The following is a 72089-nucleotide window of genomic DNA, read 5'->3' on the forward strand; positions in this document are numbered from 1 at the left end:
CATTACTCTGTATGGAGCATTATATGGGGCTCATTTTTCTGTATGGAGCAATATATGGTTCCATCACTCTGTATGGAGCAATATATGGGTCCATTTTTCTGTATGGAGAATTATATTGGGCCAATTATTCTGTATGGAACATTATATGGGGCCCATTATTCTGTATGGAGCATTATATGGGGCTCAATATTCTGTATGGAGCAATATATGGGATCCATTATTATATGTGGAGCATTACATGGGGCTCATTATTCTGTATGGAGCAATATATGGGTCCATTATTCTGTATGGAGCATTATATTGGGTCTATTATTCTGTATGGAGCATTATAAGGAGCCCATTATTCGGTATGTAGCATTATATGGGGTCCATTAATCCGTATGGAGCATTATATGGGGATCATGATTCTGTATGGAGCAATATATGGTTCCATTATTCTGTATGGAGCATTATATGGGGTCCATTATTCTGTATAGAGAATTATATGGGGTCCATTATTCTGTATGGAGCAATATATGGGGTCCATTATTCTGTATAGAGAATTATATGGGGTTCATTATTCTGTATGGAGGATTATATGGAGTCCGTTATTCTATAAGGAGCAATATATGGGATCCATTATTCTGTATAGAGCAATATATCTGGTCCATTATTCTGTATAGAGCAATATATGGGGTCCATTATTCTATTTGGAGCATTATATGTGGTCCAATATTCTGTATGGAGCAATATATGGGGTCCATTATTCTGTATAGAGAATTATATGGGGTCCATTATTTTGTATGGAGGATTATATGTCGTCCATTTTTCTGTAAGGAGCAATATATGGGATCCATTATTCCTTATAGAGCATTATATGGGGTTCATTATTCTGTACAGAGCAATAAATGGGGTCCATTATTCTGCATGGAGCAATAAATGGGTCCATTATTTTATATGGAGCATTATATGGGGCCCATTATTCTGTATAGAGCATTATATGGGGTTCATTATTCTGTATGGAGCAATATCCATATATTGGGGTCCATTATTCTGTATAGAGCATTATATGTTGTCCATTATTCTGTATGGAGCAATATATGGGGCCCAATATTCTGTATGGAGCATTATATGGGGCCCATTATTCTGTATGGAGCAATATATGGGATACATTATTCTGTATAGAGCACTATATGGGGTCCATTATTCTGTATGGAGCAATATATGGGATCCATAATTCTCTACGGCGCAAAATATAGGTCCACTATCTTGTATGGAGCATTATAAGGGGCCCAATTTTCTGTATGGAGCATTATATGGGGTCCATTTTTCTGTATGGAGCAATATATGGGGTCCATTATTCTGTATGGAGCAATATATGGGTCCATTATTCTGTATGGAGCAATATATGCGGTCCATTTTTTGGTATGGAGCAATATATGGGTCCATTATTCTGTATGGAGCAATATATGGGTCCATTTTTCTATTTGTACCATTATGAGGCCCATTATTCTGCATGGAGCAACATATAGTGCCATTTATTCTGTGTGAAGCAATATATGGGGTCCATTATTCTGTTTGGAGCAATAAATGGGGTCCATTATTCTGTATGGAGCAATATATGGGTCCATTATGCTTTATAGAGTAATATACAGGGTCTGTTATTCTGTATGGAGCATTATATGGTGTCCATTATTCTGTATGGAGCAACATATGGCGTCAATTATTCTCTAGGGAGCAATATATATGCCCATTACTTAGTATGGAGCAATATAAGGGGTCCATTATTCTGTATGGAGCAATATATGGGGTCCAATATTCTGTATAGAGCATTATATGGGGTACATTTTTCTGTATGGAGCAATATATAGGTCCATTATTCTGTATGGAGCATTATATGGGATCCATTATTCTGTATAGAGAATTATATGGGGTCCATTATTCTGTATGGAGCATTATATGGGGTCCATTATTCTGTATGTAACAATATATGCAGTCCATTATTCTGTATGAAGCAATATATGGGTCCATTATTCTGTATGGAGCAATATATGGGGCCCATTATTCTGTATGGAGCAATATATGGGTCCATTATTCTGTATGGAGCAATATATGGGGCCCATTATTCTGTATGGATCATTATATGGGGTCCATAATTCTCTACGGCGCAAAATATTGGTCCATTATATTGTATGGAGCATTATAAGGGGCCCAATTTTCTGTATGGAGCATTATATGGGGCCCATTTTTCTGTATGGAGCAATATATGGGGTCCATTATTCTGTATGGAGCAATATATGGGTCCATTATTCTGTTTGGAGCAATATATGCGGTCCATTTTTTGGTATGGAGCAATATATGGGTCCATTATTCTGTATGCAGCAATATATGGGTCCATTATTCTATTTGGACCATTATGAGGCCCATTATTCTGCATGGAGCAACATATAGTGCCATTTATTCTGTGTGGAGCAATATATGGGGTCCATTATTCTGTTTGGAGCAATAAATGGGGTCCATTATTCTGTATGGAGCAATATATGGGTCCATTATGCTGTATAGAGTAATATACAGGGTCTATTATTCTGTATGGAGCATTATATGGTGTCCATTATTCTGTTTGCAGCAATATATGGGATCCATTATTCTGTATGGAGCATTATATGGGGTCCATTATTCTGTATTGAGCATTATATGGGGTTCATTATTCTGTATGGAGCATTATATGGGGCCCATTATTCTGTATGGAGCATTATATCGGGCTCATTATTCTGTATGGAGCAATATATGGGTCCATTATTCTGTATGGAGCATTATATTGGGTCCATTATTCAGTATGGAGCATTATATGGAGCCACTTATTCTGTATGTGGTATTATAAGGGGTCCATTACTCTGTATGGAGCATTATATGGGGCTCATTTTTCTGTATGGAGCAATATATGGTTCCATCACTCTGTATGGAGCAATATATGGGTCCATTTTTCTGTATGGAGAATTATATTGGGCCAATTATTCTGTATGGAACATTATATGGGGCCCATTATTCTGTATGGAGCATTATATGGGGCTCAATATTCTGTATGGAGCAATATATGGGATCCATTATTATATCTGGAGCATTACATGGGGCTCATTATTCTGTATGGAGCAATATATGGGTCCATTATTCTGTATGGAGCATTATATTGGGTCTATTATTCTGTATGGAGCATTATAAGGAGCCCATTATTCGGTATGTAGCATTATATGGGGTCCATTAATCCGTATGGAGCATTATATGGGGATCATGATTCTGTATGGAGCAATATATGGTTCCATTATTCTGTATGGAGCATTATATGGGGTCCATTATTCTGTATAGAGAATTATATGGGGTTCATTATTCTGTATGGAGGATTATATGGAGTCCGTTATTCTATAAGGAGCAATATATGGGATCCATTATTCTGTATAGAGCAATATATCTGGTCCATTATTCTGTATAGAGCAATATATGGGGTCCATTATTCTATTTGGAGCATTATATGTGGTCCAATATTCTGTATGGAGCAATATATGGGGTCCATTATTCTGTATAGAGAATTATATGGGGTCCATTATTTTGTATGGAGGATTATATGTCGTCCATTTTTCTGTAAGGAGCAATATATGGGATCCATTATTCCTTATAGAGCATTATATGGGGTTCATTATTCTGTACAGAGCAATAAATGGGGTCCATTATTCTGCATGGAGCAATAAATGGGTCCATTATTTTATATGGAGCATTATATGGGGCCCATTATTCTGTATAGAGCATTATATGGGGTTCATTATTCTGTATGGAGCAATATCCATATATTGGGGTCCATTATTCTGTATAGAGCATTATATGTTGTCCATTATTCTGTATGGAGCAATATATGGGGCCCAATATTCTGTATGGAGCATTATATGGGGCCCATTATTCTGTATGGAGCAATATATGGGATACATTATTCTGTATAGAGCACTATATGGGGTCCATTATTCTGTATGGAGCAATATATGGGGTCCATAATTCTCTACGGCGCAAAATATAGGTCCACTATCTTGTATGGAGCATTATAAGGGGCCCAATTTTCTGTATGGAGCATTATATGGGGTCCATTTTTCTGTATGGAGCAATATATGGGGTCCATTATTCTGTATGGAGCAATATATGGGTCCATTATTCTGTATGGAGCAATATATGCGGTCCATTTTTTGGTATGAAGCAATATATGGTTCCATTATTCTGTATGGAGCAATATATGGGTCCATTATTCTATTTGTACCATTATGAGGCCCATTATTCTGCATGGAGCAACATATAGTGCCATTTATTCTGTGTGAAGCAATATATGGGGTCCATTATTCTGTTTGGAGCAATAAATGGGGTCCATTATTCTGTATGGAGCAATATATGGGTCCATTATGCTTTATAGAGTAATATACAGGGTCTGTTATTCTGTATGGAGCAACATATGGCGTCAATTATTCTCTAGGGAGCGATATATATGCCCATTACTTAGTATGGAGCAATATAAGGGGTCCATTATTCTGTATGGAGCAATATATGGGGTCCAATATTCTGTATAGAGCATTATATGGGGTACATTTTTCTGTATGGAGCAATATATAGGTCCATTATTCTGTATGGAGCATTATATGGGATCCATTATTCTGTATAGAGAATTATATGGGGTCCATTATTCTGTATGGAGCATTATATGGGGTCCATTATTTTGTATGTAACAATATATGCAGTCCATTATTCTGTATGGAGCAATATATGGGTCCATTATTCTGTATGGAGCAATATATGGGGCCCATTATTCTGTATGGAGCAATATATGGGTCCATTATTCTGTATGGAGCAATATATGGGGCCCATTATTCTGTATGGATAATTATATGGGGTCCATAATTCTCTACGGCGCAAAATATTGGTCCATTATATTGTATGGAGCATTATAAGGGGCCCAATTTTCTGTATGGAGCATTATATGGGGCCCATTTTTCTGTATGGAGCAATATATATTCAGCTCTGGCTGGGAATAGCACGCGTGCTGGGTCACGCGTGCAATAGATTTTAAGTGTAATAATTACAAGTGCAGTTAGACCATGGCCGGAAGCTGTTAATCCCCTCTCCTCTCTTCTTCACACAGGTATTTAATCCATCCATCCGTTTGTGTGCTGTCTGATAAGTGTGAACAGAGTCATAGTCTCTAGCAACATTTTTCCATGGTATTTAATCCATCCATCCGTTTGTGTGCTGTCTGATAAGTGTGAACAGAGTCATAGTCTCTAGCAACATTTTTCCATGGTATTTAATCCATCCATCCGTTTGTGTGCTGTCTGATAAGTGTGAACAGAGTCATAGTCTCTAGCAACATTTTTCCATGGTATTTAATCCATCCATCCGTTTGTGTGCTGTCTGATAAGTGTGAACAGAGTCATAGTCTCTAGCAACATTTTTCCATGGTATTTAATCCATCCATCCGTTTGTGTGCTGTCTGATAAGTGTGAACAGAGTCATAGTCTCTAGCAACATTTTTCCATGGTATTTAATTGTTTGGTCCTGCATCTTTTTGTCTTTTTGTTTTGTTTCTATTTTAAAATGTTCAAAGCCTTCTCTTTCACTGGTTTATGGCCTCTGTGTTTATCTTACATAGCATTGCCTGCTCTAGCCCAGTGCTAATTGGCTAATTACTCAGTTTGTCCAACTGGTGCTGGCCTCTAGCAGACATTTCATTTTATATATATTTAGCTCTGGCTGGGAATAGCACGCGTGCTGGGTCACGCGTGCAATAGATTTTAAGTGCAATAATTACAAGTGCAGTTAGACCATGGCCGGAAGCTGCTAATCCCCTCTCCTCTCTTCTTCACACAGGTATTTAATCCATCCATCCGTTTGTGTGCTGTCTAAGTGTGAACAGAGTCATAGTCTCTAGCAACATTTTTCCATGGTATTTAATCCATCCATCCGTTTGTGTGCTGTCTGATAAGTGTGAACAGAGTCATAGTCTCTAGCAACATTTTTCCATGGTATTTAATCCATCCATCCGTTTGTGTGCTGTCTGATAAGTGTGAACAGAGTCATAGTCTCTAGCAACATTTTTCCATGGTATTTAATTGTTTGGTCCTGCATCTTTTTGTCTTTTTGTTTTGTTTCTATTTTAAAATGTTCAAAGCCTTCTCTTTCACTGGTTTATGGCCTCTGTGTTTATCTTACATAGCATTGCCTGCTCTAGCCCAGTGCTAATTGGCTAATTACTCAGTTTGTCCAACTGGTGCTGGCCTCTAGCAGACATTTCATTTCATATATATTCAGCTCTGGCTGGGAATAGCACGCGTGCTGGGTCACGCGTGCAATAGATTTTAAGTGCAATAATTACAAGTGCAGTTAGACCATGGCCGGAAGCTGTTAATCCCCTCTCCTCTCTTCTTCACACAGGTATTTAATCCATCCATCCGTTTGTGTGCTGTCTGATAAGTGTGAACAGAGTCATAGTCTCTAGCAACATTTTTCCATGGTATTTAATCCATCCATCCGTTTGTGTGCTGTCTGATAAGTGTGAACAGAGTCATAGTCTCTAGCAACATTTTTCCATGGTATTTAATCCATCCATCCGTTTGTGTGCTGTCTGATAAGTGTGAACAGAGTCATAGTCTCTAGCAACATTTTTCCATGGTATTTAATCCATCCATCCGTTTGTGTGCTGTCTGATAAGTGTGAACAGAGTCATAGTCTCTAGCAACATTTTTCCATGGTATTTAATTGTTTGGTCCTGCATCTTTTTGTCTTTTTGTTTTGTTTCTATTTTAAAATGTTCAAAGCCTTCTCTTTCACTGGTTTATGGCCTCTGTGTTTATCTTACATAGCATTGCCTGCTCTAGCCCAGTGCTAATTGGCTAATTACTCAGTTTGTCCAACTGGTGCTGGCCTCTAGCAGACATTTCATTTCATATATATTCAGCTCTGGCTGGGAATAGCACGCGTGCTGGGTCACGCATGCAATAGATTTTAAGTGCAATAATTACAAGTGCAGTTAGACCATGGCCGGAAGCTGTTAATCCCCTCTCCTCTCTTCTTCACACAGGTATTTAATCCATCCATCTGTTTGTGTGCTGTCTGATAAGTGTGAACAGAGTCATAGTCTCTAGCAACATTTTTCCATGGTATTTAATCCATCCATCCGTTTGTGTGCTGTCTGATAAGTGTGAACAGAGTCATAGTCTCTAGCAACATTTTTCCATGGTATTTAATCCATCCATCCGTTTGTGTGCTGTCTGATAAGTGTGAACAGAGTCATAGTCTCTAGCAACATTTTTCCATGGTATTTAATCCATCCATCCGTTTGTGTGCTGTCTGATAAGTGTGAACAGAGTCATAGTCTCTAGCAACATTTTTCCATGGTATTTAATCCATCCATCCGTTTGTGTGCTGTCTGATAAGTGTGAACAGAGTCATAGTCTCTAGCAACATTTTTCCATGGTATTTAATCCATCCATCCGTTTGTGTGCTGTCTGATAAGTGTGAACAGAGTCATAGTCTCTAGCAACATTTTTCCATGGTATTTAATTGTTTGGTCCTGCATCTTTTTGTCTTTTTGTTTTGTTTCTATTTTAAAATGTTCAAAGCCTTCTCTTTCACTGGTTTATGGCCTCTGTGTTTATCTTACATAGCATTGCCTGCTCTAGCCCAGTGCTAATTGGCTAATTACTCAGTTTGTCCAACTGGTGCTGGCCTCTAGCAGACATTTCATTTCATATATATTCAGCTCTGGCTGGGAATAGCACGCGTGCTGGGTCACGCGTGCAATAGATTTTAAGTGCAATAATTACAAGTGCAGTTAGACCATGGCCGGAAGCTGTTAATCCCCTCTCCTCTCTTCTTCACACAGGTATTTAATCCATCCATCCGTTTGTGTGCTGTCTGATAAGTGTGAACAGAGTCATAGTCTCTAGCAACATTTTTCCATGGTATTTAATCCATCCATCCGTTTGTGTGCTGTCTGATAAGTGTGAACAGAGTCATAGTCTCTAGCAACATTTTTCCATGGTATTTAATCCATCCATCCGTTTGTGTGCTGTCTGATAAGTGTGAACAGAGTCATAGTCTCTAGCAACATTTTTCCATGGTATTTAATCCATCCATCCGTTTGTGTGCTGTCTGATAAGTGTGAACAGAGTCATAGTCTCTAGCAACATTTTTCCATGGTATTTAATTGTTTGGTCCTGCATCTTTTTGTCTTTTTGTTTTGTTTCTATTTTAAAATGTTCAAAGCCTTCTCTTTCACTGGTTTATGGCCTCTGTGTTTATCTTACATAGCATTGCCTGCTCTAGCCCAGTGCTAATTGGCTAATTACTCAGTTTGTCCAACTGGTGCTGGCCTCTAGCAGACATTTCATTTCATATATATTCAGCTCTGGCTGGGAATAGCACGCGTGCTGGGTCACGCGTGCAATAATTACAAGTGCAGTTAGACCATGGCAGTTGGACAGGGCAGGAGACAGGTAAGGTGCATAAAATTTTCATACAAACATGCTTCTTGGTCAGTCATAGTGCATTATGCATTAGTCTTATCAATCTGCTTTTTATTTGTTTTCACTTCTGCTTTCTCACAACTCACCCGCCCTTCAAAACATTCTGTGCACTCTCTCTATATCAGCCCCTCCCTTCTCCCCTCTCCCATGTATAACTCTGAGGCTCTACTGACATTCCTCACCCACTGCAAACCATCCTCTACCTCCATACAGCATTCAAAACGTTCATACAAATCATTAGACCACCTGATCTTTCTCTTCTTTCTCCTTTTACTAGTCGCAGGCGACATCTCCCCCAACCCTGGGCCCCCCTCCACTAGCGTACACCACTCTCCTCCAGCTGCATATAGAAACCCTGCTAATCTTACTAACGTTCAGTGCATGCCCTCTCCTATTGATTTCCATTGCGCTCTCTGGAACGCACGGTCTGTGTGTAACAAACTAACTTACATCCATGATTTTTTCCTCTCTAATTCTCTTAACCTTCTGGCTATCACAGAAACCTGGATTCAGCAGCTAGACACCACCGCTGCTGCTGCTCTCTCGTTTGGTGGGCTGAAATTTTCACATACCGCCAGACATGGCAACAGACAGGGTGGAGGTGTTGGTCTGCTCCTTTCCTCACAATGTGCTTTCCAGGTCATCCCCCCGGTTCCCTCACTTATGTTTCCTTCCTTTGAAGTCCACACCATCAGACTCTTTAAACCCTTCTCCCTGCGAGTGGCAGTCGTGTATCGCCCTCCAGGCTCCGCCCGCCAGTTCTTGGATCACTTTGCCACCTGGCTTCCTCACTTTCTATCCTGTGACATCCCCACCCTCATCATGGGCGACTTTAACATCCCCATCGATGACCCCCTCTCCCAATCTGCCTCTCATCTACTTTCTCTAACTTCTTCATTCCGTCTCTCACAGTTTACGAATTCTCCTACCCATGAAGACGGGAACACTCTGGACCTGGTTTTTTCCAGTCTCTGCTTGCTGGATGACTTTACCAACTTCCCTCTCCCGCTCTCTGACCACAACCTTCTCTCCTTCTCTGTTAAGAATTGTCTCCTCACCCGGGACACCCCCACTTACCACACTTATAGGAATACACGTACCATTAATACCCAGCAGCTTATGGACAATCTCCACACATCTTTAGCCCCCATCTCCTCCTTCTCCTGTCCAGACTTGGCATTGTCACACTACAGCAATACACTGAAGAGCGTCCTAGATGAAGCAGCTCCTTCTACTCGCAGAAAGATCCGACACAGACAACGGCAGCCCTGGCACACGATGCAAACACGCTTTCTTCAACGTTGCTCGAGGTGTGCTGAGCGTCAGTGGAGAAAATCTCTTTTAGCAGAGGACTTCATCCACTATAAATTCATGCTCAAAACCTATAACTCTGCCCTTCATCTGGCCAAACAATCCTACTTCACCACCCTCATCACTTCAATGTCCAACAACCCAAAACGACTTTTCGAAACCTTAAACTCCCTCCTGAAACCTAAAGCACAGCCCCCCACCACCAACCTCAGCAGTGAGGATCTGGCCACTTATTTCTTGGAAAAAATCAACCACATCCATCAGGACATCTCAGCCCAATCTCCTCAGTGCCTGGATCCCCTTCCCTACCGCACTTCAAGCTCACTAGCCATCTTTGAGCCTGTCACAGAAGAAGAGGTTACCCAGCTCCTCGCTTCTTCTCGGCCTACAACCTGCAACAGTGACCCCATTCCTTCACATCTCCTGCAGTCCCTCTCACCGGTGGTCACCACTCACCTGACTAAAATATTTAACCTCTCTCTTTCGTCAGGTATCTTTCCCTCATCATTTAAACATGCCATCATAACCCCTTTACTTAAAAAGCCATCCCTGGACCAGAACTGCACTGCTAACTATAGACCTGTCTCTAATCTTCCCTTCATCTCTAAACTCCTGGAACGCTTGGTCCACTCCCGTCTAATCCGCTATCTCTCAGATAACTCTCTCCTCGACCCTCTACAATCTGGTTTCCGCTCCTTACACTCCACTGAAACTGCCCTCACTAAAGTCTCTAACGATCTACTAACAGCCAAATCCAAAGGTCACTGCTCCCTGCTGATTCTCCTGGATCTCTCTGCAGCATTTGACACTGTGGATCACCAGCTCCTCCTCACTATGCTCCGCTCTATAGGCCTCAAGGAAACCGTTCTCTCCTGGTTCTCCTCCTACCTCTCTGACCGCTCCTTCACTGTATCTTTTGCCGGCTCCTCTTTCCCTCCTCATCCCCTTACTATCGGGGTTCCTCAGGGCTCAGTCCTAGGCCCCCTCCTCTTCTCTCTATACACTGCCCCTATTGGACAAACAATCAGCAGATTTGGGTTCCAGTATCATCTCTATGCTGACGACACCCAACTATACACTTCTTCCCCTGACATCACCCCTACCCTAATACAAAACACCAAGGATTGTTTATCTGCTGTGTCTAGCATCATGTCCTCCCTCTATCTCAAATTGAATCTCTCCAAAACTGAACTTCTTGTGTTTCCCCCCTCTAGTAACCTAACTCTACCTAATATCGAAATTACCTTGGAGGGGTCAACCATAACTCCCAAGCAGCACGCCCGCTGCCTTGGGGTCATATTCGACACCAACCTTTCCTTTACTCCCTATATCCGATCACTCACTCGCTCTTGTCACCTGCATCTTAAAAACATCTCCAGAATCCGACCTTTTCTCACTTTGGAAACTGCTAAAACTCTTACTGTCGCTCTTATTCACTCTCGTCTGGACTACTGCAACTCCCTTCTGATCGGTCTCCCTCTTACCAAAATTTCCCCTCTCCAATCTGTCCTGAATGCGGCAGCCAGGGTCGTATTTATGTCCAGCCGCTTCACCGATGCCTCCACCTTGTGCCAGTCATTACACTGGTTACCCATTCACTACAGGGTCCAATATAAACTCATTGCTCTCACCCACAAAGCTCTCTACAGTTCTGCACCACCTTATATCTCCTCTCTCATCTCAGTCTATCGTCCTACACGTGCCCTCCGTTCCACAAATGACCTAAGGCTAACATCCCCCATAATCCGAACCTCACACCTCCGTCTCCAAGACTTCTCTCGTGCTGCACCAGTTCTCTGGAATGCTCTACCCCAGACGATCCGATTGATGCCTAGCCCCGATGTCTTCAAGCGCGCTTTAAAAACCCATCTCTTTAAACAAGCCTACCACCTCAACTACTCAGTAAACTAACTTTCCCCTGTTCCCTCCTAAATACTATTCAGAATCTGCACCCTACTGTTCATCTGTTTCTACACCCTCCATGCACTCGATAACTGCACTCGGTAATTGAGTATTGCACTTTAACATACAGGCTGATGACCGGATCATACAGCCTTATATGATAATCCCGACTTATTATAATTGCCAGACCTGAAATAACAAGCACTTTCCACCTATTGTGTCCCCCCATTTCCATGTAGATTGTAAGCTTGCGAGCAGGGACCTCACTCCTGATGTAACTGTTAAACTGTCTCACCTTGTATTGAATTTATTGTTTGTACATGTCCCCGCTTAATTGTAAAGTGCTGCGGAATATGTTGGCGCTATATAAATAAAAATTATTATTATTATTATTATTATTATATGGGGTCCATTATTCTGTATGGAGCAATATATGGGTCCATTATTCTGTATGGAGCAATATATGCGGTCCATTTTTTCATATGGAGCAATATATGGGTCCATTATTCTGTATGCAGCAATATATGGGTCCATTATTCTGTATGGAGCAACATATAGTGCCATTTATTCTGTGTGGAGCAATATATGGGGTCCATTATTCTGTTTGGAGCAATAAATGGGGTCCATTATTCTGTATGGAGCAATATATGGGTCCATTATGCTGTATAGAGTAATATACAGGGTCTATTATTCTGTATGGAGCATTATATGGTGTCCATTATTCTGTATGGAGCAATATATGGCGTCAATTATTCTCTACGGAGCAATATATGTGCCCATTACTTTGTATGGAGCAATATAAGGGGTCCATTATTCTGTATGGAGCAATATATGGGGTGCGATATTCTGTATAGAGAATTATATGGGGTCCATTATTCTGTATGGAGCATTATATGGGGTCCATTATTCTGTATGGAGCAATATATGGGGCCCATTATTCTGTATTGATCATTATATGGGGTCCATTATTCTGTATGGAACAATATATGTGTCCATTATTCTGTACACATATTTATATGGGGTCCATTATTCTGTATGAAGCATTATATGTTGTCCATTATTCTGTATGGAGCAATATATGGGATCCATTATTCTGTATAGAGCATTATATGGGTTCCATTATTCTATATGGAGCAATATATAGGGTCCATTATTCTGTATGGCACAAAATATGGGTCCATTATTTTGTATGGAGCATTATATGGGGCCCATTTTTCTGTATGGAGCATTATATGGGGCCCATTTTTCTGTATGGAGCAATATATGGGGTCCATTATTCTGTATGGAGCAATATATGGGTCCATTATTCTGAATGGAGCAATATATGCGGTCCATTATTTGGTATGGCGCAATATATGGGTCCATAATTCTGTATAGAGCAATATATGGGTCCATTATTCTGTATGGAGCAATATATGGGTCCATTATTCTGAATGGAGCAATATATGCGGTCCATTATTTGGTATGGCGCAATATATGGGTCCATAATTCTGTATGGAGCAATATATGGGTCCATTATTCTGTATGAAGCATTATGAGGCCCATTATTCTGTATGAAGAAACATATAGGGTCCATTATTCAGTATGGAGTAATATATGGGGTCCATTATTCTGTTCGGAGGAATATCTGGGGCCCATTATTCTGTATGGAGCATTTTATAGGGTCCATTATACTGTATGGAGCAATATATGGGGTCCATTATTCTGTATGGAGCAATATATGGGTCCATTATTCTTTATGGAGCATTATGTGGTGCCCATTATTCTGTATGGAACAATATATGGGGTCGATTATTCTGTATAGAGCAATACATAGGGTCTAATATTCAGTATGGAGCATTATATGGGGCCCATCATTCTGTATGAAGCAATATATGGGGTCCACTATTCTGCATGGATCAATATATGGGGTCCATTATTCTGTATGGAGCAATATATGGGACCCATTATTCTGTATGGAGCAATATATAGGGTCCTTTCTTCTCTATGGAGCAATATATGGGGTCCATTATTCTGTATGGATCAATATATGGGGTGTATTATTCTGTATGGAACATTATATGGGGTCCATTATTCTGTATGAAGAGATATATGGGATCCATTCTGTATGGAGCATTATATGAGGCCCATTATTCTGTTTGGAACAATATATGGGGTCCACTATTCTGCATGGAGCAATATATGGGGTCCATTATTCTGTATGGTACATTATATGGCGTCCATTATTCTGTATGGAGCAATATATGGGGTCCATTATTCTGTATAGAGCATTATATGGGGTCCATTATTCTGTATGGAGCAATATATGGGGTCTATTATTCTGTATAGAGCAATATATGGGGTCCATAATTCTGTATAGAGCAATGTACGGGGTCTATTCTGTTTGGAACATTATATGGGATCCATTATTCTGTATGAAGCGATATATGGGATCCATTCTGTAAGGAGCATTATATGAGGCCCATTATTCTGTTTGGAGCAATATATAGGGTCCACTATTCGGCATGGAGCAATATATGGGGTCCATTTTTCTGTATGGAGCAATATATGGGACCTATTTTTCTGTATGGAGCAATATATGGGGTCTATTCTTCTGTATGGAGCAATATATGGGGTCCATTATTCTGTATGGAGCAATATATGGGGTCCAATATTGTGTATGGAGAAATATATGGGGTCCATTATTCTGGATAGAGCATTATATGGGGTACATTATTCTGTATGAAGCAATATATGGGTCCATTATTCTGCATCGAGCATTATATGGGGCCCAATATTCTGTATGGAGCAATATATGGGGTCCATTATTCTGTATGGAGCAATATATGGGTCGGTTATTCTGTATGGAGCAATATATTTGGTCCATTATTGTGTAAGGAGAAATATATGGGTAGATTAATCTGTATGGTGTATTATATGGGGCCCATTATTCTCTATGGAGCATTTTATGAGGCTCGTTATTCTGTATGGAGCATTAAATGGGGCTCATTATTCTGTATGGAGCATTATATGGGGTCCATTATTCTGTATGGAGCATTATATGGGGTCCATTCTGTATGGAGCTATATATGGGTCTATTATTCTGTATGGAGCATTATATGGAGTCCATTATTCTGTATGGAGCAATATATGGGGTCCATTATTCTGTATGGAGCAATATATGGTTCCTTTATTCTGTATGGAGCAATATATGGGTCCATTATTCCGTATGGAGCATTATATGGCGACAATTATTCTGTATGGAGCAATATGTGGAGTCCATTATTTTGCATAGAGCAATATAAAGGGTCTATTATTCTGTACGGAGCATTATATGGGGCCCATTATTCTGTATGAAGCAATATATTGGGTCCATTATTCTGTATGGAGCAATATTTGGGTCCATTATTCTATATGTAGCATTATGAGGGCCATTATTCTTTATGGAGCAACATACAGGGCCCATTATTCTGTATGGAGCAATATATGGGTCCATTATACTGTATAGAGCAATATACAGGGTCTATTATTCTGTATGGAGCATTATATGGGGTCCATTATTCTGTATGGAGCAATATATGGGGTCCATTATTCTGTATGGAGCAATACATGTTTCCATTATTCTGTATAGAGCAATATATGGGGTCCATTATTCTGTATGCAGCAATATATGGGGTCCATTATTCTGTATAGAGCATTATATGGGGTCCATTATTCCGTATGGAGCAGTATATGGGTCCATTATTCAGTATGGAGCAATATATGGGTTCCATTATTCTGTATGGAGCAATATATGCGGTCCATTATTCTGTATGGAGCATTATATGAGGTTATTTATTCTGTATGGAGCAATATATGGGGTCCATTATTCTGTATGGAGCAATATATGGGTCCATTATTCCGTATGGAGCATTATATGGGGACAATTATTCTGTATGGAGCAATATGTGGGGTTCAGTATTCTGCATAGAGCAATATAAAGGGTCTATTATTCTGTATGGAGCATTATATGGGGTCCATTATTCTGTACGAAGCAATATATGGGGTCCATTATTCGGTAAGTAGAAAAAGATGGGATCCATTATTCTGTATGAAGCTATATATGGGATCCATTCTGTATGGAGCATTATGAGGCTCATTATTCTGTATGGAGCAATATGTGGGACCCATTTTTATGTAAGGAGCAATATATTGGGTCCATTATTCTGTATGGAGCAATATATGGGACCCATTATTCTGTATGGAGCAATATATGGGGTCCATTATTCTGTATGGAGAAAAATATGAGACCCATTATTCTGTATGGAGCAATACATTGGGTCCATTATTCTGTATGGAGCTATATATGGGGTCCATTATTCTGTATGGAGCTATATATAGGACCCATTATTCTGTATGGAGCAATATATGGGGTACATTATTCTGTATGGAGCTATATATGGGGTCCATTATTCTGTATGGAGCTATATATGGGTCTATTATTCTGTATGGAGCATTATATGGAGTCCATTATTCTGTATGGAGCAATATATGGGGTCCATTATTCTGTACAGAACATTATATGGGGTCCATTATTCTGTATGGAGCAATATATAGGACCCATTATTCTGTATGGAGCAATATATGGGGTACATTATTCTGTATGGAGCTATGTATGGGGTCCATTATTCTGTATGGAGCTATATATGGGTCTATTATTCTGTATGGAGCATTATATGGAGTCCATTATTCTGTATGGAGCAATATATGGGGTCCATTAATCTGTACAGAACATTATATGGGGCCCATTATTCTGTATGGAGCATTACATGGGGCTCATTATTCTGTATGGAGCATTATATGGGGTCCATTATTCTGTATGGAGCATTATATGGGGTCAATTATTCTGTATGGAGCAATATATGGGGTCCATTATTCAGTATGGAGCAATATATGAGGTCCATTATTCTGTTTGTAGGAATATATTGGGTCCATTATTGTGAATGGAGAAATATATGGGTCCATTATTCTGTATGGTGTATTATATGGGGCCCATTATTCTCTATGGAGAATTTTATGAGGCCCATTATTCTGTATGGAGCATTAAATGGGGCTCATTATTCTGTATGGAGCATTATATGGGGTCCATTATTCTGTATGGAGCATTATATGGGCTCCATTATTCTTTATGGAGCAATATATGGGGTCCATTATTCTGTATAGAGCATTATATGGGGTCTATTATTCTGTATGGAGCAATAAATGGGGTCCATTATTCTGTATGGAGCAATATATGGGTCCTTTATTCTGTATGGAGCAATATATTGGGTCCCTTATTCTGTATGGAGCTATATATGGGGTCCATTATTCTGTATGGAGCTATAAATGGGTCTATTATTCTGTATGGAGCATTATATGGGGTCCATTATTCTGTATGGAGCAATATATGGGGTCCATTACTCTATACAGAGCATTATATGGGTTCCATTATTCTGTATGGAGCAATATATGGGGTCCATTATGCAGCATGGAGCAAAATATGGGGTACATTATTCTGTATTGAGCATTATATGGGGCCCATTATTCTGTATGGAGCAATATATGGGGTACATTATTCTGTGTGGAGCAATATATGGGTCCATTGTTCTGTATGGAGCAATATATGTTGTCCATTATTCTGTACCGAGCAATATATGGGTCCATTAATCTGTATGGAGTATTATATGGGGCCCATTATTTTGTATGGAGCATTACATGGGGCTCATTATTCTGTATGGAGCAATATATGGGGTCCTTTATTCTGTATGGAGCATTACATGGGGTCCATTATTTTGTATAGAGCAATATATGGGGTCCATTATTCTGTATGGAGCTATATATGGGTCTATTATTCTGTATGGAGCATTATATGGAGTCCATTATTCTGTATGGAGCAATATATGGGGTCCATTAATCTGTACAGAACATTATATGGGGCCCATTATTCTGTATGGAGCATTACATGGGGCTCATTATTCTGTATGGAGCATTATATGGGGTCCATTATTCTGTATGGAGCATTATATGGGGTCAATTATTCTGTATGGAGCAATATATGGGGTCCATTATTCAGTATGGAGCAATATATGAGGTCCATTATTCTGTTTGTAGGAATATATTGGGTCCATTATTGTGAATGGAGAAATATATGGGTCCATTATTCTGTATGGTGTATTATATGGGGCCCATTATTCTCTATGGAGAATTTTATGAGGCCCATTATTCTGTATGGAGCATTAAATGGGGCTCATTATTCTGTATGGAGCATTATATGGGGTCCATTATTCTGTATGGAGCATTATATGGGCTCCATTATTCTTTATGGAGCAATATATGGGGTCCATTATTCTGTATAGAGCATTATATGGGGTCTATTATTCTGTATGGAGCAATAAATGGGGTCCATTATTCTGTATGGAGCAATATATGGGTCCTTTATTCTGTATGGAGCAATATATTGGGTCCCTTATTCTGTATGGAGCTATATATGGGGTCCATTATTCTGTATGGAGCTATAAATGGGTCTATTATTCTGTATGGAGCATTATATGGGGTCCATTATTCTGTATGGAGCAATATATGGGGTCCATTACTCTATACAGAGCATTACATGGGGTCCATTATTTTGTATAGAGCAATATATGGGGTCCATTATTCTGTATGGAGCAATATATGGGGTCCATTATTCTGTTTGGAGGAATATATTGGGTCCATTATTGTGAATGGAGAAATATATGGGTCCATTATTCTGTATGGTGTATTATATGGGGCCTATTATTCTCTATGGAGAATTTTATGAGGCCCCTTATTCTGTATGGAGCATTATATGGGGTCCATTATTCTGTATGGAGCAAGATATGGGGTCCATTATTCTGTATGGAGCATTTTATGGGGTCCATTATTCTGTATGGAGCATTATATGGGGTCCATTATTCTGTATGGAGCAAGATATGGGGTCCATTATTCTGTACATAGCATTATTTGGGGTCTATTATTCTGTATGGAACAATATATGGGGTCCATTATTCTGTATGGAGCAATATATGGGTCCTTTATTCTGTATGGAGCAATATATGGGTCCATTATTCCGTATGGAGCATTATATGGGGACAATTATTCTGTATGGAGCAATATGTGGGGTCCATTATTTTGCATAGAGCAATATAAAGGGTCTATTATTCTGCATGGAGCATTATATGGGGCCCATTATTCTGTATGAAGCAATATATGGGGTCCATTATTCTGTATCGAGCAGTATATGGGTCCATTATTCTATATGTAGCATTTTGAGGGCCATTATTCTTTATGGAGCAACATACAGGGCCCATTAATCTGTATGGAGCAATATATGGGTACATTATACTGTATAGAGCAATACATGGGTCAATTACTCCGTATGGAGCAATATATGGGGTCCATTATTCTGTATGGAGCAATATATGGGGTCCATTATTCTGTACCGAGCAATATATGGGTCCATTAATCTGTATGGAGTATTATATGGGGCCCATTATTCTGTATGGAGCATTACATGGGGCTCATTATTCTGTATGGAGCATTATATGGAGTCCATTATTCTGTATGGAGCATTACATGGGGTCCATTATTTTGTATGGAGCAATATATGTGGTCCATTATTCTGTATGGAGCAATATATGGGGTCCATTAGTCTGTATGGAGCAATATATGGGTCCGTTATTCTTTATGGAGCATTATATGGGGTACATTATTCTGTATGCAGCAATATATGGGGTCCATTATTCTGTATAGAGCAATATACGGTACCCATTACTCTGTATGGAGTAATATATGGGGTCCATTATTCTGTATGGAGCAATATATGGTGTCCTTTATTCTGTATGGAGTAATATATGGGACCCATTATTCTGTATGGAGCAATATATGGGGTCCATTATTCTGTATGGAGCAATACATGGGACCCATTATTCTGTATGGAGCAATATATGGGTCCATTATTCTATAAGGAGCATTATATGGGGTCCATTATTCTGCATGGAGCATTATATGGGGTCCATTATTCAGAATGGAGCAATATATGGGGTCCATTATTCTGTATGGAGCAATATATGGGTCCATTATTCTGTATGGAGCAATATATGAGGCCCATTATTCAGTATGGAGCAGTATATGGGGTCCATTATTCTGTATGGAGCAATATATGGGGTCCATTATTCTGTATGAAGTAATATATCGGTCCATTATTCTGTATGGAGCATTATGAGGCCCATTATTCTGTATGAAGCAACATATAGGGTCCATTATTCTGTATGGAGCAATACATGGGGTCCATTATTCTGTTTGGAGGAATATCTGGGGCCCATTATTCTGTATGGAGCATTTTATGAGGTCCATTATACTGTATGGAGCAATATATGGGGTCCATTATTCTGTATGGAGCAATATATGGGTCCATTATGCTGTATAGAGCAATATATGGAGTCCATTAATCTGTATGGAGCTTTATATGGGGTCATTTATTCTGTATGGAGCAATATATGGGATCCATTATTCTGTATGGAGCAATACATGGGTCCATTACCCTGTATGGAGAAATATATGGGGTCCAATATTCTGTATGGAGCAATATATGGGTCCATTATTCTGTATAGAGCATTATGTGGGGCCCATTATTCTGTATAGAGCAATATATGGAGTCCATTATTCTTTATGCAGCTTTATGTGGGGTCATTTATTCTGTATAGAGCAATATATGGGGTCCATTATTCTGTATGGAGCAATATATGGGGTCCATTAGTCTGTATGGAGCAATATATGGGTCCATTATTCTTTATGGAGCATTATATGGGGCCCATTATTCTGTATGGAGCAATATATGGGGTCCATTATTCTGTATAGAGCAATACATAGGGTGTATTATTCTGTATGGAGCATTATATGGGGAGCATTACTCTGTATGAAGCAATATATGGGGTCCATTATTCTGTATGGAGCAATATATGGGACCCATTATTCTGTATGGAGCAATATATGGGGTCCATTATTCAGTATGGAGCAATATATGGGGTCCATTATTCTGTATGGAGCAATATATGGGTCTATTATTCTGTATGGAACATTATATGGGATCCATAATTCTGTATAGAGCAATATACGGGGTCTATTATTCTGTATGAAGAGATATATGGGATCCATTCTGTATGGAGCATTATATGAGGCCCATCATTCTGTTTGGAGCAATATATGGGGTTCTCTATTCTGCATGGAGCAATATATGGGGTCCATTATTCTGTATGGAGCAATATATGGGGTCCATTATTCTGTATCGAGCATTATATGGGGTCCATTATTCTGTATGGAGCAATATATGGGGTCTATTATTCTGTATGGAGCAATATATGGGGTCCATAATTCTGTATAGAGCAATTTACGGGGTCTATTATTCTGTATGGAGCATTATATGGGATCCATTATTCTATATGAAGCGATATATGGGATCCATTCTGTATGGAGCATTACATGAGGCCCATTATTCTGTTTGGAGCAATATATAGGGTCCACTATTCTGCATGGAGCAATATATGGGGTCCATTTATCTGTATGGAGCAATATATGGGACCCATTTTTCTGTATGGAGCAATATATGGGGTCTATTATTCTGTACGGAGCAATATATGGGGTCCATTATTCTGTATGGAGCAATATATGGGGTCCAATATTGTGTATGGAGAAATATATGGGGTCCATTATTCTGGATAGAGCATTATATGGGGCCCAATATTCTGTATGGAGCAATATATTGGGTCCATTATTCTGTATGGAGCAATATATGGGTCCCTTATTCTGTATGGAGCAATATATTGGGTCCATTAATCTGTATGGAGCAATATATGGGTCAATTATTCTGTATGGTGTATTATATGGGGCCCATTATTCTCTATGGAGCATTTTATGAGGCCCGTTATTCTGTATGGAGCATTAAATGGGGCTCATTATTCTGTATGGAGCATTATATGGGGTCCATTATTCTGTATGGATCATTATATGGGGTCCATTATTCTGTATGGAGCAAGATATGGGGTCCATTATTCTGTATGGAGCATTATATGGGGTCTATTATACTGTATGGAGCAATATATGGGTCCATTATTCCGTATGGAGCATTATATGGGGACAATTATTCTGTATGGAGCAATATATGGGGTCCATTATTCTGCATAGAGCAATATAAAGGGTCTATTATTCTGTATGGAGCATTATATGGGGCCCATTATTCAGTATGAAGCAATATATGGGGTCCATTATTCTGTATGGAGCATTATGTGGCCCATTATTCTTTAGGGAGCAACATACAGGGCCCATTATTCTGTATGGAGCAATATATGGGTCCATTATACTGTATAGAGCAATTAAAAAGGGTCTATTATTCTGTATGGAACATTATATGGGGACCATTATTCTGTATGGAGCAATATATGGGGTCCATTATTCTGTATGGAGCAATACATGTTTCCATTAATCTGTATAGAGCAATATATGGGGTCTATTATTCTGTATGCAGCAATATATGGGGTCCATTATTCTGTATAGAGCATTATATGGGCTCCATTATTCTGTATGGAGCAGTATATGGGTCCATTATTCAGTATGGAGCAATATATGGGGTCCATTATTCTGTATGGAGCAATATATGGGGTCCATTATTCTATATGGAGCAATATATGGGTCCATTATTCCGTGGACAATTATTCTGTATGGAGCAATTTGTGGGGTCTATTATTCGGCATAGAGCAATATAAAGGGTCTAATATTCTGTATGGAGCATTATATGGGGCCCATTATTCTGTACGAAGCAATATATGGGGTCCATTACTCGGTAAGGAGAATTTGATGGGATCCATTATTCTGTATGAAGCGATATATGGGATCCATTGTGTATGGAGCATTATATGAGGGTCATTATTCTGTATGGAGCAATATATGAGATCCACTATTCTGCATGGAGCAATATATGGGGTCCATTATTCTGTATGGAACAATATATGGGACCCATTATTCTGTATGGAGCAATATATGGGTCCATTATTCTCTATGGAGCATTATATCGGGCCCATTATTCTGTATGGAGCAATATATGGGGCTCATTATTCTGTATGGAGTAGTGTTGAGCGAGCACTAAAATGCTCGGGTGCTCGAAGCTCGGGCCGAGCTCGCCATGGTACTCGGGTGCTCGACCCGAGCAACGAGCCCAAGGTTAGTCTATGGGAGACTCGAGCATTTTTGCGGTGGCACCCCCGGCAGTCTTTTAAAAGCCTAACAAGTGCCCAAAACGATAGTGACAGTGCTCAAATGACATGGGGAAAGCATGGGGATCGCCCCAGGAAGCATTTCTGACCCCCAGGTCACTGCTGTCAACAACGTGGTCAGAGGTATTAAGCCACTTTTACTGGCTCACAATAAAACGTTCAAAAACGAAAGTGAAACTTTTTTCCTGTGAAATATGTTAAGGAACATCCTTTCCAGGGAAAAGACTTGTGTATAAGTTAAAATAAATGACCAAAAACAAAAATACTCCTCCACACCTTCGGCTATGTTCACAAGTAGCATTTTTTATGCGTTTTTGCACTTTTGTATTGCTTTCAACTATGACAAATGCATTCATCGGGAAATGTCATTTTAACATTTTACAACCTTATCTGGCCATGTGCTGTGTGACACATGCATAAAGTGCTGAAAAGACATGGGAACAGCATGGGGAAGACCCCTGGAAGCATCTCTGACTCCCAGGTCACTGTCTAAAAGTGTGCCCATCATAAGTGATCCTTGCCGCATCAGAAGATGCAGACTTGCAACTATCCCCATGCAAGTTCTAGTCCCAGGGCAGTGTTCAATTGTACCTCCCCCATTCCTTGCAATACAAGCGCAAGTATGCAGCCTGCCACCCACCCACCCCCAGGCTGCAATACCATACTGCTTGCTTGCTTGAATTTGAAATTGGGCCTTTTAGGCATGTGGAGGCGGAATCTGGCCACCACGTCATGGCTGTGTTGGCGGCCTGGAATCCATACTCAGTCCCCAACCGCCCGGCGGCCGTGTGTTCATATTCGGTCCCCAGCCGCCCCGCGGCCGGGTGTCCACACACGGTCCCCAGCCGCCTGGGGGCAGCCGGGTGTCCATAAACGGTCCCCAGCCGCCCCTATTTCTCCTTGGAACATCCCCCCACACACTTTTCTTATCCCGGCCTGCTTTAGGCAGCATTGGACGAGCCCACCAGAGAACCAGACTCCTCCGGTGGGCCCTGACTTCTCCATCGGTGGAGTTGAGAGTGCCAAGGTGAGGAGCATGATGATGATGACAGAAGTTAGCATCTGCTATGTTTTCTTTTAATGCAAGTGTAACTGTGCAGCCTGCCACCCACCCACCCCCAGACTGCAATTCCATACTGCTAGCTTGCACTTGAAATGGGGCCTTTTAGTTTGGAGGAGGCCGAAGCTGGCCACTACCTCATGGCTGCTTCGGCAGCGAGGTATCCATACTCAGTCCCCAGCCGCCCCTATTTGTCCTGGTGTGCCTTATACATAAGATTAAGCGCGTATACCAAAAGATTACCTGTGCCCTCCCCAGTGCATTTAGTGGGAAGGAGAGCCTATTCCGCTGTAGTGTGTGCATGCCAAACCCCTGTTCATGGTACATGCGAAGATGCCTCCCACCTTGCACCTGTCGTTGCAGACTTGCAACTATCCCCATTCAAGTCCTTGTCCCAGGGCAGTGTTCAATTGTACCTCTCCCATTCCTTGCAATGCAAGAGCAAGTATGCAGCCTGCCACCCACCAACCCCCAGGCTGCAATACCATACTGCTTGCTTGCACTTTAAATTGGGCCTTTTAGGCATGTGGAGGCGGAATCTGGCCGCCACGCCATGGCTGTGTCGGCGGCCTGGTATCCATACTCAGTCCCCAGCCGCCTGGTGGCTGGGTGTCCCCGCTTGCTCCCCAGCCTCCAGGGGGTGGCCGGGTGTCCATACTCGGTCCCCAGCCACCCCTATTTTTCCCGGTAACCTTTCCCACACTTTTCTTAGCCTGGCCTGCTTTAGGGCAGCATTGGCCGAGCCCACCGGACTATCAGACTCCTCCGGTGGGCCCTGGCTTCTCCATCAGGGGAGTTGAGAGTGCCAAGGTGAGGAGCATGATGAGGATGATAGAAGTTAGCATCTGCTTTGTTTTGTTGTAATGCAAGCGCATGTATGTAGTAGCGGCTAGGCCTGAGGTGGTCAGCGTTTTGGCGCATATCCTACCTCCTCCGAGGATTGCTGGATGTTTTCCTGCTACTATCCAAGTTCTATGACTCTCGTTAAAACAAAGCTTCAGGTGATAAATGATGGATGAGGTAGTGGCAAAGGAGAAAGAGCAGGAGGAACAGGGACCATTCACATCAATATCAGGCCAGTCAACCATATATGTCTTGTAGGATATGTTTCTGTAACAAAAGGAGCGGTTCGGCTACACAGTTATAGGGCATACAGTGAGTGCAATGCCTACCAAAAATTTCGAGGCACTCCAATGCCCCTTGGAAATGACATGGAGGTCAGAGGGCGTTAACTAAACCTTTTTTTCCATTTATAGCAACTGGGTCTCCTGTGCACTGTTGGCCTAAGCAGTGAATGGAAGGCTTTCCAAAAATTATGAGGAACTGCAATGCCCCTTACAAGAGCCATGTCTGGCACCCCAGGGGTCTGGTCACCACAGTAATAGAGATATTACGTCGGAGAGCAAGTGGGAGGTTTCCTGGTCAGGATCCCTTAAACATGCAACATCCTCCTGCCCCAGTCCTTGGAGGGGAGAATTCTGCCCTTATAAACTGGATCTGGGGCGAGGTTGAGTGAGTCAGAGAACAGAGAACAATCAGAGTCAGAGTGAGAGGAAGGGAAAGTAACAACAAGGAGCTCTGTAGGAGCTAGGAGCTAAAGACCAAGGGCTGGAAGCTGAGCAGAGCTCGCCCTGGCAGAAGACAATAGGAACCGGACTCAGGAGTCCGAGGCTGTGAGGACTTATATATCCAGCAGCAGAAACGAGCCGGCAGGGGATTCCAGGTCCTCTAGCCATAGAAGCCCGGAGGCTCAGTCACAAGCAAGGGACCAGCACCGCCGTCGTGGAGCGGAGGCTTACAGAAGGCCTCAAGTCACCAGCCATACGGGTGAGCACTACACGGTACACTCAAGGACGTGGGCTACTTCTACCCGCTTACAGCAAGGTAGCCAGGAAGAGTGCAGACAGACGGGGAGGCCTACAACTCCACCTGGCCAGGGGAACTCCTGCTTGCTCACAGACTGACCAGGCCTCTTATGCTAGCCAGTACTCCCAGGAGGGTCTACCTTATAATCATCAGTAAAGACCCTGAACTGCACTGCAAAGACTCTGAGTCGTTCCTGCTGCGCTCGTGCACCATCACCCCCATCATCCACACTCACTGCCCTGAGGCTATACTCCTCCCGTGGGGAGTTATCCCATTCTCTGCTGCGCACACATCACCAGCCTCAGCGGTCTGCCTCGCAGCGGTGGTACTCCCTGACCGCAATCCACGGGTGGCGCAGTCGGACAATTAACCTCAAAACCTAAGAAAGACTGCCACTGGTTTGACCAGCCTGAGCCACGGGACCGGGTCCCCGCCACGGAGACTACAGACCCCAGAGACCCGGCACCGGGTATCCCACACACGTGTACACAAGGCCCAAGGGGCGCGTCACATGCTGTACAGCATATTACAAACATAAGTCCCATTATTGGGGAGTGGGTCTCCCATAGTATTTGCTTATGCCTTGCAAGCAAAAGCTGCCAAAAATTAGGACGGAGCAACTTGCAATGCCCCTTACAAGAGCCATGCAGTACAGCATATTACAAACATAAGTCCCATTATTGGGGAGTGGGTGTCCCATAGTATTTTCTTATGCCTTGCAAGCAAAAGCTGCCAAAAATTAGGACGGAGCAACTTGCAATGCCCCTTACAAGAGCCATGCAGTACAGCATATTACAAACATAAGTCCCATTATTGGGGAGTGGGTGTCCCATAGTATTTGCTTATGCCTTGCAAGCAAAAGCTGCCAAAAATAAGGACGGAGGAACTTGCAATGCTGGCACCCTGGTGGTATAGTGGTGGTGGAGGCTGAGGATAAGAAGAAGATAAAACAGCCGAAACGAGGAAGCGTATACCCATGTGTGGGTGTGAAGCGGTGCATGTGAATACACCTCCCGAAATAACACAGTGGATTTGACTTTATGTTACTCTGCTGTCATTTGGTGGTGATGAGAAGTCTGGCCCAATTCAGCCCTTGTTCATTTTGATAAGGGTCAGCTTGTCAGCATTGTCAGTTGACAGGCGAGTGCGCTTATCAGTTATAATTCCCCCAGCGGCACTAAAAACATGCTCCGATAACACGCTAGCGGCAGGGCAGGCCAGGACCTCCAAGGCGTACAGAGCGAGTTCATTCCAAGTGTCCAGCTTGGATACCCAATAATTAAAAGGCACGGAGGAATCACGGAGGACGCTGGTACGATCGGCAAGGTACTCCCTCACCATTTTTTGAAACTTTCCACTCCTTGTGAGAGTACCCTGCGCCTCAGGGCCTGTAAGCTGGGCGGGTGTCAGAAAACTGTCCCAGAACGTTGACAGTGTTCCCCTGCCTCTGCTGGATTGGAGTTGCATCTCTCTCGCCTGTACGCCTTGGTTGGGCAACGAACTGTGACCTCTGCCGCTAGCGTGTTCAGATGGGAATTTTTTTAAGAGTTCTGCAGCAAGGGCTTTCTGGTACTGCCCCATTTTTGTAGACCTCTCCACCTCAGGAATAAGAGAGTGAAAGTTCTCCTTGTAGCGGGGGTCTACAAGTGTCACCAACCAGTAATGCCTGTCACCCAACATTTTGACAACGCGAGGGTCACGGTTAAGGCAGCGTAACATAAAGTCAGCCATGCGTGCCAGACTGGTAACGGGCAAGATTTCCATGTCCTCACCAAGATGACGACTGACCATGCTCTCCTCCTCCTCCTCCTCTTCCTCCTCCCCCCTGTCCTCAGGCCACCCACGCTGAACCGACGGTATGACACTTGTACAGGTACTACCGTCTACAACGCATGATAGCAGCTCCTGTTCTTCCTCCTCCTCCTCCTCTCCCTCATTGTCCCCCAATGCACGTTGGGATGAGATGAGGCTGGGCTGTGTGTAATCGCCCGCTACGGCTTCTTGATCCATCTCATCATACTCTGGCTGCAATGCCTCCTCTTTAATTCTCTGCAGAGAGCGTTGCAAAAGACAGACAAGTGGGATGCTGACACTAATGATGGCGTCATCGCCACTCACCATCTTGGTGGCCTCCTCAAAGTTTGTCAGGATGGTACATATGTCAGACATCCAGGTCCACTCCTGAGGTCTTATGTGTGGAGTCTGACCTGAATATCGACGGCCTTGTTGCAGCTGGTACTCCACAACTGCTCTCTTCTGCTCACAAATCCTTTGCAACATGTGGAGGGTAGAGTTCCAACGTGTGGGGACATCACACACCAGTCGGTGTGCCGGAAGCTGCAAACGCTGCTGCAACACAGCAAGGGCGGCGGAAGCTGTAGCCGATTTGCAAAAATGAGCTGACAGGCGGCGTACTTTCACGAGCAGATCTGGCAACTCGGGGTACGATTTAAGAAACCGCTGAACCACGAGGTTAAGCACATGAGCCAGGCATGGTACGTGTGTGATCTCACCTCGCCTCAGAGCCGCCACCAGGTTACGGCCATTGTCACACATGACCATGCCGGGATGTAGGTTCAGTGGTCTCAGCCACAGATCTGCCTGCTCTTTCACAGCTGTCCACAACTCACAAGCAGTGTGAGGTTTATCACCTAAGCTTATGAGTTTCAGCACAGCCTGTTGCCGCTTGGCGGAGGCAGTACTGCAATGCTTCCAGCTTGTAACTGATGTGGTGATATCTGAGATGGAGGCTGAACATGAGGAGAAGGAGGAGGAGGAGGATGCGCAGGAGCTGTACACTGTGGGGGCAACTCTGACTGACATAGGGCCCGCAATCCTCGGTGTGGGGAGGATGTGTTCCGTCCCAAGGTCCGACTGGGTCCCGGCTTCCACTTTGTTTACCCAGTGTGCCGTCAGAGAGATGTACCGTCCCTGGCCACAAGCACTTGTCCACGTGTCCGTTGTCAGGTGGACTCTCCCAGTAACTGCGTTGTTGAGGGCACGGCAGATGCTTTGGGACACGTGCTTGTGTAGTGCGGGGATGGCACACCGGGCAAAATAGTGTCGGCTGGGGACCGAGTACCGAGGGACGGCCACCGCCATAAGATTGCGGAAGGATTCCGTCTCCACCAGCCTAAAAGGCAGCATTTCCAATGCAAGCAGTCGTGAAATGTGCGAATTTAGGACTGTGGCCTGTGGGGCGTTAGCTGCGAATTTCCGCTTTCATTCAAAGGTCTGGGATATGGACAATTGAACGCTGCGGTGGGACGTGGACGTGGACGTTGATGCTGTTTCTTGAGAAACTGCCATAACAAGTGAAGACTGAGAGGAGGGGGCATCTTTACATGCAGTATGGACAGGGGATTGCCTTGCACACACAACAGGGGGTTCTATTGCACGCACAACAGTGGAAGAAGCAGTGGTGACACCCGCTGACACTGGTCGTGGACCCTGGGTTTCGCCCCACAAAGTCGGGTGCTTTGCTGCCACGTGCCTGATCATGCTGGTGGTGGTCAGGCTGGTAGTTTTGTCACCCCTGCTGATGCTGGCATAGCAGGTGGAACATATGGCTTTTTTGGGGTTATCAGCAGAGTCTTTAAAAAAATTCCAGACTCTGGAAGACCTACCACTTGTACTGGCAACGTCCCTCGTGTTGGTGTTACGGAGAACGGTTGCCTGCCTTCTGTCTGCGGCCACCACACTGCTTCTTCCTGCCTGTTGGGGTACTCTGCCTTCCTCCCCCTGTGTGCTGCTGGCCTCACTCTGCATGTCCTCCTTCCACGTTGGGTCAGTTACTAGATCATCCACCACCTCCTCCTCTTCCACTTGCGCACCACGATCCTCCTCCTCACTTCCTGGCAATTGTGTCTCGTCATCGTCCACCTCTTGTGACAGATTGCCAACGTCGACTTCCTGTGGCCGTGGCTGTTCAAATATTTGGGCATCGCAACATGGGATCTCCTCTTCCACCACTTCAAGCGTATCAGGCGAGGGGCCCAAATACGGAAATGGACCAGTGAACAGCTCTTCAGAGTGTCCAAGTGTGGGATCACTTGCTGTCTGACACTCGGCATGGTGGGAGGAAGGAGCATCAGGGTGAGGAGGAGTATGCGGTCGAGACTCACAGCTACTAAGAGTTGACCGTGTGGAATACAGACCGGAGGTGGTGGTGCCCAGGTAACTGGAAGTATTGTCTGCTATCCAATTAATAACCTGTTCACACTGATCAGTTCTCAATACTGGTGTTGTTCTGTGCTTCCCTAGTAATTCGGTCAAGAAGTGGGAGCGAGAAGATGTGGCTGTTGGTTGTGGCACATTTTCACCTTGGCCACGGCCCCGTCCTCTGCACAAACCATCACCAGAACGTCCACTTCCACGTCCCTTGCCACGCGCCTTGCCCATTGTAAATGAAGTAAAATAGCTTACACTTGCACTATCAATGGAAAAAGGGTAATAAAGAGTAGATTAGAACCGTGGGATGGCAAAACCACAGTTATTGTTTACTGGGGTATAGAGATATTTGCGGCTGAACAGTGAGCGACACACTCAAACTGCTTTTTTTTAGATACCAAAGGCCCAAAACTGGATAGTACAGCGATTTGACCCGTGGAACTGCGAAACCACACTGGGATGTCAGGCCTACAAAAGACTATTTTCAACAGATATATTTTTGTGTCACAACAGTCAGGAGACACTACTGTTTTTCTTTACGGAAAAAACTACCAAAAGCTGAATAATAGAGATTTTTTACCGTGGGATGGCGAAACCACAGTTATTGTTTACTGGGGTATACCACACTTTTTAAATAGAGATATTTGCGGCTGAACAGTGAGCGACACACTCAAACTGTTTTTTTTTTTTTAGATACAAATGGCCCAAAATGGATAATACAGAGGTTTGAACCGTGGAAGTGCAAAACAACACTTCTGTTTCTCTAGCCTACACCAGACTATTTTCAACAGTTATATTTGTGTCTGAAAAATCAGAGACACGCCTTTTTTTTGTGGGGGGGAGGGGGACACACCAAAAGGTTAATAAGACAGGTATTTGTACAGTGTGAAGGAGGAAAAAAAAAGGAGGATTTTGATGGAAAAAAAAGGATTTTTCCTGGCCCCCGACACCTGGTGCTAAGTCCAGCAATTTCAGCAACAGGAGCACACAGGACTGTAATGCAGCGTTTGCTGGTATAACCACTGTGTCTCCTATACAGCCTGCCTGCCTGGTATCTGGGATGGATATTAGTCCTGAAAAGGACTGTTTGTTTGTTCTGGCAGCCTTTACAGACCCTACACTAACTATTTCGCAGTTTATATCTCTCCCTAAATCAGCAGCGCTGTCCCTACACTGTCTAATCCGGAGCGACTGTGTCCAAGATGGCAGCGCCCCGTTTTAAATACTCGAGGTGACGCTGTGCGGCCAGCCAATCACTGTAATGCCCACAACCAACATGGCTGCAGCATTACAGTGACTGGCTGGCAATCCCTGCATGTTAATTGGCTCTGTAAAGAGCGCCAAACATGCAGGGCGGAGACCCGAGCTCCCGCCCGAGGAACCCGGAAATACTCGGTGCTCGCCGAACATCCCGAGTAGCGTGATGCTCGGGCGAGTACCGAGCAGTGTCGAGCATGTTCGCTCAACACTAGTATGGAGCATTATGAGGCCCAATATTCTGTATGAAGCAACATATAGGGTCCATTATTCTGTATGGAGCAATAAATGGGGTCCATTATTCTGTTTGGAGGAATATCTGGGGCCCATTATTCTGTATGGAGCATTGCATGGAGTCCATTATACTGTATGGAGCAATATATGGGGTCCATTATTCTGTATGGAGCAATATATGGGACCCATTATTCTGTATGGAGCAATATATGGGTCCATTAGTCTGTATGGAGCAATATATGGGGTCCATTATTCTGTATGGAGCAATATATGGGGTCCATTATTCTGTATGGAGCAATATATGGGGTCCATTAGTCTGTATGGAGCAATATATGGGTCCATTATGCTGTAGAGAGCAATATATGGAGTCCATTATTCTGTATGGAGCTTTATATGGGGTCATTTATTCTGTATGGATCAATATATGGGGTCCATTATTCTGTATGGAGCAATACATGGGTCCATTACTCTGTATGGAGAAATATATGGGGTCCATTATTCTGTATGGAGCAACATATGGGGTCCATTATTCTGTATAGAGCATTATATGGGGTCCAATATTCTGTATGGAGCAATATATGGGTCCAAAAAACGAAGATTGGTCGCAACCACCGGCCGCGACCAATCAGCAGAGTGAGGTTTAAATTTGGCGCCAATACTGCTGACTGGCCACGGCCGACAACCGCGACCAATCAGCAGAGCGGTGTTTAAATTTTGCGCCAATACTGCTGATTGATCTCGGCCAGCGACCGCGATCAATCAGCAGAGCGTTGTTTAAATTTGGCGCCAATCTCGCTGATTGGACGCGTCCGGCATCCACGACCAATCAGCAGAGCGTTGGTTACATTTGGCGCCAAGGTCGCTGATTGGTTGCGGCTGGCGTCCGCGACCAATTAGCACAGCAGTATTTAAATGTGGCGGCAAGATCGGTGTTTGGTCGCGGCCGCTATTTAAATGTGGCGCCCAAATCGGTGATTGGTCGCAGGCAGCGGCCGCGACCAATCAGCAGAGCGGTGTTTAACTTTAGCGCCAAGATCACTGATTGGTCGCGCTCTCCGCACGCGCCAAATCAGCGAATCGTATTGGTGAGGAGCGGCGAGCGGAATTGTATTAGTGAGGACCGGGGAGCGCCGCTGCCTGTGCGGGTACTTCCGCTAGGAGAACCCGGGACATGAGCGGGCGCTCGGATCAGAAGTATCCCGACCCGCAGCGCCGCTCCCCGGTCCTCCCTTCACACCCTAGCCGCTGATGTCCCCACAGTATCTGCATGGTGTTACAAAGGTCCGGACATTTGTGTTAAAAATGGCTGATTGGTCTCAGGCGCTGCCCGCGACCAATCACCGATTTGGGCTCCAAATTTAAATATCGGCCGCGACCAATCACCGATCTTGGCTCCACATTTAAACACCGCTGTGTTGATTGGTCGCCGACGTAGGGCGCGACCAATCACCGATTTTGGCGCCACATTTAAATAGCGTCCGTGACCAATCAGCACAGCGGTGTTTAAATGTGGAGCCAAGATCGGTGATTGGTCGTGGCCGATATTTGAATGTGGCGCCCAAATCGGTGATTGGTCGCGGGTAGCGTCCATAGTGTTTAACTTTTGCGGCAAGATCTGTGATTGGTCGCGGGCCAAGACTGCGACCAATCACCGATTTGTGCGGAACTTTTAAATAGCGGCCGCGACCAATTGGATGTCAGCGCCGCTCCCCGGTCCTCCCTTCACACCCTAGCCACATGGATGTCAGCGGCGCTGCCTGTGCGGATACTTCCACTCCGAGAACCCGGGACATGAGCGGGCGCTCGCAGCAGAAGTATCCCGACCCGCAGCGCCGCTCCCCGGTCCTCTCTTCACACCCTAGCCGCTGATGTCCCCACAGTATCCGCATGGTGTTACAAAGGTCCGGACATTTGTGTTAAAAATAGGTGATTGGTCGCGGGCGCTGCCCGCGACTAATCACCGATTTGGGCTCCAAATTTAAATATCGGCCGCGACCAATCACCGATCTTGGCTCCACATTTAAACACCGCTGTTCTGATTGGTCGCAGACGTTATTTAAATTTGGCGCCCAAATCGGTGATTGGTCGCTGGCACCGCCAGCGATCAATCAGCGATTTTTAACACAAATGTCCGGACCTTTGTAACACCATGCAGATACTGTGGGGACATCAGCGGCTAGGGTGTGAAGGGAGGACCGGGGAGCGGCGTTGCGGGTCGGGATACTTCTGGACACACAGACACACAGACAGACAGACAGACGGGATAAGACGATTATATATATAGATGGAGCAATATATGTGGTCCATTATTCTGTATGGAGCAATGTATGGGTCCTTTATTCTGTATGGAGCAATATATGGGTCCATTATTCCGTATGGAGCATTATATGGGGACAATTATTCTGTATGGAGCAATATGTGGGGTCCATTATTCTGCATAGAGCAATATAAAGGGTCTATTATTCTGTATGGAGCATTATATGGGGCCCATTATTCTGTATGAAGCAATATATGGGATCCATTATTCTGTATGGAGAAATATATGGGTCCATTATTCTATATGTAGCATTATGTGGTCCATTATTCTTTAGGGAGCAACATACAGGGCCCATTATTCTTTATGGAGCAATATATGGGGTCCATTATTATGTATGGAGCATTATATGGGGTTATTTATTCTGTATGGAGCAATATATGGAGTCCATAATTCTGTATGGAGCTTTATATGGGGTCATTTATTCTGTATGGAGGAATATCTGGGGCCCATTATTCTGTATGGAGCATTGTATGAAGTCCATTATACTGTATGGAGCAATATATGAGGTCCATTATCCTGTATGGAGCAATATATGAGGTCCATTATCCTGTATGGAGCAATATATGGGACCCATTAGTCTGTATGGAGCAATATATGGGTCCATTATTCTGTATGGAGCATTTTATGGGGCCCATTATTCTGTATAGAGCAATATATGGAGTCCATTATTCTGTATGGAGCTTTATATGGGGTCATTTATTCTGTATGGAGCAATATATGGGGTCCATTATTCTGTAAGGAGCAATATATGGGGTCCATTAGTCTGTATGGAGCAATATATTGGGTCCTTTATTCTGTATGGAGCTATATATGGGGTCCATTATTCTGTATGGAGCTATATATGGGTCTAATGTTCTGTATGGAGCATTATATGGGGTCCATTATTCTGTATGGAGCAATATATGGGGTCCATTATTCTGTACAGAGCATTATATGGGGTCCATTATTCTGTATCGAGCATTATATAGGGCCCATTATTCTGTATGGAGCAATATCTGGGGTACATTATTCTGTATGGAGCAATATAGGGGTCCATTATTCTGTATGGAGCAATATATGGGGTCCATTATTCTGTACGGAGCAATATATGGGTCCATTAATCTGTATGGAACATTATATGGGGCCCATTATTCTGTGTGGAGCATTACGTGGGGCTCATTATTCTGTATGGAGCATTATATGGTGTCCATTATTCTATATGGAGCATTATATGGGGTCCATTATTCTGTATGGAGCAATATATGGGTCCATTATTCTGTATGGAGCATAATATCGGGCCAATTATTCTGTATGGATCAAAATATGGGTCCATTATTCTGTATGGATCAAAATATGGGTCCATTATTCTGTATGGAGCATTATGAGGCCCATTATTCTGTATGAAGCAACATATAAGGTCCATTATTCTGTATGGAGCAATATATGGGGTCCATTTTTCAGTTTGGAGGAATATCTGGGGCCCATTATTCTGTATGGATCCTTGTATGGAGTCCATTATACTGTATGGAGCAATATATGGGGGTCCATTATTCTGTATGGAGCAATATATGGGTCCATTATGCTGTATAGAGCAATAAAAAGGGTTTAAAATTGTGTATGGAGCATTATGTGGGGTCCATTATTCTTTTTGGAGCAATATATGGGGTCCATTATTCTGTATGGAGCAATACATGTGTAAATTACTCTGTATGGAGCAATATATGGGGTCCATTATTCTGTATGCAGCAATATATGGGGTCCATTATTCTGTATAGAGCATTATATGGGGTCCATTATTCTGTATGGAGTAATATATCGGTCCATTATTCTGTATGGCGCATTATATGGGGCTCATTATGCTGTATAGAGCAATATATGGAGTCCATTATTGTGTATGGAGCACTATATGGGGTCATTTATTCTGTATGGAGCAATATATGGAGTCCATTATTCTGTACGGAGCAATATATGGGGTCCATTAGTCTGTATGGAGCAATATATAGGCCCATTATTCTTTATGGAGTATTATATGGGGTCCATTATTCTGTATGGAGCAATATATGGGGTCCATTATTCTGTATAGAGCAATAAACAGGGTCTATTATTCTGTATGGAGCATTACATGGGGCCCATTATTCTGTATGAAGCAATATATGGGGTCTACTATTCTGCATGGAGCAATATATGGGGTCCATTATTCTGTATGGAGCAATATATGGGACCCATTATTCTGTATGGGGCAATATATGGGGTCCATTCTGTATGGAGCAATATATGGGGTCCATTATTCTGTATGGAGCAATATATGGGTCTATTATTCTGTATGGAACATTATACGGATCCATTATTCTGTAGGGAGCAATATATGGGTCCATTATTCGGTATGGAGCATTATATGGGGCCCATTATTCTGTATGGAGCATTACATGGGGCTCATTATTCTGTATGGAGCATTATATGGGGTCCATTATTCTGCATGGAGCATTATATGGGGTCCTTTATTCTGAATGGAGCAATATATGGGGTCTATTATTCTGTATGGAGCAAAATATGGGTCCATTATTCTGTATGGAGCAATATATGGGGCCCATTATTCTGTATGGAGCAATATGCGGGGTCCATTATTCTGTATAGAGCAATATATGGGGCCATTATTTTGTATGGAGCATTATGAGGCCCATTATTCTGTATGAAGCAACATATAGGGTCCATTATTCTGTATGGAGCAACATATGGGGTCCATTATTCTATTTGGAGGAATATGTGGGGCCCATTATTCTGTATGGAGCATTTTATGGGGTCCATTATACTGTATGGAGCAATATATGGCGTACATTATTCTGTATGGAGCAATATATGGGTCCATTATGCTGTATAGAGCAATAAAAAGGGTTTATTATTCTGTATGGAGCATTATATGGGGCCCATTATTCTTTTTGGAGCAATGTATGGGGTCCATTATTCTGTATGGAGCAATACATGGGTCCATTACTCTGTATGGAGAAATATATGGGGTCCATTATTCTGTATAGAGCATTATATGGGGTCCAATATTCTGTATGGAGCAATATATGGGTCCATTATTCTGTATGGAGCATTATATGAGGCCCATTATTCTGTTTGGAGCAATATATGGGGTCCACTATTCTGCATGAAGCAATATATGGGGTCCATTATTCTGTATGGAGCAATATATGGGGTCCATTATTCTGTACAGAGCATTATATGGGGTCCATTATTCTGTATGGAGCAATATATGGGGTCCATTATTCTGCATGGAGCAATATATGGGGTCCATTATTCTGTATCGAGCATTATATAGGGCCCATTATTCTGTATGGAGCAATATCTGGGGTACATTATTCTGTATGGAGCAATATAGGGGTCCATTATTCTGTATGTAGCAATATATGGGGTCCATTATTCTGTACGGAGCAATATATGGGTCCATTAATCTGTATGGAACATTATATGGGGCCCATTATTCTGTATGGAGCATTACGTGGGGCTCATTATTCTGTATGGAGCATTATATGGTGTCCATTATTCTATATGAGGCATTATATGGGGTCCATTATTCTGTATGGAGCAATATATGGGTCCATTATTCTGTATGGAGCATAATATCGGGCCAATTATTCTGTATGGAGCAAAATATGGGTCCATTATTCTGTATGGAGCATTATGAGGCCCATTATTCTGTATGAAGCAACATATAAGGTCCATTATTCTGTATGGAGCAATATATGGGGTCCATTTTTCAGTTTGGAGGAATATCTGGGGCCCATTATTCTGTATGGATCCTTGTATGGAGTCCATTATACTGTATGGAGCAATATATGGGGTCCATTATTCTGTATGGAGCATTATATGGGTCCATTATGCTGTATAGAGCAATAAAAAGGGTTTAAAATTTTGTATGGAGCATTATGTGGGGTCCATTATTCTTTTTGGAGCAATATATGGGGTCCATTATTCTGTATGGAGCAATACATGTGTAAATTACTCTGTATGGAGCAATATATGGGGTCCATTATTCTGTATGCAGCAATATATGGGGTCCATTATTCTGTATAGAGCATTATATGGGGTCCATTATTCTGTATGGAGTAATATATGGGTCCATTATTCTGTATGGAGCATTATATGGGGCTCATTATGCTGTATAGAGCAATATATGGAGTCCATTATTGTGTATGGAGCACTATATGGGGTCATTTATTCTGTATGGAGCAATATATGGAGTCCATTATTCTGTATGGAGCAATATATGGGGTCCATTAGTCTGTATGGAGCAATATATGGGCCCATTATTCTTTATGGAGCAATATATGGGGTCCATTATTCTGTATAGAGCAATAAACAGGGTCTATTATTCTGTATGGAGCATTACATGGGTCCCATTATTCTGTATGAAGCAATATATGGGGTCTACTATTCTGCATGGAGCAATATATGGGGTCCATTATTCTGTATGGAGCAATATATGGGACCCATTCTGTATGGGGCAATATATGGGGTCCATTATTCTGTATGGAGCAATATATGGGGTCCATTATTCTGTATGGAGCAATATATGGGTCTATTATTCTGTATGGAACATTATATGGGGTCCATTATTCTGTACGGAGCAATATATGGGTCCATTATTCGGTATGGAGCATTATATGGGGCCCATTATTCTGTATGGAGCATTACATGGGGCTCATTATTCTGTATGGAGCATTATATGGGGTCCATTATTCTGCATGGAGCATTATATGGGGTCCTTTATTCTGAATGGAGCAATATATGGGGTCCATTATTCTGTATGGAGCAAAATATGGGTCCATTATTCTGTATGGAGCAATATATGGGGCCCATTATTCTGTATGGAGCAATATGTGGGGTTCATTATTCTGTATAGAGCAATATATGGGGCCATTATTCTGTATGGAGCAATATATGGGGACCATTATTCTGTATGGAGTAATATATCGGTCCATTATTCTGTATGGAGCATTATGAGGCCCATTATTCTGTATGAAGCAACATATAGGGTCCATTATTCTGTATGGAGCAACATATGGGGTCCATTATTCTATTTGGAGGAATATCTGGGGCCCATTATTCTGTATGGAGCATTTTATGGGGTCCATTATACTGTATGGAGCAATATATGGCGTACATTATTCTGTATGGAGCAATATATGGGTCCATTATGCTGTATAGAGCAATAAAAAGGGTTTATTATTCTGTATGGAGCATTATATGGGGCCCATTATTCTTTTTGGAGCAATGTATGGGGTCCATTATTCTGTATGGAGCAATACATGGGTCCATTACTCTGTATGGAGAAATATATGGGGTCCATTATTCTGTATAGAGCATTATATGGGGTCCAATATTCTGTATGGAGCAATATATGGGTCCATTATTCTGTATGGAGCATTATATGAGGCCCATTATTCTGTTTGGAGCAATATATGGGGTCCACTATTCTGTATGGAGCAATATATGGGGTCCATTATTCTGTATGGAGCAATATATGGGGTCCATTATTCTGTATAGAGCAATATATGGGGTCCATTAGTCTGTATGGAGCAATATATGGGGTCTATTATACTGTATGGAGCAATATATGGGGTCCATAATTCCGTATAGAGCAATATACGGGGTCTATTATTCTGTATGGAGCATTATATGGGATCCATTATTCTGTATGAAGCGATATATGGGATCCTTTCTGTAAGGACCATTACATGAGGCCCATTATTCTGTTTGGAGCAATATATGGGGTCCACTATTCTGCATGGAGCAAGATATGCGGTCCATTACTCTGTATGGAGCAATATATGGTACCCATTAGTCTGTATGGAGAAATATATGGAGTTCATTATTCTGTATGGAGCAATATATGGGTCTATTATGCTGCATGGTGCATTATATGGGGTCCATTATTCTGTATGGAGCAATATATGGGGTCCATTATTCTGTATAGAGCATTATATGAGGTCCATTATTCTGTATGGAGCAATATATGTGGTCTATTCTGTATAGAGCTATATATGGTATCCATAATTCTGTATAGAGCAATATACGGAGTCTATTATTCTGTATGGAGCATTATATGGGATCCATTATTCTGTATGAAGCGATATATGGGATCCATTCTGTAAGGAGCATTATATGAGGCCCATTATTCTGTTTGGAGCAATATATAGGATCCACTATTCGGCATGGAGCAATATATGGGGTCCATTATTCTGTATGGAGCAATATATGGGGTCCATTATTCTGTACCGAGCAATATATGGGGCCCATTATTCTGTATGGAGCATTACATGGAGCTCATTATTCTGTATGGAGCATTATATGGGGTCCATTATTCTGTATGGACCATAATATGGGGTCCATTATTCTGTATGGAGCAATATATGAGGTTCATTATTCTGTATGGAGAAATATATGGGGTCCATTATTCAGTTTGGAGGAATATATTGGGTCCATTATTGTGAATGGAGAAATATATGGGTCCATTATTCTGTATGGTGTATTATATGGGGCCAATTATTCTCTATGGAGAATTTTATGAGGCCCGTTATTCTGTATGGAGCATTAAATGGGGCTCATTATTCTGTATGGAGCATTATATGGGGTCCATTATTCTGTATGGAGCATTATATGGGGTCCATTATTCTGTATGGAGCAAGATATGGGGTCCATTATTCTGTATAGAGCATTGTATGGGGTCTATTATTCTGTATGGAGCAATATATGGGGTCCATTATTCTGTATGGAGCAATATATGGGTCCTTTATTCTGTATGGAGCAATATATGGGTCCATTATTCCGTATGGAGCATTATATGGGGACAATTATTCTGTATGGAGCAATATGTGGGGTCCATTATTTTGCATAGAGCAATATAAAGGGTCTATTATTCTGTATGGAGCATTATATGGGGCCCATTATTCTGTATGAAGCAATATATGGGGTCCATTATTCTGTATGGAGCAATATATGGGTCCATTATTCTATATGTAGCATTATGAGGGCCAATATTCTTTATGGAGCAACATACAGGGCCCATTATTCTGTATGGAGCAATATATGGGTCCATTATACTGTATAGAGCAATATACAGGGTCTATTATTCTGTATGGAGCATTATATGGGGTTCATTATTCTGTATGGAGCAATATATGGGGTCCATTATTCTGTATGGAGCAATACATGTTTCCATTAATCTGTATAGAGCAATATATGGGGTCCATTATTCTGTATGCAGCAATATATGGGGTTCATTATTTTGTATAGAGCATTATATGAGGTCCATTATTCCGTATGGGGCAGTATATGGGTCCATTATTCAGTATGGAGCAATATATGGGTTCCATTATTCTGTATGGAGCAATATATGGAGTCCATTATTATGTATGGAGCATTATATGGAGTTATTTATTCTGTATGGAGCAATATATGGGGTCCATTATTCTGTATGGAGCAATATATGGGTCCATTATTCCATATGGAGCATTATATGGGGACAATTATTCTGTATGGAGCAATATGTGGGGTCCATTATTCTGCATAGAGCAATATAAAGGGTCTATTATTCTGTATGGAGCAATATATGGGGCCCCGTATTCTGTATGGAGCAATATATGGGGTCCATTATTCTGTATGGAGCAATATATGGGTCTATTATTCTGTATGGGACATTATATGGGGTCCATTATTCTGTATGAAGAGATATATGGGATCCATTCTGTATGGAGCATTATATGAGGCCCATTATTCTGTTTGGAGCAATATATGGGACCCATTATCCTGTATGGAGCAATATATGGGGTCCATTATTCTATATAGAGCAATATATGGGTCCATTATTCTGTATGGAGCAATATATGGGTCCATTATTCTGTGTGGAACATTAAATGGGGTCCATTGTTCTGCATGTAGCAATATATATGTCCTTTATTCCGTATGGAGTATTATATGGGGCTCATTATTCTGTTTGGAGCATTATATGGGGCCCTTTATTCTGCATGAGCATTATATGGGGCTCATTATTCTGTATGGAGCATTATATGGTGCCCTTTTTCTGTATGGAGCATTATATGGGGCCCATTATATTGTATGGAACATTATGTGGGGCTCATTATTCTGTATGGAGCAATAAATGGGTCCATTATTCTGTATGTAAAGAGAGGAGAGAACAAGGCGCAATGGGTGACTCAGTATTGCAATTGTTAGAGGGGTGTGAGGATGGCTACTAACCTTATGAAGTTGTGCACCTCTGCACAACCCCAGTGTAAAGCTCCACAAGCTCCGCTCTGTTGGTGGCTGTCATCTATTTCCAGCGGCGTTCACAGATCCTGATCTCTCGGTGGTGGATCACGTGGTCAGGTTAGTTGCATGTAACGCCGAGATGGACGCCCGGCTTCACCAACACCCCCGGCAGCGTTCCGGAGGGGTTAGGGCAGCGCAGCTTGGAAAACCAGGGTAGTGATTCTAATTAAATTCCTCCCACAGGTGAAAGAACAATAAGTTAAAGGCAGCTCTACCGCACCCCAACAGGGGGAAAGGGACAATAAATGGATATGAATAGCGGTACCAGAGCGCCAATAACAGGGCAAAAATATTAAAAGGACTGATTTATTAATATACACACAACGCGTTTCGGTGGACACAGCCACCTTCATCAGGTGTGACAAGTAGCAAACAATTGATCCTTATATACATTTGACTAGGTATACAATTACTTAAAAGGGGCGGGGCCAGATACAGAGTAATACCTCTATATTAACCCCTTGAGTTCATATATGCTCAATAGAGTAAAAAGGATTGTTATAAAATAATGAGCCCCATATAATGCTCCATACAGAATAAAGAGCACCATTTAATGCTCCATACAGAATAATTTGTCCCATATAATTCTCCATACAGAATAATGGACCCATACATTGCTCCATACAGAATAATGGACCCCATATAATGCTCCATACAGAACAATGGACCCCATATATTGCTCCATACAGAATAATGGACCCCATATATTGCTCCATACAAAATAATTGACCCCATATAATGCTCCATACAGAGTAATGGATCCAATAAATTGCTCCATACAGAATAATAGACCTTGTATATTGCTCCATACAGAATAATGGGCCCCATATAATGCTGCATACAGAATAATGGACCCATATATTGCTCCATACAGAATAATGGACCCCATATATTGCCCCATACAGAATAATCGACCAAATGTAATGCTCTATACAGAATAATGGACCCCATATATTGATCCATACAGAATAATGGATCCAAGATAATGCTCCATACAGAATAATGGACCCCATATAATGCTACATACAGAATAATGGATATGAATAGCGGTACCAGAGCGCCAATAACAGGGCAAAAATATTAAAAGGACTGATTTATTAATATACACACAACGCGTTTCGGTGGACACAGCCACCTTCATCAGGTGTGACAAGCAGCAAACAATTGATCCTTATATACATTTGACTAGGTATACAATTACTTAAAAGGGGCGGGGCCAGATACAGAGTAATACCTCTATATTAACCCCTTGAGTTCATATATGCTCAATAGAGTAAAAAGGATTGTTATAAAATAATGCCTAATGAAGCATATAGGGTTCTTATAAAAAGGATTCGCTGTAAAAAAACAACAACTTGTGAATCCTATAATCTTAATACTTCATAGGATATATTGTCATCTACCACCCTATATTTTAGATTATATAAAAAAATAATAATAATTTTTACATACAACATAAAACAATGCATAAATATAAAGTATAAAATTACAATCAGTTTCTATCATTATAATTAGGAAAAGTAGACGAAGAAAGGAAAGAGAAAAAAAAGAGAAAAAAAAAAAAAATAAAAAAAAAATAAAAAAAAAATAAAAAATTTTTCTTTAAATTTTTTCTCCCTTCTCTCTCTCTCCTCCCTCCTCCCCTCCCTCTCTCCTTTCCCCTCTTCCCTCCTTCTCTCTCTCCTCCCCCCTCCTCCTCCATATAAAGGATATATATAATAAATTTGCTAAAATATGAAAACAATTATTTAAAAAGTTGTCTTCTCTATATTAAGGTTCAAACCTTCAGGAGACAAGGTTCCCATTTTGAAAATCCAATAATTTTCACGTGTAATGAGACGATTTAGTCTATCAGGGTGTGTATCAACTATATGATCAATGATAGTTAGTTTTAGGTTATTAGGATTTTTTTGATGTTCTTTTAAGAAATGATTAGAAACACTATGTAGGGGAAAGCCGTTTCTAATATTTTGGCGATGTTTATTTAATCTGGAGTGCATTTCCTGGATAGTGCGGCCAATGTATTGCAGGCCGCAGGTGCACTGGAGCAGATAGATCACATATGAGGACTGACATGTAAGTCTAAAGCGAATGGGATATATCTCTCCAGTGACCGCAGAGACGAATGTTTTGGCTCCGTTATCAATGGCTTGACAGCATAAGCATTTAGGGACATTACATTTATAACATCCATTATTGCTAATAGGAACTGAATGGTTCGGTCTTCTACCAATTGTTGTATTGCTAGGGGCTATATAGTTTCCTAGATTTTTACTCCTCCGATATATGACATGAGGAAATTCCGGTAAATGACCAGTTAATATTGGATCATTACTTAAAATGAACCAGTATTTTTTTAATAAACTGGATAACACTTGCGTAGGTTTACCATAGGTAGTAATCAGATTTAAACTGAAATCGCTGTATGGCTCTTGGCTGGTATTCTTGGATTTGTTGATACACAGGTTCTGTGATAGGGATCTAGTTTTGGAGAAAGCATCCTCTAATAATTTCCGGGGGTATCCCTTAGCTCTAAAACGTTTTTGTAAAACCTTAGATTCCAGAAAAAAATCCGAATCACGTGTACAATTTTTTCTGACACGCCAATATTGACCGTATGGAATATTTCTAATCCAGCTGGGTAGATGGCCACTGTCAAATTCAAGATAGCTATTTACATCCACTTCCTTAAAGTGGGTAGATGTGGATATTTTACCCGAATTGTCTATATTTATCTGAAGGTCAAGATATTGAATATTACTCTCAGATATGGTAGAGGTAAAGGAAAGACCCCAGTCGTTAGAGTTTAATTCATCAATAAATTTGGCAGCCTCCACAGTATTTCCCCTCCATATAATAAACAGATCGTCTATAAAGCGGCGGTACATAACGATGGATTTATCGGCGCCGAGGGATTGCGCGATGTGGATAGACTCGAATGCCCCCATATATAGATTTGCATAACTGGGGGCAAACCTCGTCCCCATCACGCAGCCCCTCAGCTGCCGATACATCACCCCCTCAAAAGAAAATACATTGTTCTCAAGAATGAAAGTTATACCCCTCAATAAAAAGTTTTTTTGAGGATCTTGTAAGTTAGGGTCCTCATCTAGGAATTTTTTAATTGCCTGTAAACCCAATACATGTGTGATATTGGAATAAAGAGAGCTTATATCGAGTGTAATAAGAAGACAGCCTGGAAGAGGGGGTAATTCTCTCAATAGTCTAATTAAATGTGTGGAATCCTTTAAATGAGAATCTAGGGATAAAACGTACTTCTGTAAAAAAAGATCAATATAGTGGGATAAGTTGGATGTGATATAATTAATACCAGAAATAATAGGACGTCCAGGGGGATTAAATTTATCTTTATGAATTTTGGGTAAAAAATAAAAATAAGGGACTTTGAAGTTTTTAATGTCTAAAAAGGATTTTTCTTTTTTATTGAGGAAGCCAGCTGTAGAGGCCCCTGCTACAAGTCCTTTGTACTCCAAAAAAATGGTTACAGATGGGTCTGCTTCTAATTTCACGTAGTAGTTTGAGTCGTCTAAGATTCTGAGGCCCTCCTTGATGTACCAGCCTCTGTTCATTATCACAGTCCCCCCTCCCTTATCTGCTCTCTTTATAATTATTTCTTTATTATCCTGAAGGGTTTTTAATGCACATTTCTCCTGGTAGCTCAAGTTATTCACTTTTTTAGAAATTGGGGGGAATGTCCTAAGGTCCCTCAAAATTAATTGTTGGAAAGTTTCAAGGTGTGAACCTTTGTGATGTAATGGATAAAAATTATTTTTCCCCTTCACATTTACATGAGTGAAAGGGTCCAGTAATGGGGGGCCTGGTATATTAGATTCTTGAATGGAGGGGGATACTGTTGAGCATGAACTAATAGGATGTGATTTTCTCTTATCTTCCAATAGAAAATGTCTTTTTAGTGTCAATTTCCTTATAAATTCATTTAAATCACAGAACAAAGTGAAATTATTAAATGGGACAGCTGGACAGAAAGATAATCCTCGACCTAACAAGGATCGTTCAGCTTCAGATAGCACATAGCTAGAAATATTAAAAATGCCCCCACAACCGATAGGGGTTTCTATCTGCAGGGAATTTGTATTCTGGTTCATTGGCAAGATTTCATTTTCCTTATATTTGGATTGTGTCTCAATTTCGGCATTTGGACTATTTTTGTTATTGAGGCCTCGGGTTTTTCCACTCCCTCTACATCCCCTAAATTTCTTTTTCGTTTTGGACAACGTCCGGGGACCACGTGAAAAAAATGTGTAATTTTCGTTTTATTAGTTTGAGATGCAACTGCATTCTGTGTTTGAGGATTTATCAAGATACTATTTTCATTCAAAATCGGAGATAATTCCAAGGATGTCATTCTGTTTATAGGGGGTTTTATGTGGTTTATACCATTTGTTTTATCAGAAGGTCTCCCTTGATTAAAAATATTCAGTGTATCCGCTATCGGGATCTGACCAGATGACTCCCCAGCAATAGGAATCTGTATTGCACTAGAAAGCTCTGAGATATTAGATCCACTATGGGATATCTCCTGTGTGTTAATATGTAATGTGAAGTTCAGTTCATCAATATCTGCTACTTGTGTGGAAATAGTAGACGGATTAGCAATAAATTCTACATCTGCTGCTTGTGTGGATAAAATAGGTGGATCAGTAATCAGTATGGAGGGAGGAGTAATTTCCATACACATTCCCTCTATTATAAGGTCATTATTTTTTTCCAAATTAGAATTAAATGCAGTATTTTTCTTGTAATTATTGTTAATGGATAACTTCTTTTTATGAGTCTCATATATTGCTTGTTGTTTTTTATTCATAAAAAACTGTTTTTGAAAACTATTCACTTGTTTTGTATGGTTATCAGGATCATTGCTTAGAATAGGGGATGATGGATTATCCCTAGTTGTTCTCTGCATAGAGATGATGGGAACAGGTGAAATTTGAAGTGGTGATTGGATTTTTTCTTTTTTAGAGTCTTTTATATCTCTTTCATATTTTTTGGCTTTTTTATTTATTAAATCATTTTCAAACTTAGCCAGTCTTAGTTTTACCTCATTATCTGTGGCAAAATATTCCGCAGATGAAGAAAAGAACTCCAAATCCCCTTTAATTTTAGCTATTGTTTCTAAAGCATGCATAGCCAGAGTATTCCTTTTATCAATCAACAATCTGATCAGTGTTGTTGAGCAATCAGAAATACACCTGTCCCATCTTTCAGTAAAAACAATATCCTGAGGAAAGGATGAGTTGAGATTCATTCTCAATCCCTTGGGTATTATGTTATCCTTAATGTAATGTTCTAAAAACATCGTGTCTACGTGATTAGTTATTTCTATTTTGCTATTATTTTCTAAGTTCAAAAACAGTCCACGTAACCTTTTTTGATCTGTATCATTCAGCATAGTTGGATTAGTATATATGCATCTGTCGCCATCTTTAGAGTCTTTACTAAGGGCTGTAATGATCAGAGATAATCTAAATTTCTCTCTATTGGTCACATAAAAGTCCATAATGATCCAGCAATTTAGATTTTAAAGTCTTAAACACAGTTCTTATCTGTTGACGATTCTGCAAGATTTTTCCGTCTCTCGATGTGTTGAATAATCTGAGTCGCCCAATTTGCAGCTCCTGGTCTTGAGGCTAAGCCCCCAGCAATAGCAGACTCAATATGTAAAGAGAGGAGAGAACAAGGCGCAATGGGTGACGCAGTATTGCAATTGTTAGAGGGGTGTGAGGATGGCTACTAACCTTATGAAGTTGTGCACCTCTGCACAACCCCAGTGTAAAGCTCCACAAGCTCCGCTCTGTTGGTGGCTGTCATCTATTTCCAGCGGCGTTCACAGATCCTGATCTCTCGGTGGTGGATCACGTGGTCAGGTTAGTTGCATGTAACGCCGAGATGGACGCCCGGCTTCACCAACACCCCCGGCAGCGTTCCGGAGGGGTTAGGGCAGCGCAGCTTGGAAAACCAGGGTAGTGATTCTAATTAAATTCCTCCCACAGGTGAAAGAACAATAAGTTAAAGGCAGCTCTACCGCACCCCAACAGGGGGAAAGGGACAATAAATGGATATGAATAGCGGTACCAGAGCGCCAATAACAGGGCAAAAATATTAAAAGGACTGATTTATTAATATACACACAACGCGTTTCGGTGGACACAGCCACCTTCATCAGGTGTGACAAGCAGCAAACAATTGATCCTTATATACATTTGACTAGGTATACAATTACTTAAAAGGGGCGGGGCCAGATACAGAGTAATACCTCTATATTAACCCCTTGAGTTCATATATGCTCAATAGAGTAAAATGGATTGTTATAAAATAATGCCTAATGAAGCATATAGGGTTCTTATAAAAAGGATTCGCTGTAAAAAAACAACAACTTGTGAATCCTATAATCTTAATACTTCATAGGATATATTGTCATCTACCACCCTATATTTTAGATTATATAAAAAAATAATAATAATTTTTACATACAACATAAAACAATGCATAAATATAAAGTATAAAATTACAATCAGTTTCTATCATTATAATTAGGAAAAGTAGACGAAGAAAGGAAAGAGAAAAAAAAGAGAAAAAAAAAAAAAAAAATTCCCAAAAAAAATCCCCCCCAAAAAAAAAAAAAAAAAAAAAAAAATTTTTCTTTAAATTTTTTCTCCCTTCTCTCTCTCTCTCCTCCCTCCTCCCCTCCCTCTCTCCTTTCCCCTCTTCCCTCCTTCTCTCTCTCCTCCCCCCTCCTCCTCCATATAAAGGATATATATAATAAATTTGCTAAAATATGAAAACAATTATTTAAAAAGTTGTCTTCTCTATATTAAGGTTCAAACCTTCAGGAGACAAGGTTCCCATTTTGAAAATCCAATAATTTTCACGTGTAATGAGACGATTTAGTCTATCAGGGTGTGTATCAACTATATGATCAATGATAGTTAGTTTTAGGTTATTAGGATTTTTTTGATGTTCTTTTAAGAAATGATTAGAAACACTATGTAGGGGAAAGCCGTTTCTAATATTTTGGCGATGTTTATTTAATCTGGAGTGCATTTCCTGGATAGTGCGGCCAATGTATTGCAGGCCGCAGGTGCACTGGAGCAGATAGATCACATATGAGGACTGACATGTAAGTCTAAAGCGAATGGGATATATCTCTCCAGTGACCGCAGAGACGAATGTTTTGGCTCCGTTATCAATGGATTGACAGCATAAGCATTTAGGGACATTACATTTATAACATCCATTATTGCTAATAGGAACTGAATGGTTCGGTCTTCTACCAATTGTTGTATTGCTAGGGGCTATATAGTTTCCTAGATTTTTACTCCTCCGATATATGACATGAGGAAATTCCGGTAAATGACCAGTTAATATTGGATCATTACTTAAAATGAACCAGTATTTTTTTAATAAACTGGATAACACTTGCGTAGGTTTACCATAGGTAGTAATCAGATTTAAACTGAAATCGCTGTATGGCTCTTGGCTGGTATTCTTGGATTTGTTGATACACAGGTTCTGTGATAGGGATCTAGTTTTGGAGAAAGCATCCTCTAATAATTTCTGGGGGTATCCCTTAGCTCTAAAACGTTTTTGTAAAACCTTAGATTCCAGAAAAAAATCCGAATCATGTGTACAATTTTTTCTGACACGCCAATATTGACCGTATGGAATATTTCTAATCCAGCTGGGTAGATGGCCACTGTCAAATTCAAGATAGCTATTTACATCCACTTCCTTAAAGTGGGTAGATGTGGATATTTTACCCGAATTGTCTATATTTATCTGAAGGTCAAGATATTGAATATTACTCTCAGATATGGTAGAGGTAAAGGAAAGACCCCAGTCGTTAGAGTTTAATTCATCAATAAATTTGGCAGCCTCCACAGTATTTCCCCTCCATATAATAAACAGATCGTCTATAAAGCGGCGGTACATAACGATGGATTTATCGGCGCCGAGGGATTGCGCGATGTGGATAGACTCGAATGCCCCCATATATAGATTTGCATAACTGGGGGCAAACCTCGTCCCCATCGCGCAGCCCCTCAGCTGCCGATACATCACCCCCTCAAAAGAAAATACATTGTTCTCAAGAATGAAAGTTATACCCCTCAATAAAAAGTTTTTTTTGAGGATCTTGTAAGTTAGGGTCCTCATCTAGGAATTTTTTAATTGCCTGTAAACCCAATACATGTGTGATATTGGAATAAAGAGAGCTTATATCGAGTGTAATAAGAAGACAGCCTGGAAGAGGGGGTAATTCTCTCAATAGTCTAATTAAATGTGTGAAATCCTTTAAATGAGAATCTAGGGATAAAACGTACTTCTGTAAAAAAAGATCAATATAGTGGGATAAGTTGGATGTGATAGAATTAATACCAGAAATAATAGGACGTCCAGGGGGATTAAATTTATCTTTATGAATTTTGGGTAAAAAATAAAAATAAGGGACTTTGAATTTTTTAATGTCTAAAAAGGATTTTTCTTTTTTATTGAGGAAGCCAGCTGTAGAGGCCCCTGCTACAAGTCCTTTGTACTCCAAAAAAATGGTTACAGATGGGTCTGCTTCTAATTTCACGTAGTAGTTTGAGTCGTCTAAGATTCTGAGGCCCTCCTTGATGTACCAGCCTCTGTTCCCTCCATACTGATTACTGATCCACCTATTTTATCCACACAAGCAGCAGATGTAGAATTTATTGCTAATCCGTCTACTATTTCCACACAAGTAGCAGATATTGATGAACTGAACTTCACATTACATATTAACACACAGGAGATATCCCATAGTGGATCTAATATCTCATTTAAAGGATTCCACACATTTAATTAGACTATTGAGAGAATTACCCCCTCTTCCAGGCTGTCTTCTTATTACACTCGATATAAGCTCTCTTTATTCCAATATCACACATGTATTGGGTTTACAGGCAATTAAAAAATTCCTAGATGAGGACCCTAACTTACAAGATCCTCAAAAAAACTTTTTATTGAGGGGTATAACTTTCATTCTTGAGAACAATGTATTTTCTTTTGAGGGGGTGATGTATCGGCAGCTGAGGGGCTGCGCGATGGGGACGAGGTTTGCCCCCAGTTATGCAAATCTATATATGGGGGCATTCGAGTCTATCCACATCGCGCAATCCCTCGGCGCCGATAAATCCATCGTTATGTACCGCCGCTTTATAGACGATCTGTTTATTATATGGAGGGGAAATACTGTGGAGGCTGCCAAATTTATTGATGAATTAAACTCTAACAACTGGGGTCTTTCCTTTACCTCTACCATATCTGAGAGTAATATTCAATATCTTGACCTTCAGATAAATATAGACAATTCGGGTAAAATATCCACATCTACCCACTTTAAGGAAGTGGATGTAAATAGCTATCTTGAATTTGACAGTGGCCATCTACCCAGCTGGATTAGAAATATTCCATACGGTCAATATTGGCGTGTCAGAAAAAATTGTACACATGATTCGGATTTTTTTCTGGAATCTAAGGTTTTACAAAAACGTTTTAGAGCTAAGGGATACCCCCGGAAATTATTAGAGGATGCTTTCTCCAAAACTAGATCCCTATCACAGAACCTGTGTATCAACAAATCCAAGAATACCAGCCAAGAGCCATACAGCGATTTCAGTTTAAATCTGATTACTACCTATGGTAAACCTACGCAAGTGTTATCCAGTTTATTAAAAAAATACTGGTTCATTTTAAGTAATGATCCAATATTAACTGGTCATTTACCGGAATTTCCTCATGTCATATATCGGAGGAGTAAAAATCTAGGAAACTATATAGCCCCTAGCAATACAACAATTGGTAGAAGACCGAACCATTCAGTTCCTATTAGCAATAATGGATGTTATAAATGTAATGTCCCTAAATGCTTATGCTGTCAATCCATTGATAACGGAGCCAAAACATTCGTCTCTGCGGTCACTGGAGAGATATATCCCATTCGCTTTAGACTTACATGTCAGTCCTCATATGTGATCTATCTGCTCCAGTGCACCTGCGGCCTGCAATACATTGGCCGCACTATCCAGGAAATGCACTCCAGATTAAATAAACATCGCCAAAATATTAGAAACGGCTTTCCCCTACATAGTGTTTCTAATCATTTCTTAAAAGAACATCAAAAAAATCCTAATAACCTAAAACTAACTATCATTGATCATATAGTTGATACACACCCTGATAGACTAAATCGTCTCATTACACGTGAAAATTATTGGATTTTCAAAATGGGAACCTTGTCTCCTGAAGGTTTGAACCTTAATATAGAGAAGACAACTTTTTAAATAATTGTTTTCATATTTTAGCAAATTTATTATATATATCCTTTATATGGAGGAGGAGGGGGGAGGAGAGAGAGAAGGAGGGAAGAGGGGAAAGGAGAGAGGGAGGGGAGGAGGGAGGAGAGAGAGAGAAGGGAGAAAAAATTTAAAGAAAAATTTTTTATTTTTTTTTTATTTTTTTTTTATTTTTTTTTTTTTTCTCTTTTTTTTCTCTTTCCTTTCTTCGTCTACTTTTCCTAATTATAATGATAGAAACTGATTGTAATTTTATACTTTATATTTATGCATTGTTTTATGTTGTATGTAAAAATTATTATTATTTTTTTATATAATCTAAAATATAGGGTGGTAGATGACAATATATCCTATGAAGTATTAAGATTATAGGATTCACAAGTTGTTGTTTTTTTACAGCGAATCCTTTTTATAAGAACCCTATATGCTTCATTAGGCATTATTTTATAACAATCCTTTTTACTCTATTGAGCATATATGAACTCAAGGGGTTAATATAGAGGTATTACTCTGTATCTGGCCCCGCCCCTTTTAAGTAATTGTATACCTAGTCAAATGTATATAAGGATCAATTGTTTGCTGCTTGTCACACCTGATGAAGGTGGCTGTGTCCACCGAAACGCGTTGTGTGTATATTAATAAATCAGTCCTTTTAATATTTTTGCCCTGTTATTGGCGCTCTGGTACCGCTATTCATATCCATTATTCTGTATGTAGCATTATATGGGGTCCATTATTCTGTATGGAGCATTATCTTGGATCCATTATTCTGTATGGATCAATATATGGGGTCCATTATTCTGTATAGAGCATTACATTTGGTCGATTATTCTGTATGGGGCAATATATGGGGTCCATTATTCTGTATGGAGCAATATATGGGTCCATTATTCTGTATGCAGCATTATATGGGGCCCATTATTCTGTATGGAGCAATATACAAGGTCTATTATTCTGTATGGAGCAATTTATTGGATCCATTACTCTGTATGGAGCATTATATGGGGTCAATTATTTTGTATGGAGCAATATATGGGGTCCATTATTCTGTATGGAGCAATATATGGGGTCCATTGTTCTGTATGGAGAATTATATGGGGTCCATTATTCTGTATGGAGCAATGTATGGGTCCATTATTCTGTATGGAGAATTATATGGGACAAATTATTCTGTATGGAGCATTAAATGGTGCTCTTTATTCTGTATGGAGCATTATATGGGGCTCATTATTCTGTATGTAGCATTATATGGGGTCCATTATTCTGTATGGAGCAATATATGAGTCCATTATTCTGTATGGAGCATTATATGGGATCCATTATTCTGTATGGAGAATTTTATGGGACCCATTATTCTGTATGGAGCATTAAATGGGGCCCATTATTCTGTATGGAGCATTATATGGGTCCATTATTCTGTATGGAGCAATATATGAGTCCATTATTCTGTATGGAGCATTATATGAGGTCCATTATTCTGTATGGAGCTTTATATGGGGCCCATTATTCTGTATGGAACATTATATGGGGCTCATTATTCTGTATGGAGCATTATATGGGGTCCATTATTCTGTATGGAGCAATATATGGGGTCTATTATTCTGTATGGAGCAATATATGGGGTCCATAATTCTGTATAGAGCAATATACGGGGTCTATTATTCTGTATGGAGCATTATATGGGATCCATTATTCAGTATGAAGCGATATATGGGATCAATTCTGTAAGGAGCATTATATGAGGCCCATTATTCTGTTTGGAGCAATATATGGGGTCCATTTTTCTGTATGGAAAATTATGTGGGACCCATTATTCTGTATGGAGCAATATATGGGGTCCATTATTCTATATAGAGCAATATATGGGTCCATTATTCTGCATGGAGCAATATATGGGTCCATTATTCTGTGTGGAACATTAAATGGGGTCCATTGTTCTGCATGTAGCAATATATATGTCCTTTATTCCGTATGGAGTATTATATGGGGCTCATTATTCTGTTTGGAGCATTATATGGGGCCCTTTATTCTGTATGAGCATTATATGGGGCCCTTTATTCTGTATGAGCATTATATGGGGCTCATTATTCTGTATGGAGCATTATATGGGGCCCTTTTTCTGTATGGAGCAGTATATGGGGCCCATTATATTGTATGGAACATTATGTGGGGCTCATTATTCTGTATGGAGCAATATATGGGTCCATTATTCTGTATGTAGCATTATTTGGGGTCCATTATTCTGTATGGAGCATTATTTTGGATCTATTATTCTGTATGGATCAATATATGGGGTCCATTATTCTGTATAGAGCATTACATTTGGTCCATTATTCTGTATGGGGCAATATATGGGGTCCATTATTCTGTATGGAGCAATATATGGGTCCATTATTCTGTATGTAGCATTATATGGGGCCCATTATTCTGTATGGAGCAATATACAAGGTCTATTATTCTGTATGGAGCAATTTATTGGATCCATTACTCTGTATGAAGCATTATATGGGGTCAATTATTTTGTATGGAGCAATATATGGGGTCCATTATTCTGTATGGAGCAATATATGGGGTCCATTGTTCTGTATGGAGCATTATATGGGGTCCATTATTCTGTATGGGGCAATGTATGGGTCCATTATTCCGTATGGAGAATTATATGGGACAAATTATTCTGTATGGAGCATTAAATGGTGCTCTTTATTCTGTATGGAGCATTATATGGGGCTCATTATTCTGTATGTAGCATTATATGGGGTCCATTATTCTGTATGGAGCAATATATGAGTCCATTATTCTGTATGGAGCATTATATGGGATCCATTATTCTGTATGGAGAATTATATGGGACCCATTATTCTATATGGAGCATTAAATGGGGCCCATTATTCTGTATGGAGCATTATATGGGTCCATTATTCTGTATGGAGCAATATATGAGTCCATTATTCTGTATGGAGCATTATATGGGGTCCACTATTCTGTATGGAGCTTTATATGGGGCCCATTATTCTGTATGGAACATTATATGGGGCTCATTATTCTTTATGGAGCATTATATGGGGCTCATTATTCTGTATGAAGCAATATATGGGTGCTCCGCAGAATACTTCCCTTCCCAACCTCAAGAGGCAGTCTAGACGTGCAAGGCATAGAAGTAAACCGTCACGTCAGGTTCTGTCCTCCCAAAGACCTCCTGTTCCCCAGCCTGTAGAGGCAGCTACCCGCACAGAATCCATGAAGGTTGACCATGTTCGTCAGGCAAAGCAGAGGCCGGAACTCAGTCATAAAATCGGATTGTGGACCCGCTGCGGTTGTTTGGAATACCCTGACGGTCTTTGTCCAGCGAAGGTTGGAGAGTCCCAAGACAATAGGCCTGTAGGAGAGGCTGCCCTTGGCGTTAGTGTTTCCTCTCCACAGATGACTGTGACTGTCTCCGTGGCAAGTGAAGGCCTCGGATTAAGTGGAAATTTTGGGCTGAAAGCCGTGAAGAGTCGATGTGTGTTCCCCGTTCGACAACTCCAGAATCCGGTTTGGGCATTGTCAGGGGTAGGAAGAGCCCTACTCAAAAACAGTCAAAATGTGTCTGTACAAATCAAGCTCCAGATTGGAGCATTACACATGAAGAAGTTCCCATTCCAGGTGCTGTCTGGTTTACCCACAGGTCGTCCAGAGCCGAGAGCTCTAGTGCCCGCTCAGGTCTGGATATCCTGCATGGTGCTTCCTGGGGGACTGCTGAGGTACAAGGAGTGACCAGTCCCCATATCTTCAGGACAGTCAGCAATGTCGTCTTCTTCACCAGATCTGCTAGTCGCTGACTCGCTGTGCACTGAAGTCTCCGAAAGAAGGGAAGCGGAGGCGATGTCCCCACGAAGTCTCGACGATTGTACCAATGATCTGTCTTCAGGTACCGCCCCGCCTCTCAGACATGTCATCTAAGAGACCAGACTGAAGATGGTCCCGAAGCAAGGATCTTCCATCTTTAATAAGTCTTGCAATAAGTCCTTCAAGGCAGTGGCTACCTCCAAGTCTCTGCACCCCTCCAACCAGGCGGAGGACCTCCAGTTGTCTCTTGAAACCTCCGGGGTGCTACCTGATGTTAAAAAATGGAGAGACTTTCCTACACCCTGTACCTGGCACTTCGTCCACTTCATCCAGTAAGCTTGGGAAAGTGTACTTCAAAGCGGTGGCTACCCCCAAGTCTCTGCGCCCCTCCTACCAGGCGGAGGACCTCCAGTTGTCTCTTGAAGCTTCCGGAGTGCTACCTGATATTAACAAATGGACAGAGACTCTCCTACACCCTGTTCCTGGTACTTCATCCACTCCATGTGATGCTGAGGATGGCTCGGTGGGACGAAGCATCCTAGTCACCAGGATGGTGAGACCAGTCTTGTTTCCTCTAGTGGACAGAAGAGGTAGTCTTCTTGAAGACAAGTCTTGGGAATCCATTGTGAAGGATCGGCCTCCAACTTCTCTGCAGAAAATCCTTGCAGGCTTGAAGAAGGGGCGTAAAGGGAGGGATACTGTAACATCACTGGCGGCGTGCTGGCATGGCTTGCCATCTCCCACCATGCAAGACCGCCAACTTACCTTTCGGTCTAGGCTGTGCACTATACTCCTTTACTTGCTGTGTGCATGTCTCTTGTCTGCTGGCTTAGGGCGGCAGCGCTGGCACTTCCTGATTCTTAAAGTTACAGCGTGCGCAGTCCTAATGCATCCCCAGCCTATTGCTGTGAGTCACTGGATATTTAAAGCTCCTCCACCCAGTGGGAGGGACCTGAGCAACACTTTCTTTCAGTGTGTTCTGTGCAATTGAGTTGTCAGGTCCTGTCCTGTATCTTGTCTGTTTCCGCCACCCTGGGGGCTGATTACCCAGGCCCGTTACCTGTATCTGTGACTTCTAGTCTATTCCTGCCATCCTGGGGGCTGAGTACCCAGGCTCGTTCCTGTATCTTGTTCCGGTGTCAGTTCCTGTCTGAACTGTGTCCTAGTCTGTTACCTGTTTGTCTCTATGTCCGATCCTTCCCTTTTCCTGCTGTGTCTGAACCAGTACCTAACTCCAACTCATTGTCTCTGTACTTCTGTTTGTGAGTTTTGTGTCCACTCGCTACTTCATTGCAAGTACCTTGTGTGTATCTGGTTCTGCTTGTCCCGTTTCCCTGCCTCCTTTTCTACCTCCTGTGTTCTAGCTATCTTCCTGTGCTTCCCAGTCTGTTCCATGTGAACAGAGCTCTGTCCTGTCTGCCTGCACCTGTGGCTCTGCTCCACTCTGCTCTGCTTGTCCTCCGCACCTGCAGCTTTGCTCTGCTCTGCCCTGCCCTGCTTGTCCTCCGCACCTGTGGTTCTGCTCTGCTCTGCCTGTCCTCCGCACCTGTGGTTCCACTCTGCTCTGCTTGCCCTCTGCACCTGCAGCTTTGCTCTGCTTCTCCTCCGCCCCTGGGGTTCTGCTCTGCTCTGCTTGCCCTCTGCACCTGCGGTTCTGCTCTGCTGTGCTTGTCCTCTGCACCTGCAGTTCCGCTCTGCTCTGCTTACCTTCCACACCTGCAGCTTTGCTCTGCTCAGCCCCGCTCTGCTTTTCCTCCACACCTGCGGTTCTGCTCTGCTCTGCTTGTCCTCCGCACCTGTGGTTCTGCTCTGCTCTGCTTGTCCTCCGCACCTGCGGTTCTGCTCTGCTCCGTTTTTCCTCCGCACCTGCGGTTCTGCTCTGCTCCGCTTGTCCTCCGCACCTGCGGTTCTGCTCTGCTTGTCCTCCGCACCTGCGGTTCTGCTTTGCTCTGCTCTGCTTGTCCTCCGCACCTGCGGCTCTGCTCTGCTTGTCCACCCCACCTGCGGCTCTGTTCCTGTATCCCAGTCTGTACTGGTCCCTCTCCAGCCTGTTTTCCTACCTGCCTGTACCGGCCCGTCTGCATACCAGAAGGACTTGCCTGTACCCGCCTGTCTGTATACCAGCCGTGCCTGCCAGTACCCACCTGTCTGCTTACCAGCCAAACCTGCCTGTTCCTGCATTCCCCAGTGTGGGTCAACAGCTGGGACCGGGGTCTGACTGGAGTAGCACCTCGGCCACCTCCCACGTCCCTCTTCGGACCACTGAGTCGATTAAGCTGCAGTGTGTTTGTGGTCGGATCTGGCGAGGCCCCTAGTCGCGACCCTCCAGGCATTCCTCGGTTCGTGGACAAGTGGGACCACTAACCACGCTCACAGCAGTTAGTCCGGACGTGAGCGTAACACAGATTATGCATATGGCATACTTGCAGTCGCATGACTACCCTCTACTGCCACTGGAGACACCTGACAGCGCGCGCTGTGCGGATTCACAAGTCTGCAGTCACATACCTGTACAATCCCGTATGGTGACGTTCATATGTTCATATTTGGTGAGATTTTTACTTCAGTATTTGTAAGCCAAAACCAGGAGTGGGTGATAAATACAGAAGTGGTGACGTGTTTCTATTATACTATTCCTCTTATTGTTCCACTCGTGCTTTTGTTTGTTTTATTCTTCCTCCCAAAAGTCAGAATAGAAAGCGATCAAAAAATGTAATTTGCCCGAAAATGGTACCAATAAAAACGTCAACTTGTCCAGCAAAAAACAAGCCTTAACATGACACTATCAGCCGAAATATGGAAAAGTTATAGCTCACATAATATGGCGATGCAAACATTGTTTTTTTGCAAAAAAAATTGTCTTTTAGTGTGTGACAGCTGTAAATCATAAAAACCCAATATGAATCTGGCATCGCTGTAATCGCACCGACTCAAAGTATAAAGTCGCCTAATCACTTTTATAAGGCACGAGGAACGGCGTAAAAAATAAATAAAACCAATTCACCTGCTGCTGCTGATTTGTTTATTCTGCCTCCCTAACATCAAAATATGTCTCGGCGCACATTTATACTGCGCTCTACGCTGAGCGCTTTCACAGGGCTTTCAATGTAAACCTCTGAAATAAGTGATTCAGACAGAACCCCTGACGGAAGGTTCCCTGTAATGAGGCAGATGGAGGCACTGTGGACTCCGTCTGACCTATGATTTGGCGGTGTCCATCTTTTTAGGCGTAGATAAAAGTGCGGTCGGCCACAGTTTGTGCACCTCTGAACAGAAGGACAACGCTGAACAGAGGTTAGAAGGAGTCCAGAGTAACTCTGCTGCCTCATCTCATTATAGTGAATGGAGCCCTCAGGGGTTTCATCTGAATCACGTCATTCGGAGATTTAGTTTAAAACCCCTAAGTAAGTCCTCAGCGTAGAGCGCCGGATAAATGTGATCTAAAATGTTATGTAAAATGTTCCCAATAAAAGCTTCACATAAAAGCCCCCACTCAGGACTATCATGTGTTAATGGAAATATAGGGGGCTTCCACGTTACTGGTAGTACAAAACCACATTTAGTGTCCACATGTTTGGCAGGTGTATAATTTTCAAAATGGGGTCACTTGAGGGGGGATTCGGCTCTTCTAGCACTTAAGGGCTTTGTATATGGAGTCCGCAAACTATTCTAGGAAAATCTGCGCTCCAGCAGGTAAATAGCGCTCCGTCCCTCCCGAGTGTCGCCATGTGGCTAAGCAGTACTGTACAGCCACATATGAGGTATTACCACATTCAGCAGAAATTATGGGACAAATTTTGGTGTCATTTTTAATCATTATCCCAGTGTGAAAATGTAAAATCTGGGGCTAAAACAATTTTTTGCGGTAAAAATGTAATTATTTTTTCCTTACTGCCCAATGGTATAAAATTCTGTGACACACCCTTGGTGTCAGTATAATCACTGCACCCCTAGATGAATTCATTGAGAGGAGTAGTTTGTGAAATGGGGTCATTTATGGGGGAATCTGCTGTTCTGACACCTCGGGGGCTCTCCCAGTGGGTCATGTCACCTGCAAACCACAACAGTAAAATCTGCACTATAATATGGTGCTCCTTCCTTTTTGACCTTTGCACTGTGCCTCAAAAGTAGTTCCCAATTACATGTAGGGTATTGGCGTACTTAGGAGAAAATTGCACAACAAAATGAGAGGTCAATTTTTCTTCTAGTACCCTTGTGAAAATAAAAAATTTGGGGCTAAAAGAAAATTTTTGTGATTTTTTTTTTTATTTTCACGGCTCTACGTTGTAAACTTCTGTGAAGCACCTGGGGGTTCAAAGTGCTCACCACACATCTAGATAAGTTCATTGAGGGATCTAGTTTCCAAAATGGGGTCACTTGTGGGGGTTTCCGCTGTTTAGGCACATCATGGGCTCTCCAAATGCGACATGGCGTTTGCTGATTAATCCAGCAAATTTTGAATTCAAAAAGTCAAATGGCGCTCTGTCCCTTCCGAGCCCTGCCGTGCGCCCAAACAGAGGTTTTCCGCCATATATGGGGTATCAGCATGCTCAGGAGAAATTGCACAATACATTCTGGGGTCCATTTTTATCTGTTACCCTTGTGAAAATAAAAAAATGGGTCTAAATTTAATTTTTTGTGAAAAAAAGTTAAAGGTTAATCTTTTAATTCCTCATTGCGTCAGTTCCTGTGAAGCACCTGAAGTGTTAATAAACTTCTTGAATGTGGTTTTGAGCACCTTGAGGGGTGCAGTTTTTGTAATGGTGTCACTTTTGGGTATTTTCTGTCATATAGACACCTCAAAGTCACTTCAAATGTGATGTGGTCCCTAAAAAAAATGGTTTTGTAAATTTTGTTGGAAAAATGAGAAATCGCTGGTCAACTGTTAACCCTTATAAGTTCCTAACAAATTTTTTTTTCCCAAAATTGCGCTGATATAAAGTAGACATATGGGAAATGTTATTTATTAACTATTTTGCGTGACATATCTCTCTGATTTCAGGGCATGACAATTCAAAGTTTGAGAACTGCAAAATTTTCAAAATTCTCGCCAAATTTCCATTTTTTTTTAACAAATAAACGCAAGTGATATCGAAGAAATTTTACCACTATCATGAAGTACAATATGTCATGAAAAAACGATCTCAGAATCAGCGGGATCCGTTGAAGCGTTCCAGAGTTATTACCTCATAAATTGACAATGGTCAGAATTGAAAAAATTGGCCTGGTCATTAACCTACAAAGTGGCTCGGTCCTTAAGGGGTTAATACAATTGTCAGCTCACCATGCAAAAAACAAGGCCTCACATAACTGTATCGACTGAAAAACGGAAAGATGACAGGTCTCGAAAAATGGTGACACAAACAAAACAATGTTTTATCTTTTGTACAAATTTCTGAATTTTTGTTTTCACCACTAAAATAATAACAAAAAAACTGCGGAAGTTTGATATTGCTGTAATCATACTGATGTGGATCGTAAGATTATTTTTACTGCAACATGAAAGCTGTAAAAACTAAACCTTAAAAACAATGTTGGAATTGTGTAGGTTGATGTTTGCATTTTCATTGCACTTAGGATTTTTTTCCCCTGGTTTCCAATACATTGTATGGTCAAATGATTGATGTCATTCCCATAAGAAAAATCCTGCAAAAAAAACAAGCCCTCATACGGCTATGTGGATTGTAAAAAAATAAAAAAATGATGGCTCTTGGATGAAAGGGAGGGAAAAAAACACAAAAAAGGAAAATTGTTGTATCAGGAATGGGATTACAAGAGATTTCTAGCGTGATTAGAAAAGCCTGCACTTGTCACTTTGTGTGTGAACACAGACTGACGACTAGCGACAATGTGCAATGCGCACATTGTCACCATTCTCCTGAATTGCCAGCACCAGAGGGTGGACACCAGACCACCATTTATATACTTCTCCCATGTCCCCACTACATTCTCTGGGGCTTTTCTCAATGCTTTCTTTATTGTTCTGCTCAGAAAATCCCCTTAATAAGCTAGTTGCAAAGTTGTTTTTTTTACAAACACTTTGCAATTTATCCATAAAAGAATTAGTGAATAACATTTTAATGGATGAATTAGAACAACCAGTGAGTCAGTTCTTAGGGGGCTGTGTCTATACCTCCGCACTGTCTGCCAATATTATATCAGCATACTGCTGTAGGAAGCCATTATGGCAGCACTCAGAGATGAGAGGACAGCCCCCCTCACACGTGTCACTGTACAGTATCCGCCCCCCTGTAATACAGCCTGGAGCTGTGAGGGGGTCGTCACTACAGCACCGACGAGCACTGTGGACGGAGGATAGACGGAACGGAAGGGTTTCCCCTCACAGCTCCTCACCATGTCTGGACGCCTGCTGACAGGAGCCTTCATGAGCTGGTGAGGAGCGGGAATGTGCGGGATATGGCTGACTAGTAGCTGGTTACACTGCAGCGCGGGGTAGAGACTGTTCCTGTAATTGGTTCTGCGCTCCTATTATTGTTGTGGGTGTATTAGAAAGGTTTTATTATGGCAGGAGTGAGACCTGCTCAGCAGAAGTCTGTTATGTCAGTGATTAGGACTGCTCAGGAGACAGCCGTCATGTCCGGGATGAGAACAGCGGAGTCCCACTGCAGCTGCCGGGACTACATACACTGTGGGGACTTTCGGCGGGAAACCACGAGGCTCCGCCCACTCACATAAAATGGCGGGAAGAGGGAAAGCTAAATGGCGCCACTGCGCCTCATCATTTATTATATAAAGAAATGAGCTGCAAATCCGATATATTATGGAAATAGCTACGTGCTGCTAATGTTCAGTACTTTTATGATTAATGGCTGGCTTTATATATTGCACTTATACATATAAGGTGGAAATGAATGTGCAATGCTCTTGACACATAGTGCATGCTAAATGTAGTAAGCTTAGTAGAACAGTTACTGTAAAAAATAAGAGTAAGGCTGGGTGCCCACGTAGCGTTTTTCAAGCGTTTATGCTGTGGAATTTCCGCAGCGTAAACGCTTGTGAAACGCTAGGTAATCCGCACCCCATGGTCCCCAAGGGGATTCCGCATGTTCTATGCCCATGATGCGGATTTTTCCGCAGCGTTTATGCTGCGTACAAAAATCCGCAGCATGTCATTTAATTTTGCGGAAGCGCAGCGGAACTCCCGCCATTGACGTGCATTGAGACGCATAGAAACCGCGACTGTACATTTGTACAAGCGGCTTCTATGCGTCTCTATGTGCGGATGGTACCCAGTTCTGGAGGAGAGAAGACTCTCATCCAGACCTGGGTACCATTCTACCTGTAAAAAAAGAATAAAATAACAAATAAAGTTTATACTCACCTTTCCGAAGGCTTCTCTCTGAATGCCGGCATCGCTTGAGGACCTGCGGTGACGTCACAGTCATGTGACCGCAGGCCCTTCACCGCTCTGTCTCGCGATATGCCGGCATCCAGGAACCAACCAGGAACGAGCGCTGCAGCCACGCCGGGGTCTCGGGGGTGAGTATAGCTTTATTTGTTTTAATTTTTACGGTTCACACTGTATAAATCCATGCTGTTTGCATGGATTTATACAGTGTGACCTAGTTGTCAAGCACTTTCCAAGTGATGCTATCACCTGGAAAGCGCTTGTCAATCTGCATGTGGATCCGCATGTATTCTGCAGGAAAAACGCATGCACAATCTGCATGCGTTTTTCTGCCAGGGAGATGCAGAAATGCTGCAGAAATTTTCTGCTTCATTTCTGCATCGTGGGCACATAGCCTTAGGCCATGTATTTGTTTAGGCCATGTCATGCTGTGTTATGTGTAATAGAATGAGAGTCGCCCCATTTGTAAAATCTAATGTATCTTGTTTGAATGAAACATGTCAGAAGTCAGTCAGTTTGGCCCAAGTGCAGATTAGCAAGGTTCCTTCTCTGCCTCCTTGTCTCTCAGAGGTCGCTGTGCGGCTGGAAATTGTGGCATTTCCGTCACTTTTACCTGACAGGATTTTGGTCATTAGTGTTTAGATCTAGCATGTAACTCCCTTTCCAGACCTGGTGATTATTTGTTTGCGCTTTTGCTTTTTCCTTCTCTTCCAAGAGTCATATTTTTTAAAATTTTCAAGTAATTTGAAAAAAATACAATTCTGCCATTGTTTTTAAAATTTTGTTTTTAGAGCATTTAGTGTGATAAAAAATACCTGGAACATGATTCTCCAGATCTGAACGATTACTGCAATAACCATTTTGTAATTTTATTTTTTATGCATTGGTATGTAAGGCGTTTGACAGAGGCATGTTCTGTTAGATTGCCTGACATTGTAAGGCTGCGTGCCCACTATGCGTTTTTCAAGCGTTTTTGCTGCGGAATTTCTGCAGCGAAAACGCTTGGTAAGGCTATGTGCCCACGATGCAGAAATGCTCAGGATTTTTTCCTGAGCGTTTCTGCATCTCCCTGGCAGCAAAGAACGCATGCAGATTGTACATGCGTTTTCCTGCCATGGACATGCGGAAATGGAGCGTTATCACTGACATTTCCGCATGCGGATTGACAAGCGCTTTCCAAGCGATTAGCATCACTTGGAAAGTGCTTGTGACAACTAGGTCACACTATATAAATCCATGCAAACTGCATGGATTTATATATAGTGTGACCCGAGAGAGTGGTACCCCTTAAGGACCAGAGAATTTTCCGTTTTTGCGTTTTTGTTTTTTGCTCCCCTTGTTTCCAGTGCCATAGCGTTTTTTTTTTGGGTCAATATGGCCGTGTGAGGGCTTATTTTTTGCGGGATGAGTTGTACTTTTCAACGCCATTACTAGTTTTACCATATCGTGTACGGGAAAACGGGAAAAAAATTACAAGTGCGGTGAAGTTGCAAAAAAAGTGCAATACCACAATTGTTTTTTATTTTTATTTTTTTACCACGTTCACTGAATGCTAAAACTGACCTGCCATTCTTATTCTCCAGGTCATTACGAGTTTGTAGACACCAAACATGTATAGGTTCTTTTATATTTAAGTGGTGAAAAAAAAATTCCAAAATTTGTTAAAAAAAAAAATAGCGCCATTTTCTAAGACTTGTAGCGTCTCCATTTTTCGGGATCTGGGGCTGGGTGAGGGCTTATTTTTTGCGCGCCGGGCTGATGTTTTTATTGATAACATTTTGGGGTAGATCCGATGTTTTGATCGCCCGTTATTGCATTTTATTGCAATTTTGCGGCGACCAAAAAACGTAATTCTGGCGTTTACAATTTTTTTCTCGTTAAGCCGTTTACCGTTTGGATTAATTCTTTTTTTATATTGATAGATCGGGCGATTCTGAACGCGGCAATACCAAATATGTCTATGTAGGTTTTTTTTTAAATATTTTATTTTGAATGGGGCGAAAGGGGGGTGATTTAAACTTTTATATTTTTTATTTTTTTTTTATAATTTTAAAAATGTTTTTTTTTCACTTTTTGCATGCATCTATAGTCTCCATAGGAGACTAGAAGCAGCAACTATCCGATCGCCTCTGCTACATACAGGGGATCAGCAGATCCCCTGCATATAGCAGTATTGGTCCTGTGCTATGAGCGCCGACCACTAGGTGGCGCTCATAGCGACCAGCTCATGACAACCACAGGAGTCTGCTGCAGACCCTGGGTTGTCATGCCCACCCATCGGTGACCCCCGATTACGTGACGGGGTCGCCAATGGGCGGGGCTTAGGACGCGCCTCCCGGAAGCGCGCGTTAAATGCCGCTGTCGGAGATTGACAGCGGCATTTAAGATGTTAACAGCCGCGGGTGGATCGCGATTCCACACGCGGCTGTTGCGGGCACATGTCAGCTGTAAGAATCAGCTGACATGTGCTCGGTTCAGTGCGGGCTCAGTGCCGCAACCCTCACTGAACTGGGGGAGGAGTCCTATGACGTACTAAGACGTCATGGGTTGCAAAGGGGTTAAAAATAAAAAAATAAATATATACTTACCCTCCGATGGCCCGCGCTGGCTTGCTTCGCTCGGTGCCGGCAGCGGTGGATTGAAAGACCTGCCGACGTCAGCGTCGCGTGACCCGTCACATGACTCTGACTTCAGCGCAGGTCCTTCAATCCACTGCAAAGTGCCGGGAAGCAAGTAGGAGCGCAGCGCGGGCCGCCAGAAGGTAAGTATATATTTATTTTTATTTTATTCTTTTTTTACAGCTTTTTTTAATGGTACCTGGGTGTGGATGAGAGTCTCCTCTACACCCGGGTACCATCCGCATATTAGAACGCGCCAATTACGCAAGTACAGATGCAGTCTTGCGGAATTGGCGCGTTCTAATGCAAGTCAATGGCGGTGAAAACGCAGCATTTCCACAAAATAATTGGTAGTGCTGCGTTTTTTCCCGCAATGATAATCCGCAGCAGGAATTTCCGCAGCATGTGCACAGCACATGCGGATTATCATTGGGGAACATTGCTGCCCTTCTACCATGCGTTTTTAATGCGTTTCCGCAGCTGCAAAAACACATTAAAAACGCATCGTGGGCACACAGCCTAATACGTGCCCCATGGTCCCCAATGATAATCCGCATGTGCTGTGCACATGCTGCGGAAATTTACGCTGCGTTTTATCATTGCGGAAAAATACGCAGGATGTCCACTAATTTTGCGGGCACGCAGCTTAATTGCCGCCATTGACTTGCATTGAAACGCTTGATATCCTCATCACTACATGTGCACACGCGGATATGAAGCGATTCAATGTGCGGATGGTACCCAGGTCTGGAGAAGAGGAGACTCTCATCCAGACCCGGGTACCATAGTACGTGTAAAAAAAAAAAAAGAATTTAAAATAAAAAATAAAGATTATACTTACCTTCCGATGGCCCCCGGTCTCCTTAGCAATGCGTCTGGTGTGTTGGGCGGCTCGCGGTGATGTGAGGACCTGACATGACGTCATTTAGTCATGTGACTGGTCACGCGACCACTGACGTCGGCGGTCGCATGACCTGTCACATGACTCAGTGGCGTCATGGCAGGTCCTTTTACACAACCGCGAGACATCGGGGAGATCGGACGCATCGGAGAAGGAGACCGCGGGCCATTGGAAGGTAAGTGTAATGTTTATTTTTTATTTTTTACCATTCTTATTCTTTTTTTTTAACTATTACTTGGTCACACTATATAAATCCATGCCGGTTGCATGGATTTATATAGTGTGACCAAGTTGTCAAGCACTTTTCCAAGTGATGCTAAAATCTCTTGGAAAAGCGCTTGATAACCCGCATGCAGAAATTCATGAAAAAACGCTTGACAAACGCTTCTACCTGGCAGGAAAAACGCATGTAATATCCGCATGCGTTTTTCCTGCCAGGGAGAAATGGAAAAAATATGCAGCATTTCTGCATCGTGGGCACTTAGCCTAAGACTGGGGCTAGTTACACTGTGACTTTGGCCAAGACCCAGGTCAGACGGCCAGAGATCACTATGTGCCGTTACTACGGTATGTCACAGCGTAATGCAGGTGAATGGGATTGCATTGCAACGCCTAGGATACCACAAGGAGCAAGTCACACAAAGGCTAACTGAGGGTGTGTGCAGACGATCCAGATCCGCTGCGGGTTTGACGCTGCGGACTTATGCAATGTCAAACCCGCAGCGGCCAGCTGTTACAGCATAGTGGATGAGATTTGTACAAATCCCATGTCCACTATGCGTCTCTGTGCACCCGCGGAAACTGACATGCAGCACGTCTTTCCAGACCGCAGCATGTCAATTTCTCATGCGGGTCCGCATGCGGAATTTCCCCATAGACCTAATCTCTATGAGGAAAGTCCGTAGGTAAAAAAAAAAAAAGCGGAGCTCATTTGCATATCAGCTCCTCCGTAGCATCGGGGCCGCAGGCTGAAAGATACTTCTGCACATACCCTTAGACTTCTGCTTGTCGCGGTACTCAATGTCACTGCATTTTGCTGCGATGTTGCAGTGGCACAAAGCCATATTTGGGAGTGTAACCTACAGTGCCAGTCAAAATTTGGGGCTCACCTGTTCTTGAGACTCACAGATAATACACATAAAACTTATAATTTATTAGTATCAATTAAAAATATCAAAGACAAAAAATCCCTCAAAAAACAAAAGCCAGTATATAACCAAAACTGGATAATACAAGTGGATGGGGGGGAGTTGGATACCTTACACTGGTCTATCCCTACCTGTCAGCGGAGGTTGGCACCCTCTTGAACGCAAATGGCGCCCCCGCTCCTCGACGGCTCTCGCCAAAGGGTACCATTAGGCCCTGAGCTGATGGAAGCTGATGGGATTCCGTACAGAGGTGAGAGGGGCAGAAAAAAAGTAGCCAAACAGCTGATTCTGGACACCGCAACCAACTCACCACTGTACCTGCAGCATGCAGATGTGGTGAAAAATATCCAGGAAAGTCTGTGTGATATCCTGAGAACACTATTACCTCTTGTATATTCTATATTAGACAATAGTCCTACAACATACAGCACATAGTTGTTGTACATGTAGTAAATACCCATAAACGGACCACAAAAAAGCCGGGTGGGGTCTAGTGCTTTTTACTGCCATTTGGTGATATCTGCACCATTATTTAAACATTTGATCCAGAGGATGCATGAGGCACTTTATTAACACCACTGGTACACTGCGAAGGAGCATGCACAAGACACTTTATCAAGAATGCCATTACAATCACCAAAAGCTAAATCGTCTTTTGATTCTACATCTTGCATCTTAGGAATTTATTTGGTTTGTGACTCCTGATGAGCCGATTTGCAGGAGAAACGCGTAGAGCAGGGGACAGGAACCTTTTTGGCTGAGAGAGCCATGAACGCTACATATTTTAAAATGTAGTTCCGTGAGAGCCATACAATATTTTTAAAACTAAATACAAGTAAGGCTATGTGCCCACTATGCAGAAATGCTCCAGATTTTTCCGGAGCGTTTCTGCATCTCCCTGGCAGAAAAAACGCATGCGGATTTTACATGCTTTTTTCCTGCCAGGGACCAGTGGAAGTGAAGCGTTCTTCACATGCATTTCCTCATGCGGGTTGTCAAGCGCTATCCAAGCGATTTTAGCATCACTTGGAAAATGCTCGACAACTTGGTCACACTATATAAATCCATGCAACCAGCATGGATTTATATAGTGTGACCGTAAAAGAATGGTAAAAAATAAATATTATACTTACCTTCTGATGGCCCCCTGTGTCCTTATCCGATCCGTACTGGCTTGCCGGCAACTCGCGATGGTCTAAAAGACCTGCCCGGGTACCATCCACACATTGAACCGCGTGATATCCTCATGTGCATATGTAGTGATGCGGATGTCATGCGGTCCAATGCAAGTCAATGGCAGCGAAAACGCCGCGATTCCGCAAAATAATTGGTAGTGCTGCGGATTTTTCCGCAATGATAATACGCAGCGGAAATTTCCGCAGCATGTGAACAGCACATGCGGATTATAATTGGGGAACATGGCAGATCTTCTACCAAGAGTTTTTTAAGCGTTTCTGCAGCAGAATTGCCGCTGCGGAAACGCTTAAAAAACGCATAGTGGGCACAGTGCCTAAATGTGTGCATTTTATGCAAGACCAACACTTTAAAAGTACAATAAGTACCTGCTCTCTCCACAAAGGTGAATTCTTCTGTCCATTCCTGCTGAAAAGTACGATACTCCTCTTTTTTTTTCTTTTATCCATCTTCTTCAATAAAAGGGTTTCTGCAATTAGCTAGCTGACTACTTGATTAAAAGGAGGGAAGTTTACTTCCATATGCTGGAGGTGTCCCTGGCTAATTCCATGTGGGGAACAGAGATGGCGTCTTTGCTCTTAAGGGGAAGGGCAAACTGTACTCCCGAAGTACTGTGTATATACAGTACAGACCAAAAGTTTGGACACACCTCATTTAAAGATTTTTCTGTATTTTCATGACTATGAAAATTGTACATTCACACTGAAAGCATCAAAACTATGAATTAACACATGTGGAATTATATACTTAACAAAAAAGTGTGAAACAACTGAAAATATGTCTAATATTCTAGGTTCTTCAAAGTAGCCACGTTTTGCTTTGATGACTGCTTTTCGCACTCTTGGCATTCTCTTGATGAGCTTCAAGGGGTAGTCACCGGAAATGGTCTTCTAACAATCTTGAAGGAGTTCCCAGAGATGCTTAGCACTTGTTGGCCCTTTTGCCTTCACTCTGCGGTCCAGCTCACCCCCAACCATCTTGATTGGGTTCAGGTCTGGTGACTGTGGAGGCTTAGCACCCCATCACTCTCCTTCTTGGTCAAATAGCCCTTACACAGCCTGGAGGTGTGTTTGGGGTCATTGTCCTGTTGAAAAATAAATGATGGTCCAACTAAACGCAAACTGGATGGAATAGCATGCCACTACAAGATGCTGTGGTAGCCATGCTGGTTCAGTATGCCTTCAACTTTGAATAAATCCCCAATAGGGTCACTAGCAAAGCACCCCCACACCATCACACCTCCTCCTCCATGCTTCACGGTGGGAACCATGCGTGTTGAGTCCATCCGTTCACCTTTTCTGCGTCGCACAAAGACACGGTGGTTGGAACCAAAGATCTCAAATTTGGACTCAACAGACCAAAGCACAGATTTCCACTGGTCTAATGTCCATTCCTTGTGTTCTTTAGGCCAAACAAGTCTCTTCTGCTTGTTGCCTGTCCTTAGCAGTGGTTTCCTAGCAGCTATTTTACCACGAAGGCCTGCTGCACAAAGGCTCCTCTTTACAGTTGTTGTAGAGATGTGTCTGCTGCTAGAACTCTAATCTGAGCTGCTGTTAACTTGCGATTTCTGAGGCTGGTGACTCGGATAAACTTATCCTCAGAAGCAGAGGTGACTCTTGGTCTTCATTTCCTGGGGCGGTCCTCATGTGAGCCAGTTTCTTTGTAGCGCTTGATGGTATTTGCAACTGCACTTGGGGACACTTTCAAAGTTTGCCCAATTTTTCGGACTGACTGACCTTCATTTCTTAAAGTAATGATGGCCACTCGTTTTTCTTTACTTAGAAATTGTAATATGGCAAGAAAAAAGCAGCTAACAGTCTATTCAGTAGGACTATCAGCTGTGTATCCACCAGACGTCTGCACAACACAACTGATGGTCCCAACCCCATTTATAAGGCAAGAAATCCCACTTATTAAACCTGACAGGGCACACCTGTGAAGTGAAAACAATTTCCAGTGACTACCTCTTGAAGCTCATCAAGAGAATGCCAAGAGTGTGCAAAGCAGTCATCAAAGCAAAAGGTGGCTACTTTGAAGAACCTAGAATATAAGACATATTTTCAGTTGTTTCACACTTTTTTGTTAAGTATATAATTCCACATGTGTTAATTCATAGTTTTGATGCCTTCAGTGTGAATGTACAATTTTCATAGTCAATGAAAATACAGAAAAATCTTTAAATGAGAAGGTGTGTCCAAACTTTTGGTCTGTACTGTAGGTTACTGACGTCCCCCTAATTGACTAGTGGTATGAAGTAAGAGCGTTACCTGTATTCAGGCGCTCACTGACTGATGCGGCTGCTGATTCTTGCCAGTGGAGTTTAAAATGGCGCCGCCGCTTCTGATCCACACCACAGGAAGCCATCACTCCTATAAGGTGCCCGCTGTCCTGACAGCTAAAGCGGCGCTTGAGCGAGCGGAGCTCAGTTGCTGGTAC

This window comes from Phyllobates terribilis, unplaced genomic scaffold (assembly GCF_046119375.1).
Source record: "Phyllobates terribilis strain yellow unplaced genomic scaffold, ASM4611937v1 Scaffold_4__5_contigs__length_816908805, whole genome shotgun sequence".
NCBI classification, from domain to species: domain Eukaryota; kingdom Metazoa; phylum Chordata; class Amphibia; order Anura; family Dendrobatidae; genus Phyllobates; species Phyllobates terribilis.